This window comes from Cervus elaphus, chromosome 23, assembly GCF_910594005.1.
Source record: "Cervus elaphus chromosome 23, mCerEla1.1, whole genome shotgun sequence".
In the NCBI taxonomy this organism is placed as follows: Eukaryota; Metazoa; Chordata; class Mammalia; order Artiodactyla; family Cervidae; genus Cervus; species Cervus elaphus.
The window spans coordinates 60,442,163-60,514,251 of NC_057837.1; the positions used below are offsets into that span (position 1 = coordinate 60,442,163).

General features: G+C 39.3%; 3 protein-coding genes across 3 annotated transcripts; 2 read left to right on the plus strand and 1 right to left on the minus strand.

Moving 5' to 3' along the window:
* The first annotated feature begins 17,820 nt into the window (after nt 1-17,820).
* Nucleotides 17,821-20,728, plus strand: LOC122681241 (SEC14 domain and spectrin repeat-containing protein 1-like). The gene is given in 1 exon segment (XM_043883086.1): nt 17,821-20,728. A coding segment is annotated over 1 exon segment (2,091 nt). The 5' UTR covers nt 17,821-18,026; the 3' UTR covers nt 20,118-20,728.
* A 5,652-nt stretch (nt 20,729-26,380) lies between these two features.
* On the plus strand, nt 26,381-36,408 carry DEFB115 (defensin beta 115). Its single transcript, XM_043882820.1, has 3 exons — nt 26,381-26,474; nt 28,949-29,129; nt 36,222-36,408. Exons 1-3 carry the CDS (start codon nt 26,381-26,383, stop codon nt 36,406-36,408), a joined length of 462 nt encoding a protein of 153 aa, XP_043738755.1.
* Nucleotides 36,409-63,919: 27,511 nt separating this feature from the next.
* DEFB116 (defensin beta 116) lies at nt 63,920-69,048 on the minus strand. Its single transcript, XM_043883145.1, has 2 exons — nt 68,988-69,048; nt 63,920-64,164 (listed from the first exon to the last, which is right to left on the minus strand). Exons 1-2 carry the CDS (start codon nt 69,043-69,045, stop codon nt 63,920-63,922), a joined length of 303 nt encoding a protein of 100 aa, XP_043739080.1. The 5' UTR covers nt 69,046-69,048.
* Nucleotides 69,049-72,089: the final 3,041 nt, after the last annotated feature.

The window sequence follows — 72,089 nt, forward strand, 5'->3', positions numbered from 1 at the left end:
GACCATAAACTATTTCTTTTTTTCCTCAGCGCTCTACCTTCCAGTACAGGAAGAGAGTAGGTGCTCCATAAATATTTGTTAAAAGAATAAATACAGAAGTTTATCCATTATCACCTATGCAAACAACCACATATACACACACATGCTAAGTTGCTTCAGCTGTGTCTGACTCTTTGCGACCCTATGGACTATAGCCTGCCAGGCTCCTCTGCCCATGGGATTTTCCAGTTAAGAATATTGGAGTGGGTTGCCATTCGCTTTTTCAGAGGATCTTCCCTATCCAGGGATCGAACCCAAGTCTCCTGCGACTTCTGGATTGCAGGTAGATTCTTTACCTCTGAGCCACTGGGGATTGAATTCAGCAAAATATGAAAAGAATTAAAACCATGACCAGGTTGGATTTGCTGCAGGAGGAAAGGTGGTCAAGTATTTGAAAATCATTACTATCACCCATCAAATCAGCATGGAAAAGGAGAAAAATCATGACCATTTCAGGAGATGCATAAATAGCACTTGCAGAAGTACCATATGCATTTATGACCAAGACTTTCAGAAAGCTGAAAATTGTCCCATTTGCAGTTGATAGGATATCCTACAGAGAAAAGATGAAAGAACTTGCAAAAATCTTACCAGAAAAAATATGTGATTTAAGCGAGGACTGGGATACAAGATCAACATATAAAAATGAATTGTATTGCTGTATACTAACTAGTGGGCTTCAAGGCAGTTCAGTGGAAAAGAATCTGAATGCCCATGCAGGAGAAATAAGAGACACAGGTTGGATCCCTGGGTTGGGAAGATCCCCTGGAGGAGGGCATGGTAATCCATTCTAGTACTTTTACCTGGAGAATCCCATGGACAGAGGAGTCTGGCGGGCTACAAGTCCATAGGGTCACAAAGAACTGGACATGACTGAAGCAACTTAGCATGCATGCATACACATACTAACAAGCAGGGTATGTGGACACTGAAAGCAAGGGTATAAAATCATAAAAATCACTTGTAAATTACAATACTTAGGTGTACACTGAAAAAAATTTAGGACTTATACTTAAAACAACAAGATGCTGATGAAAGATATATTAAGACTTAAATGAAGTGGCATGGGCACCCATGTCCTTTGATTGGAAGACTCAATATAGTACACAAATCATTTCTTTCCAAGTTAAAACACAGCTTTAACTCAATTGTTATCGTAATCCCCCCAGGAAGATCTTTTGTAGATATACACAAGACTCTTCTAAAATTGTTATTGAAAGGGAGAGGAACTGGGGTAGTTATAACAATTTTTAGACAGCAGAATAAAACAGGAAGAGTCACTATACTATCTAAAGACATATTATACAGCAGCAGTAGTTAAGAATGTGTTGTATTGGCAGAGGAATAAGCACATAATCCATGGAATGGAATAGAGTACCAACTATAGCCAACTAAATTTTGACAAACCTGCCAAAGCAATTCAATGGAGGAAGGATGTGCCCAGTTGCTCAGTCATGTTGAACTCTCTGAGACCCCATGGACTGCAACCTGCCAGGTTCCTCTATCCATGGAATATGGGATTGGGTTGCCTTTTCCTACTCCAGAAGCAAGGATAGTACTTCAACAAATAGTTACTGCAAAAACTGGATAACCATAGTTTTAAAAATCCATTCAAACTAAACTTCACAACTTAAAATTTAATACAAAAGGATGGGGGCAATCACTTGGATGGAAAGGATAATAATCTACTGGATGTCATGAGCTGTCATGAGATGTTGGTTGGAAATAAGTTGGATCTTGATAAAGCGTTCTGCTCTCTTGGGTATATACACAGTATTGCATACAGAGAGAAGAGAAGTAATGGGCCCCATCCAGGGTTAAGGAGGACTTTGGGGGAATTATTTCTTTCCATCAGAACTCCCACATCCCCAGGATTATGACCCATGTCATAAGGCCTCAGTTTCCTCTTACAGTTTCTAGAACAAAGCGTTATTTTGTCATGCACACTCAATGGTGCAAGTTAATCATCTTGTGTTCTGGGTGGCATGGCATTCTCCCCTCTCTGGTTCATCACCCATGATAGGCCAGTAAATGTGACCACTCAGAGTCCTAGCTATGTGAAGTGTTCTGCACTCCTCAGGACACAGGCCTTCCTCTCTCCCAGAAGCCATGAATCTCCTGATGCTGACCTTCATGCTATGTGGGTTACTAACCCTGGTGACCAAAGGTAATGGAACCCTACAGTGGAGAGAAGATGCAACTAACATGAGTTGTTGACCCTGAGTTCCCAGGTGTCTTGAGGGGAAAAGAGGATCCATAGGAAGAGCTTTGGGCCAAAAAAGAGCAGTGGAAGTGCTTTCATGATAACAACTCCATGTCCTACTCTCTCAGAATCTGCTGTGGTGGTTCCGTCATTAAGCTGTGTTTGATGTTTTGTGACCCCCATGGACTGTAGCATGCCAGGCTGTCAGGCTCCCCTGTCCTCCGCTATCTCCCAGAGTTTGCTCAAATCCATGTCCACTGAGTTGGTGATGCTGTCTAAACATCTCAACCTCTGCTGCCCCGTTCTCCTTTCGCTTTCAACCTTTCCCAGCATCAGAGTCTTTTCCAAACAATGGCTCTTCATAGTGTCCATGGGTTTCTCCAGACAAGAATACTGGAGTGGGTTGCTATTTCCTTTTTCACTGGACCGTGTTTTGTCAGAAGTCTTCACTATGACCTGTCCTGGGTGGCCCTGCACAGCATGGCTCATAGGCAACTATTAACCTGGGGTGACTTCTGAAACATTTCTCCAAAGGCAGGAATTTCCTCTGTCTTCTGAGTAGCCCTCTATTTCTTTCTCTATAACTAGCCATTGTTAACTCAACCTCACTTTGCTTCTATCTTAGCAATTTCATTGCTGCATCTGTTTTGTGGTTGTGTCCCGTTAGTCCAACTCTTACCACCATTTAGAATTCTTTTTTGTCATGAAAAGGCTTTCAAGGGAGGCCCTCTTTTGTTTATGTTCTGAGGCAAGGTGGACAAGTTCATCACACTGTAGAATTAGAGCTGTCATGAGAAAGATAACACAAATTTAAGTTAGAAGTGGGGATAAGTTAAGACAGTAAGAAGATGAGTGATCAGTAGGGAACTTCTGCTAACTGATCAGTAATGAATGAGCTTACTCCTTCTTTTTAATAATGCTACTTTGGAAACATATCTACCTTGGTTAAAAATAATATTTTCAATTGATTAAAAAGTTTCAAGCCATCAATAGGCTTATATAAGTTTAAGAAAGAGGTCTTTCCTATCCTAGGTTAACAGCTCTTCAGTCTTCTCTTTCAGCATCACTGAATAAATCAATGAGGTAACCTAACCAATTAGTTGTGTATCCTAGCAGATCCAAATATTTATATATATCATGTTTTAAAAAACACAATATAAATTAGTCATATGGATTATTCTGCAATGTACTAGCACTATACCTCAGAGACTTCTTATCAGTGCATGAACCTACTTCATTATTTTTCATTTATACACAGAATATATGGCTGGGATTGTAAACTTCCTTTCTTTTTAAAAAATTTCTGCCATCTTTTATTTATGTTTTCCTTTATCCAATGCATACTTTTTTGGAATTATAGAATAATAACAATAGAATAGAATATTCCTATTTTTGTAGTTGGGGTATAATCACTTTACAGTGTTGTGTTATTTTCTGCTATACAACAGTGTGAATCAGCTATAGATATACATATATACCCTTCCTTCTGAGCCTCCCTCACACCCTCCATCTCACCCATCACAGAGCAAAGACCTGGGCTCCCTTTGTTATACAACAGCTGAAACCAGTCCTTAATTATTAGAACGATTCAGCAAGGAAAATTAGTAAGCAAATGCATGTCTTTCCACTTATGGCAACACACACACACAAACACACACACACACGCACTGAGAAGACTGTCAAACAACTGACCACATAGGTTACACTCCTCCTCACTCTTATCACTTGTGTATGAAAATGTCAGCTCCCCAGTCACTGGTCACTCCATTTTTATCACATTCTTTCATATATTATATTTCAATGAGTGAAACTGTTCTCTCATTTTTGTTTAAATTCATCACGCTTTACTTGCAAATATGTTTGGACATTCATTCCATTGTATTTCTGAATTCTTTCTTAGTAATTTTTAAGAGTTCTTTATGTACTAAGAAAATGGACTAAAAATTTGGAGATGTTATATCTCATTTAGAAAAGTATTCACTTCTTTGAAATGGACATAAATGTGCCTATGAGTCTATATCTTGATTCACATGGAGACAGTGAGGTAAAGAATTATCATCTTACACTCAATTCTGATTATGAACTACTAGCTGAAATTTTGCAAAGTTTTGAAATAATAAAGAAGGAGCAATATGGTCTCGCCTTATTGCTCTCTCTGAGATTCCTGGATACCATGCGGGGAAAATGTGTATCATCCCTTTAAATTTTCTATTACATTATAAGTATTTTCTCATATATTAAATATTCTCTAAAAACTGAATTTTTTATTACTGCATAGAATTTCATGCAATGGATGCTCTGTATCTTTTTAAAATCCACTTTCATAATTTGACATTTATGCCCTTTTTATTTTTACTAAGTATGTTTATGTTTTATATACAAGTGTATTCTTTATAACCACTCATAGACATAAACCATTCAACGTAATATTCCTAGAAATACAGCTTATTCCTGTCTACTTAGTGCACTGTCAATGTCTGAACATTGCAAAGCAAACTTTTACACAAAAGAAAATATTTATGTTTATAATATTTTCCATTATTTGACTATGAAGAAATCAACTTCAAATCAAACTTCAAATGTATACATATATTTATTAAGTATTTTGATTTTTCTACAAAGCATGTGGTTCTACTTGTTTTTCTCTTTTATTTTGAGGATGGTAGTTTTTCCTGCTGATTTGTAGATTTTCCACTTACAGGTTCTATTTTGCAACCTATTTAAAATTTTGAGTGTATTTTGTGTTTTACAGTGAGACTGCATCTGAGGGTTTGTAAAGAAACTTTTTACCAAGCCAAACTGTCCATCAGTGACTGCTTTTAATATCTATATTTAAGTTAATGCTATCTGATTCTGTATCTGCTTTTTTTTCTTACAGGAGAATTCACACATGGTTCAATGTTTTGACAAGATGGCTTATTGTGTCTGAATTAGTATCATTGTTGTTCATATTTTAGATGAATGAATTTGAAATACTGGTGATGAAGGTCACAAATCCTAATGACATAATAATTCCAGGCTGAGAAACTTTGAAATAAATGACTGCTGTAATTTTATATATATATAAAATTATATATTATATATATAATATATATACACACATATATATTGGAGAAGGCAATGGCAACCCACTCCAGTACTCTTGCCTGGAAAATCCCATGGACAGAGGAGCCTGGTAGGCTGCAGTCCATGGGGTTGCAAAGAGTTGGACACGACTGAGCGACTTCAATTTCACTTTCACTATACACACACACACACACACACACACACATATATATATAATGTTTACCAAGTTATAAGATTATTCCCAGTCATCATCATTGTATTGCTTAAGCCATATTCTTGGAATTAACTTTGATATTCTAAGCTGTGAAATCCATATCTATCAGGACATCTACCTGCAAATTATGTCTAGAACCAACCCATCTCACCACCTCCTTGAATCACCACTCTGATTCAAGCCACTGTCTTCTCTCACCGATTACTGCCTTGGATTCCTCACAGGTCTCTGTCCTGCTGTTGCCTCCTGCAGTCTTCAGTCAAGAAAATGTAGGGTGTGATCTGCTCACACTAGAAGTCAGACTCTGTGCCTCTTCTGCCCACATCTCTGCAGTGACCCCCTCTTCTCTCAGAACAAGGTGTAACCAGTGTCCTTACAGTGGCCCACCAGACCCAATGCTTATGACTTCTCTCACCCATCTCCTGCTACTCTAGTTACACTGACCTCAAGACCTTTGCTCTAACATGCCAGGCTTGCTCAACCCCAGAGTTCTGTTTGTTTCCTCTGCTTATGATGGGTTTGCCCTATATACTGGCATGGCTAATTCCTTCACCATCTTAAAGTTATCGTTTTTTGTCACCGTCTGTCAAGATTTATGCTAACTGCTATTGAAGAAACTGTCATCTACCCCTATGACACACCAAATAGGTTCCACTTCAATCTCGTCTTTCTTATTTCTGAAAACCACTTCTCATCCTCTCACATACAGGATACTTTGTTGATTGTCTGTTTCCCTTGCTAGAAAGTCTGCCTTGTGTTTTCATCTGCTTGGTGCACAGATATATCCAAAATGTCTAGAATAGAGTCTGTACCATAGTTAGGGCTCATACTTCTCTTGAATGGGGTGCTGTACACAAATTCCAACTCTGGAGGGAATAGTTGAAAAGGAGTAGTGAGCAATGAAGTGGGAGGCAAGAGTGAAGAAGAGTGGACAGAACAAGATGATTTAACAAGTTGGAGAATGGAAGAGAAATGCTGAGAGGACACAGGTTTCAAGGATAGACACCCTGGAAGAAAAGACACATGGCGAAGTAATCTTTATAGAAGTGAGGAATGTGGAAGCAGTGTTAGACTTTGTCCAGCATGAAAAAGGTGGAATCGTTACCTTTGAAATCTACAGGAAATTTTACCAAGGGAAAAGATTTGGAGCCAGTAAAATAATTAACAAAAAATGACAAATCACTGGAGAAGGGATGTCCCGATGGAAGAAATAGGAGCCAAATTTTTATTGTGCTCTCTTTCTCTATCTCAACCCACAAATGGTACTTTTCTTACTTTATCAAATAAAATCCAAAAAAGGTTGTTTTGAGAATTAGTTGACCTTCCTCATACATCATTGCCTTCCTCCAACACACAGCTTTTGCACTAGTTGTTTCCTAGAATACACCAACGTTGGTGCTTCTTGGGCAGTTTCCTGAGAAAGATGGTCATGTAGTTGCTTGATAAATGGAACAGACTAGTTTCACTTTGGCTTCCCTAGTAGCTCAGTTGGTAAAGAATCCGCCTGCAATGCAGAAGACCCCCATTCAATTCCTTGGTCGGGAAGATCCCTGGAGAAGGGATAGACTACCCATTCCAGTATTCTTGGATTTCCATGGTGGCTCAGCTGGTAAAGAATCTGCTTGCGTATCCTTGCCCTCCAATGCATTTTGATGCTTCTTAGAAGACCTACTGTATTGCTTGTCTGAGTTGATCATTCTTTCTTAACCACCATTTTGCACTGACATTCTTTCTCTTCAATTTTCCTGCTCCATTCCTGTCTGTGTCTTCCTCCTCCCCCATCTTAGGACTTTATCCCACATCTCAAGATTTTAAAAATTCAAATAGCACTTTTATTTTTACCATTGCCTACACTCATACCAGTGAGAATTGGAAAATTTCCTGCCATATCAGTAAACAAAGGATGCCACAATCATAGCAACTGCAGCCACCATGGATGGTGAGCCCTGATGGAACTCAGGAATAATATCTGCCATTTAGCAGTCATCAGACTGCAGTCACTCCCCATGGTGAGCACTGGGGAAACTCAAGATGTAGAAACCCAGAAGAACTGGCCCCAGATAGGTGAAGTGAAGTTGCTCAGTCATGTCTGACTCTTTGTGACCCTATGGACTGCAGCCTCCCAGGCTCCTCCATCCATGGAATTTTCCAGGCAAGAATACTGGAGTGGGTTGCCATTTCCTTCTCCGTCAGATAGGTGAAGTGGGTATCAGGGGAATTATTTCAGTGAGTCCAGACTCATGCCTCTTCCCATGCATAGAAAAACAACCACTTCCTTAACTTGAGATATCTGGTTTTCCTTTAATTTGCAATAATCTTTTGATGTTCTGACTACCTGCCCTTTGTTGGAAAACTTCTGTAAAACCAGCCTGCCTGCCTTGCCTTCCTGGAGCAGCTCCCTTGGGGTTACTTGAGATGCTGCTTCCTAGGCTTAAGTCCTGAAACTTTCTACCACATAAAACGTAGCTCAACTTTTATGTGTTGTGTATTTTTAAAGTTAACGTCCAGTATTACTTTGCACCCATCTTCTCTTTTCCTCTTGACATAGCTGAGGTAGTGTGCCTTCTCCAAATCAGTCAAGTATTATATGTGGTCTTGATCTTTGTCACCTAATCAAGGACTATACCCTTCCTTTTATCCTCATTTCTCTCTTCTACATTAATCTCCCCCTTTTTACTTCTTTTTGTCTTGATATTTATGGATGTATTCTGTTATTTCCCAATCTTCAAAACAAACCTGGAAAACCCTCTCTTGACTTCATATTGACCTCCAAGTACTTATCTATTTCTCTGTTCTTTCTCACGGGTAAGCTTCCTAAGAGTTTTGTCTTTAGGTGCTACTTTTACTCCTCTCACTCATGTCAGTCACTTTACTTCTGTTTCTCTGTTTCCTGCTGTTACTGAAACAGTGTGTGTGTGTGTGTGTGTGTGTGTGTGTGTGTGTGTGTGTGTGTGTGTGTGTGGTGTCCAGCTGCTCGCCACACAAAAGCTAGGTTGGTAGAAAGGAAAGTTTGCTTTATTTCAGGTGCCAGCAACTGGAGGGGAGGGTAGCAGACATCTGTCCAAAGGCTGACTCCCCCCGCACAAGCAAGTTGGGCACGAACTTTTATAGACAGAAGTGGGGGATGACTCCATGCAGAAAACAACACTGTCATCTCTAACAGTCATCTTCAACCTGGTCATCCGTGGTCTGGCCAGCATCATCATAGCTGTTTTAGGTACAGTTCATCTTCAGTTCCAGGGTCCATTTTTTCCCATTTCTTTGAGACCAGGTCTAGGAATTGTGGCAGCTCACATCATGGGTACAGTCTGGTCATCATGTAATTAACTTCTCCACCTGGTGTTTTATTATATATAAGGCAACTCACAGTATATGGCCTAGAATATTATCTTTTAGTCCTTAAGAAAGAACTGAAGGTCCTTGACTATGCTTAATGATTACATTACTATTATTTAGTTTCCTTTGGCTGTTTTCCTTTGTTTCTGCATATCTCACTTCTCTGATTAAACTTATTCTTTGACTAAACTTTTCCACAGACAAAAGGAGGGCAGAGGACATGGTGGTGGTGGTGGGGGGCGGGGGGGCAACGACCATAGTGTCCTGCTCCATTTCACTATCACTCTGAAGATTACCAGTGACGCTCATTGTGTTAAATACAATAGAGACATCTGACTTATCTTGCTCAACTTCACAGCAGTATTTGCCTACAAATGTTCATGTGTTCTTTTAGGAAACATTTTCCTCACTTGCATAATCTAGCCATACTTGATACAACTTTTCTTGTGTCCCTATGGCGCTTGCCATTTTCATGCACACCAGCCTGATTTCACCAGCAGTATCTCAAAGCATGGATGATTGCTTGCAAATCAGCCCTATAGTGGGCATTCCAGAAATGTCATGGAATTATCAGCTCATTCTGGAATCATCTATTAACTACTGGCTGGCAGAATAGTGGGAAGAAATATTCCAGCTCCTCTGACCCTCAAGAATGATAGTTTTTCCCTAGCCATACACTTCTTGCCAGAGTTCCACGTAGGATTAAGCTCTAGTCAACCAGAGTGGTAATTAATTGTATAACTCGCATTTCTTTTTTTTTTTTTTTTTTTGCTGTTTTAATTCCTTAACTTCCCCACTTCCAAACTGATTTTAGGAATGGGGTAGGGGGGAATTGTGCTGAATGCCTCTTAGTTAATTATTATACATCACTCACAATTTTTCCCAAGGTCTTGTTTTGGGGAAGCTAATCTAATTCTCTAGGGCCTCATTCTCCTGTTTTGATCTAGTTTATCTGGCTGTTCCTTCTGAACATTTTCCTCTTATCTGAGCTTTCAATATTGACACTAATCAGAATTTAATCATGGTCCTCTTTTATGTCATATTATTCCAACATACACTACACTTAATCTATAATTGTAGCTTTACTCACTGGCTGTAAGCAATGATTCCAAAATTTACAACTGAAGTATAAACTTCTCTACTGAGTTGCTACAATTATATCCCACTGCCCTTTGTACTTCTGAGCTATATTGTGTTGTTGTTACTGTTTAGTTGCTCTTTGTCCAGCTTGTTTGCAAACCCATGGACTGTAGCCCGTCAGGCTCCTCTGTCTATGGGATTTCCCAGGCAAGAATACTGAAGTGGGTTGCCATTTCCTTCTCCAGGGAATCTTCCCAACCCAGGGATCAAACTTATGTCTTCTGCATTGGCAGGCAGATTCTTTACCACTGAGCCACCAGAGAAAGCTTGTATTGTGTAAATGTCCCAAAACAAATACTTGTAACCACCTTTTTCTTCTCCCTCCAAATCATATTCTTTCCTCAATTTACTATTCTATGAATGGCAAACATCATGGATCTCCCCTATATCTACTCAGTTCAGTTCAGTCACTCAGTCGTGTCTGACTCTTTGCGACCCCATGAATCGCAGCATGCCAGGCCTCCCTGTCCATCTCCAACTCCCAGAGTTTACTCAAATTCATGTCCATCGAGTCGGTGATGCCATCCAGCCATCTCGTCCTCTGTCATCCCCTTCTCCTCCTGCTCCCAATCCCTCCCAGCATCAGGGTCTTTTCCAATGAGTCAACTCTTCGCATGAGGTGGCCAAAGTACTGGAGTTTCAGCTTCAGCATCAGTCCTTCCAATGAACACCCGGGACTGATCTCCTTTAGGATGTACTGGTTGGATCTTCTTGCAGTCCAAGGGACTCTCAAGAGTCTTCTTTCTCTATCTTTCATTTACCTTTTTATTCAAAGAATCAGTGTCTGAAATCTGTCCTCTTCATTCCACAGTTCTCACAGCCTCAGTTTCAGCTGCCGTCAACTTTTATTTGTCTGAACATGTTTCCCAAATTCTATTCTTCCTTTTCTCTTAACTAATTTCTTTGTATTATCCTAGCTAACCATCTAAAATTTAAAGTAAATTAGAACATATGATGTTTTGAAATAAATGAAAATGCTTCAAAATGGCCTATAGGGACTAGGTGATGGCATTGCTACTTCAAGTTCATTTCGTCTCCTCTGCTCCTTGCACGTTATATTTCAGATTCTCAATACCTTAAAGACACTATGCTGCTCCTTAATACTGGTACTGAGCATTTGCAGGTCCTTTTGGAGAAGGAAATGGCAACCTACTCTGTTATTCTTGTCTGGAAAATCCCATGGACAGAGGAACCTAGGGTTGCAAAGAGTAGAACATGACTGAATTGACTTAGCATGCATTCTAAGATACTCTTTGCCTCCTGTGGATCCTGCTGTCTCCTTTCATCTTTCTTGCCTTCCATGGCTTAAATATCAGCTTTACATAAGTGTCCTCTGTCTTATTTTCTTTCCTGTCCTCTTCTTTCCTTCTCCAGACTCTCTCCTGCCTCCTCCTCCTCCTTCACTCTGTCCCTCTTCCCACCCACAGCAATTTCCTTAATGGCACATGTCACAGTTTTTACTGTAAAGTTTTAGGTTTCTTCTTTGTCTCTCCAAATGGCTTGTAGTATTTTTATCATATTATTTTAGATGGCAATAGTAGTGGTTGCCAAATTTTGGAATTGCTGTTTGTAATCTTTTGCTAGAATTTAAAAATTGACTGCTTGGTTTTTTTCCCTGCAGCTGCCTGGTTTGTTGAAAGATGCTGGAAGGATGATATAGGATACTGCAGAAAACGATGTTTACTTAATGAAAGATACAAATTACTTTGTATGAACAAGCAATCATGCTGCATTCCCCTAAGAAGTTATGATCCGTACACTCAATGGCCAATCCATCCTACCTTCCTCAGAGATCTAAATGTTGAATATATTACTCGTGATGATTTTGCTTTTTCCTCCGAACCTGGGTTTACTGATGAGGTAACAGTTAAAGCAACTATGACTCAAGAAAGCAGAGTAACTGGGGCCACTGCTTCCCAGAGAGATTCTTCCTAGATTTTGACACCTACTCCTGAGAGCACTGAGGATACAACGTTTTCTGATGAGCCTGAGAGAGCAGATCTATATAGGTGTTGGGACTAACATCCAGGGAGCCAATTCTACTGATGTTATTTTACAAGGAACATTTCTATCGGGGATTGGATGCCATAGAGGTGGACTTATGCAACTGCCAAGGCAAGAATGAGAAGAGTTACCTTATACAGAAATATATAAAGATAAGTGTATAGAAGATATAGGGATCCTTCATATTGGGCTTAAATTCTTTTCCTGTTTTCCTCTGATATACTAATGTATATGTGCTAATATTTGGTTTCAAGTTATATCTTTGTGTGTCTGTATATTTTTCCACAATAAATAAATACATAAAACATCACAGTTTTGAGATGCTTCAATAGTTGAGACAGAAATTTAATTTTATTAATGCCTGAAACCCTACTATCATATGTGAAGAACCTATGCAGTCACATAAAAATTCCCAAACAAGTTCTCCCTTCCCTGTCCCTACCAAAATTTTTTGTAAGTGTTGACTTTAAACCCCTGTTTGTACCATGAGGTCGAATTTTGTTTAATACTTAAACCAGAAACAAATCCAGTTATAGTTAGAAACTACCGCATCCACCACAAACACTTATTTAACTAGACAGAGGTGCAAGTTGGACTTGCTTTGAGAGCACATCCTATTAAGAACTACATCACAAATTCTACTTATCTTTCCAATGCTCTTTCCACTCAAATGTCTACTCAAAACCTCCAGTTGCGGTTGTCTCATTGCGTGCCTGTCCAGATGTCCATTTTGTCCATGAATACTGATCATGTGTAGGGCGCCTATGCTTCATCTGCCTCTGTCATGCACGTGCTGTTTGTACAGCAACTGGTGGTTTTGCAACTTTACTCTCTGATATCACCGAGAAGCAGCTATTCACTCCAAGTTGATTAATTATTCATGTGCTGAGCTATGGTTGGGGTGGTACTGAGAGCCACAGTTTCAGATGCCTACATATCTCAGAATCAAGAAGGTTTACTCTCTAATTCTTTTTATTTTGTCTAGGACAAGTTGCCAGGGATCCTAGCTATAGAAGAGGTATTTGGCCTCAGGCCACTGACCCTTAAGTAGACCTCATATTCCAATAGCTCTTGGGCCTCCTGTTAGGCTGACAAATATCCTACTTTGCCTGGGACTGAGGGTCTTCCCAGAACATGGGAGTTAGAGTACCGAGACCAAGAAAGTCTTTAGCAAGCCTGGGCAAGTTGATCACCTTCTTTCTAGTGTACCCTGGCCCGAGCTGCTCTTCTCCATTCCTTTTGTATGGCAAATACCTCATCACACAGGTCACATGCCAACTTCACAGAGGCATTCTTTCACTACGAAGACATCCTGAGGCCACCATTCTGCCTCAGCCTAGAGTATTCTTCTATACCTTTCCCTTACATGTCACCTCCTTAGAAATAATCCACTCCTCACTCTACTTCACATCATTTTCTTCCTATCACTTGAACTCTTTGAAATATTTTGTAGATTTCTTTGCATTATTTCATTAGTTATGTACATATAGCCTGTCATCACCACTCTAATGTACACAGAGTCCTTATACCATGCTCTGGCTCCTGACAGTGTCCCAAGCCGGTAGACCAGTGCCTTGTGCAAGGTGGATGCTCAATAAAAACTTGAGCACTTTTTGTTCATGTAATCATTTCAACAAATAGGAGAAGGGTGGACAATACAAAGTAGTAAACATCAAGCTGGGATACTGGATACAACATTTTTTCTAACATATGCATGTTGATAATTTAAGGGAACTCATTTTTTGACTCTCAGTTTTTTCATGTGCTGTGATACTCAAACCATTTCTAACATGTTCTTCTTTTCTATTTCCACTTTCTGAATTTCTCTTCTCTCACTCTTGAATGAAAACTTACCCCTCTTCCCTTTTTTTCTGACAATCATGGCTTATTCAGAGTGGGAAAAACCTGCAGGTATCAAATGTGGATAATTGAAAGATTGGTGCTGGTGTTTAGAAAGTAAGTAATCATAGACTTTGGACAACAAATCCTTTGGAAATTCAAGTGACTTTCAATTCTTGTTTCCCATAGCAGGGGCAACAGAGCAAATCAGCTGGTGTTTGACAGATTTTTGTAGATAAACTTTAGTGATAGCTTACGATGGGATTTTTGGTGAGAGTTGGACTATAAAGAAAGCTGAGTGCCGAAAAATTGATGCTTTTGAACTGTGGTGTTGGAGAAGACTCTTGAGAGTCCCTTGGACTGCAAGGAGATCCAACCAATCCATCCTAAAGGAGATCAGTCCTGGGTGTTCATTGGAAGGACTGATGCTGAAGCTGAAACTCCAGTACTTTGGCCACTTCATGCGAAGAGTTGACTCATTGGAAGAGACTCTGATGCTGGGAAAGATTGAGGGCAGGAGGAGAAGGGGACGACAGAGGATAAGATGGTTGGATGGCATCACTGACTCAATGGATATAGGTTTGGGTGGACTCCAGGAGTTGGTGATCGACAGGGAGGCCTGGTGTGCTGCGGTTCATGAGGTCGCAGAGTTGGACACGACTGAGTGACTGAACTGAACTGAACTGAACTGAAATGAACTGCATTTCTCTCTCTTTGTGTGTATCTATCATTTATATATCTTACACCTAATCTTTCAACCTTCATATTTACTTTTGATTGAATAAGGTCTCTTGGTAATTCCATTTTTAAAAATAAAAAGTGGGAAGACAGTTGATACTGACCTTCATCTTATTAGTAAAAGTAATATTCATCTTTGTATATATAAACTAATATAAAGAAAGTGCTATCTATTTACCAAGAGGATGCCTTTATAGTAAAACAAAAAAATTTTCTTCAGCAATAATTGCTTTTCACATTTTATAATACATTCATGTGGTTCTAATCAGTTTTGTTTCAAGTATTACAATAATGGTTCAATCTTGAAATGTTAAATATTTATAACTTTATATTTACACAGATTTCACAATAAAAATTATGTATTCATGCTTTGTTGCAGAGAAATATGATAGAATTATCAATATAGACTTTCAAAAATAAAAATTTATTACATTAAGGTTTAATTTTATGGGTATGGTAGAATAAAAATAAGCTACTGGAATTAAAGTTTAAAGAGGAAAAGTGATGTAATATTTCTATTAGGTTGATACAAATGTAACAGTGGTTTCAGACAATGAATTTTAAATCATTATAACTAGGCTCAAACACTTCTTTATTCATCAAAATAGGAACCATTACAATCAACACAATTTTGACAATGAGAAATAAGTTTGTTTATTCCTGTAGCATAAAAATCCATGCTTCTGGATTCAACGAACTCTTGGAAAGCATTTTCTGCATCCTGCTGGTTGCGGTAGCATTTTCCCTGCAAAAAGTTGTCGAGATTCTTGAAGAAGTGGTAGTTGGTTGGCGATAGGTCAGATGAATACGGTTGATGAGGCAAAACCTCATTTGACCTAGTTCATTCAACTTTTGAAGCATTGTTTGTGTGACATGCTGTTGGGCATTATGGCAGCGAAACATTGGGCCTTCCAGTTGACCAATGCTGGCTGCAGGCATTGCAGTTTTCTGTTCAGCTCATTAAATTGCCGAGCATACTTCTCAGATGTAATGGTTTTGCTGGGATTTAGAAAGCTGTAGTGGATCAGACTGGCAGCAGACCACCAAACAGTGACCATGACCTTTTCTTGGTGCAAGTTTGGCTTTGGGAAGTGCTTTGGAGCTTCTCCTCGGTCCAACCACTGAACTAATTGTATAAAATCCACTTTTCATCACACCTCACAAGCTGATCAAGAAATGATTCATTGTTGTTGTGTAGAATAAGAGAAGATGATCCTTTAAAATGACAGTCTTCCTGATTTGCGGTCATCTCATGAGGCACCCACTTAGTGGGTACTTTTTCAACTTCCCAGTTTGCTTCAAATGCCAAACAACTGTAAAATGATCAACGTTGAGTTCTTGGGAAACTTCTTGTGTAATTGTAAGAGGATCAACTTTGATGATGCTCTCAATTGGTCATTGTCAACTTCCAATGACTGGCCACTACACCCCTCATCAAGACTCTTGTCTCCTTTGCAACACTTCTTGAACCACCACTGCACTGTATGTTCATTAGAAGTTCCTACTCATTTCCATAGTATAAAATACATATAAAATAAGCATCTAGTAATAATTCATTAGCAAAAAGCATAAAGCAAGGAATGTGCATTAAGAGGATGTAAAAGACAACCACATTTGTTTAAAAAGGTACTCCAATATCAGTTGGCAAAGTTCAACAATGTAAAACTGAAATACTTTGTACCAACCTAATGATTGTTAAGGAAGTGATTCTTTGTATATTCATTAAATGGATTATTGTCAATAACAAATTCTATGCATTCATATTAAATTGCAATTTTTGCATCTCAATTTTTATAGCACACCAGTATTCATAGCATCTTACTATATAAGTTTACAATGAAATATTTTGTCTCAATTTAAAATTGTGTTAGAAAAAACACATGCTCAAAATTTTTTAAAATTCAAGAAAGTTACTCTTCCTACACTACCTGGTGCAGACTGACAGTGGTAGTTCCACTACTCTGATCATTATATCTTTCTAAAGTTCCTATATACTCCTTTTCCTTTATTATAGACTTTCACTATCATGCAGCATGCTAGCTTTTGCTTTCTTTTTATCATCGCTGCTCAGGGTCCCCTGTAGCTTAATAGTCCATCAATTCTCTAAATGAGAATTGATCTCCAAATTGCTGCTAACTTCTTATAAAATGTTAGATAATATTTGCATCTGCTTCATTTTTGCATAGGTTCCAACTCCAGTCTGAAATATCCCATCTCTTGAGTTATGCTTGTTAGACATATGATTTGATGTGTTAGACATTTTATATTTAGGTATATCCTCCATTCTCTAGGTACCTTTTTCACTTTATTGATAGTATCTTTTAAAGTATAAGTTTTAAATTTTGATGAACTTTCTTATCTGTCGCTTTTGCTTTCAGTGTCATATCTAAAAAATCATCTCTTGATTCAAGATCATGAAGGTTTACTCTTGTGTTTTCATCTTAAGAGATTTTAGTTTTAACTCTGACACTTATCTCTTTGATCCATTTTAATTTAATTTTGCATGATCTAGCATAGGAGTCTAAATTTTGTCTTTTGCATGTGGTCTTCCAATTTTCTCAATTCTATTTGTTAAGAAGATGACTGTTTCTTCATTGAATTGTCTTGAAACCCTCATAGAAAGTCAATTGACATAAGAATTAAGATTCATTTCTAGACTCTCAATTCTATTCCATTGTTACATATGTCTAGCTGTTTTGGATGATCCCCATGACCTGTCAGGTTTGATGATTTACCAGAAGGACCTGGATAAGCTCATGTGTACAATTTATTACATTTAAAGAGTAAAGACTGAAATTAGCAAAAGCAAAAGATAAATGAGTCTAGAGAAAACCATATATGAGATTCCTAGTACAGTGATGTGGATGCAGCTTACTTCTCTCAGCCATAATGTGTGATAACAAGTGCACAGTGCTGCCAGCCAGGGCCAAGGGAGCTCACTGGAATCTTGGTGTCCAGGTTTTTATTGGAAATCAGTTATGCATAGAGCACTCACATGAATGACATTAGTTTCATAATCTTCAAGCTCTGCTTTTAGAGTTCTGATACACCTTAGCCTAAAAGCATAGAAAACAGGTTTCGAGTGTGGCCGCCGCGCGGCCCGGGCTGCCCGGGCGGGGAGGACCGCGCAGGCCCCGGGGCCAGGCGGGGAGCGCGGGCGGGTGGAGGCGGCGGTGGGCCCAGCTTTCTCACCCCCGCGCGGGCCGCGCGACTGCGGGAGGGGGGGCCCCCGCCGCAGCCCCCGCCGCCACCGCAGACAAAGCGCCCGAGGTGGGCGTCCCGCGGGCAGCCCTTGCCTCCGCGCCGCCTGCCGGGTGCGGCCGCGGCCCGCCGAGCCTGGGCGGCCCGCGTCTCGCCTCCCGGGCGCCCTTGTTCATTTCTGGGTGAAAGGGACCCGAAACGTGCAACAGAGAGGAAAATTTACTGGAGGAAGTTTACTGGAGTAAAATGGAGGCCTCAGTAATATTACCCATTTTGAAGAAAAAACTAGCCTTTCTTTCAGGAGGAAAGGACAGACGAAGTGGCCTCATTCTGACAATTCCATTATGCCTAGAACAGACAAATATGGATGAGCTGAGTGTCACCTTAGACTACCTACTCAGCATTCCAAGTGAGAAGTGTAAGGCTAGAGGATTTACCGTGATTGTGGATGGCAGAAAATCCCAATGGAATGTGGTGAAAACAGTAGTCTTAATGCTACAGAATGTTGTTCCAGCTGAAGTGTCCCTTGTTTGTGTAGTGAAGCCAGATGAATTCTGGGATAAGAAAGTAACACATTTTTGTTTTTGGAAAGAAAAGGACAGACTTGGCTTTGAGGTTATTTTAGTATCTGCCAATAAATTGACTCGTTATATAGAACCATGCCAGTTAACGGAAGATTTTGGTGGGAGTCTCACCTATGATCACATGGATTGGTTAAATAAGAGGCTGGTTTTTGAGAAGTTTACAAAGGAATCTACATCATTATTAGATGAACTTGCATTGATTAACAATGGAAGTGATAAAGGAAATCAGCAAGAGAAAGAAAGGTCTGTGGATTTAAACTTTCTTCCATCAGTTGATCCTGAAACTGTTCTTCAGACAGGGCATGAATTGTTATCCGAATTACAGCAGCGTCGATTTAATGGCTCAGATGGAGGGGTCTCGTGGTCTCCTATGGATGATGAACTGCTTGCACAGCCACAGGTTATGAAATTATTAGATTCACTGCGAGAGCAATATACCCGCTACCAGGAAGTTTGTCGGCAACGAAGTAAGCGTACACAGTTAGAAGAGATTCAGCAGAAGGTGATGCAGGTTGTGAACTGGCTTGAAGGGCCTGGATCAGAGCAGCTGAGAGCCCAGTAGGGAATTGGAGACTCCATCCGGGCGTCCCAGGCCCTGCAGCAGAAGCATGAAGAGATCGAGAGCCAGCACAGTGAATGGTTTGCAGTTTATGTGGAGCTTAATCAGCAGATTGCAGCACTCTTAAATGCTGGGGATGAAGAAGATCTTGTGGAACTGAAGTCGCTTCAGCAACAACTTAGTGATGTTTGTTATCGACAGGCCAGTCAGCTGGAATTTAGGCAGAATCTGCTACAAGCAGCTCTTGAATTTCATGGTGTTGCCCAAGATTTGTCTCAGCAGTTGGATGGCTTATTAGGGATGTTGTGCGTAGATGTAGCACCAGCTGATGGAGCATCGATTCAGCAAACTTTAAAACTGCTTGAAGAGAAGCTGAAAAGTGTTGATGTAGGATTGCAAGGTTTGCGTGAAAAAGGTCAAGGTCTTCTGGATCAGATCTCCAATCAGGTATCCTGGGCCTATGGAAAGGATGTAACCATTGAAAACAAGGAAAATGTGGACCACATACAAGGAGTGATGGAAGACATGCAGCTTAGGAAACAAAGATGTGAAGACATGGTAGATGTGCGAAGATTAAAGATGCTTCAGATGGTACAGTTGTTTAAATGTGAAGAAGATGCTGCCCAGGCAGTAGAATGGCTCAGTGAACTTCTGGATGCTCTTCTTAAGACACACACCAGATTGGGGGATGATGCTCAGGAAACGAAAGTTCTGCTGGAGAAGCATAGAAAATTTGTTGATGTTGCACAGAGCACTTATGACTACGGAAGACAGTTGCTGCAGGCCACAGTTGTGCTGTGCCAGTCTTTGTGCTGCACCTCTCGATCATCTGGGGATACACTTCCTCGACTGAACAGAGTGTGGAAACAGTTTACAATCGCCTCTGAAGAGAGGGTGCATAGGCTGGAAATGGCTATTGCCTTTCACTCAAATGCTGAAAAGATTTTACAAGACTGTCCAGAAGAGCCTGAAGCTATTAATGATGAGGAGCAGTTTGATGAAGTTGAAGCAGTTGGGAAATCACTTTTAGATAGACTGACTGTTCCTGTAGTTTATCCTGATGGAACTGAACAATATTTTGGGAGCCCAAGTGACATGGCTTCTACTGCAGAACACATCAGAGACAGGATGAAACTAGTTAGTCTCAAAAGGCAGCAGCTGAGACATCCAGAAATGATGACTACAGAGAGCTAATAGCTGCCTTCTTCCCAGAGACCTGCTGTTCATAATCCCGCATGTCGTCAGCATACTCCAGCATTAGCTACAATACGTTAAGATGCATTTCACAGCCAGGATAAGCCTCATTTCTTTCCATTACACATTTCTCTCCACATGTTAACACCTTGCAATTACCAAGGCAGAATTGTTTAACATGCTTTGAGATCATAGACTCCAAGTATCTCAAAAGAAGGAACTGTAAACATTGCACTGAAAACTTGCTTTAAAGCTTTACCTGACCTGTCAGTTTGTAGACGAACAACTGATAATAAGCTTTGAATGGTGCTAATATGAGTGTAGAAATTCTCTCTATAAAAAATGGTTGCCCTTCCTCCCCAGGTGACGTAGTAAATTTAGACTGTAGCTCAACTGTTATTAGTAGACAGTGGTGTCCTCAAAATTTTGCTTTGTAATTCTCCTTCAAATTTGATTATTTTTATTGTGTCAGTATGAAGAAAAACCTTCAGATTTTTGATATATCATATTCATTAAAATACATTTTCCTATTTGTATTGATAATGTATTAAAAGTTGTTTGTGCTTAATAAAAGGCTTCTTTTAAACACCTTAAAAAAAAAAAAAAAAAAAGAAAACAGGTTTCATCATGAATCATATAGTCAGCATAAGATACCTGGCAAGGCTCGAGTCTCAGGTAAGCAAAGACCACCTTCTCAGGCAGGATATTTTAAGGGTTCAGAGGTTATTTACCACATGCTTGTCATGAACCAATTCTGATGACTTTTATAATGGGTAGATTTGGGCAACCACAAATCATAGAAACAGAGAGTAGAGACTGGTTACCAGGGTCTGTGTGGAGGAGGAAATGAGGAAATGTTGGCCAGTGACACAAAACTTCAGTTATGTAAGATGCATAAGTGCTGAAGATCTATTATACAACACTGTTTCTATAGTTAACAGCTTTGTATCATATACTTCAAATTTGTGAGAAAGAGATCTTGTCATCACCACAAAAAAGAAAAAATTAACTATATGAGGCAACGAATTAAAAAAAAAGGATTAGGAGAAAAACTATAGACTGAAAGATATTATTTGCAAACAAGTATCCAACAAAACTTCCTATACAGAGTTTATAGCATTTAGAACATGGAGAAAGGAAAAGACATCTCACCAAAGATGGTTTGTGGAGGGTGAATAAGTATACAAAAGGGTGTTTGACATCACTAACAATTAGGAAAATGCAATTTTAGATCAGGATGAGGTAGTACTACATATCTGCTAGGTCAGCTAGAATTAAAAACCATGACAGTACCACGTGTGGATGAGGGAGACTGACTCCCTCACACCTTGCTGGTAAGAATTCGTAATAACCAAAATCTAGAAACAACCAAAATGTTCTATAATATGTTAATGGTGAAATAAACTGCAGTATATCCATACGATGGAATACTATGCCGCAATAAAAGGTACAAACTATTACTATAAGCAGTGATCTCAAAAGTCATAAACTGTAATGATTCCACTTACAGAACATTCTCAAAAAGAACAAAATTAGAAAGATGGAGAAAAAATTGTTTATTGCCAGAGATTAGGGATGCAAAGGAAGTAGGGAGTGGAGTGTTACTATAAAGGGGCAGTACAAGGAATATTTTTGTGTTGATTGAATAGAGTTGTATATTGATTGCTTGCACTAATCAACACATGTGATAAAATGAGGTTGAAATATACATGTATGTTGTAGCCATGTCAGTTTCCTTGTTTTGATATTGTATGATAATTATTCAAAATGCTACATTTGGAGAAACGGGATTTCTCCAATTTGAAGTATAAGATCAGTTCAGCTCAGCTCAGTTCAGTTCAGTCGTTCAGTCATGTCCGACTCTTTGTGACCCCATATATCACACCATGCCAGGCCTCCCTGTCCATCTATACTCAAACTCATGTCCATTGAGTCGGTGATGCCATCCAGCCATCTCATCCTCTGTCATCCCCTTCTCCTCCTGCTCCCAATCCCTCCCAGCATCAGGGTCTTTTCCAATGAGTCAACTCTTCGCATGAGGTGGCCAAAGTATTGGAGTTTCGGCTTCAGCACCAGTCCTTTCAGTGAACACCCAGGACTGATCTCCTTTAGGATGGACTGGCTGGATCTCCTTGCAGTCCAAGGGACTCTCAAGAGTCTTCTCCAACACCACAGTTCAAAAGCATCGATTCTTCGGCGCTCAGCCTACAATGCTTTTAACTATAGAAACACTGTTGTCCAATAGATCTTCAGTACTTATTCATCTTGCAAAACTAAAATTTTGTGCCACTGGCCGACATTTCCTCATTTCATTCTCCACACAGACCCTGGTAACCATGCTCTGCTCTGTTTCTGTGAGTAACCACTGTCTACTCTGTTTCTATGACTTGTAGTTGCCCAAATCTACCCATTGTAAAAGTCATCAGAATTGGTCTATGACAAGCATGTGGTAAATAACCTCCGAACCCTTAAAATATCCTGCCCAAGAAAGTGTCTTTGTAGAAATACGGGATTTCTTTACTGTCTTTGCAACTTCCTGTCAATCTATAGCAATTCCAAAATAGAAATTTAATAAAATAAATAAATAAAAACATAAAGCCTGAGGATTTATGTATTTGGTGAGACAACATTCTCTGTTGTAAAGAGCTGTGGATTTAGAGTCAGGTAGACTAAAGTCCCATTCCTGACTCCATGGCTTACCAGCCGTGTGGCCTTCAGAAAGTCGACTGACCTCTTTAGGCTTTGGTTTTCTCTTCCAAAGAATGTTCTTTATCTATTTTGTAGCCCAAAATTTAGCTGTGTATATGTTATCTTATAATTTTTTTTGGCTTATTGTTTATAGGCTGTAGAATTATTTACTTCATATTTCTGTAGAAACCAACAGACCCTTTCTTAAATCTATATTTGATCACATACTAAGTGATGTTATCTGTAACATTACCAGGTCAAGGTCTAGTGATTTTTTCCTAAAATGAGCATTAAAATTAAAATTATGTAAAACACATACTGACAGTACATGGGCAGTGACACATTCCAGAAAACACTTATTTAGTCCAAATACATTACCTGAAGAAATTAAAAGACATTTTCATCATTTTCCTGGAGAAAAGTGAAAGTGAAGTCACTTAGTCGTGTCTGACTCTTTGGGACCCCATGGACTATAGCCTTCCAGGCTTCTCTGTCCAGTGACATCTTATAGGCAGAGACAAAAACAAACTTTCAGATTTGAATGACCTCTCAAAGTGTAAGTCACAATTCTCTATCACATATCAAATAAATTACAAGGTCTTTAATAGATTCCTGTATGATCTGACATACTCTAGCTTTGCCTGCCTTTATTATTCTAGCTTCTTTTTGTTTATCCCCTCACTCACTCTTATACTCCAGGCACACTTGACTTTTTGCTCTTCTTAAAACACCCAGTATCTTCCTTCCTTAGAGTCTTTGCTCTTGATGTTCTCTCTGCCTGGGAGATTCTAGATATTCATGTGGCTCACTTCCCCAGTGCAGGTATTTTTCTACTCTATGTCTCTTCCTCTGAGAGCCCTCCCCTGGATAACCTGTTCAAAGCAGACACTCACACACTATATATCATATTACTCTCTATCCCTAACTCTGCTTTATTTTTCTTTATAGTACTTGTCACCATCTTGCAGTATATGTTTGTTGTCTTTCTCCCTAAACAGAGTGGCAGAACATTGCTCTCTTCTCCTTTTAGACACTGTGCCTAGTAAACAGATCCATATTCAGCTGATCAATATACCAGTCCTCCCTACAGAATCTGAGAGAAGAGATCATGCTGACTCAGTTTGCAGCATTTGGACACTAGGAGCCACCACTTCTCCCAGACTGTCTAACTATTTCTAGATGGTTTCCATCATCAGAGATATTTCCAGTTAGTTTAAAACTGCTGCTGCTGCTGCTGCTCCCCCGCAATTTCCACCAAAGACTTTGAGTTCTGCCCTCTAGGCTTGCACAGAACATGCCGTTTCAGAAGATAACAACTATAACTCTCTTCAACCCATTACTGCTTTTCAGGTTGAACCGATATCTTCTTCCTTTGTTTCTTAGGCATTGATCCTCTGGGATATAGGAAGAACATATGCTCTGGGGACAGGTAAGCTGGATCTAAATCCATAGCTCAATCTAAGCACTGTGTGAAAAAGTGAAGAGTGAAAGTGTTAGTTGCTCAGTCATGGCTGACCTTTGCAACCCCATAGGCTGTAGCCCACCAGGCTCCTTTGTCCATGGAATACTCCAGGCAAGAATACTGGAGTGGGTAGCCATTCCCTTCTCCAGGGTATCTTCTCCATCCAGGGATAGAACCCGGGTCTCCCATATTGCAGGCAGATTCCTTACCATCTGAGCCACCACAGAAGCTCCCTGAACAAACTCCATCTACTTATTAGAGATTCTGTGAGGATTCTACCAGGTCATGGATATAAAGTTCTCTTTGTAGTCATAGACAGCGAGAGTTCAGTGGATGGCCTCATGCTCACTGCTTTCCTGGAGAACATGCCACCTGGATATAAAGGGAAAACAGACTTCCTGAGCCCCATCAGGCTGTTCCTAATACCTGCCAACTGCACAGAGACTATACTAGAAGAACACTGGATCCATCAAAAGTTGTAAAATAACTATAAGACACACCAAGGACTCAAAAAAGAAAATCCAGTGGACTCACAAGCAGACTTCCCAACAGAGCCTCCTTCCATACCTTCCTGTTGGTCTCTACTCAGGGCCAGAGTCCAAGAAAGGGCCAGAAGCAGCTAATGTCAAGGATCTAGAGTAGGAAATAAGGAGAAAAATGTGGAATTACGAAGACCTGGACCATGAGTGGGTTATGAGAGCTCTCAGTTTTTTCTTTCTTGCCCAAAGTGTACCCTAGGCAGCCGTTAAAAAGAATTCATTTGAACCAGTCCTAATGAGATGGATGAAACTGGAGCCCCTTATACAGAGTGAAGCAAGCCAGAAAGATAAAGAACATTACAGCATACTAACACATATATATGGAATTTAGAAAGATGGTAACGATAACCCTATATGCAAAACAGAAAAAGAGACACAGAAGTACAGAACAGACTATTGAACTCTGTGGGAGAATGTGAGGGTGGGATATTTCAAAAGAACAGCATGTATACTATCTATGGTGAAACAGATCCCCAGCCCAGGTGGGATGCATGAGACAAGTGCTCGGGCCTGGTGCACTGGGAAGACACAGAGGAATCGGGTGGAGAGGGAGGTGGGAGGGGGAATCGGGATGGGGAATACGTGTAGATCTATGGCTGATTCATATCAATGTATGACAAAACCCACTGAAATGTTGTGAAGTAATTAGCCTCCAACTAATAAAAAATTAAAAAAAAAAAAAAAAGAACTGATTGAATAAGGCATGTGACCAAAAAAAAAAAAACAAAGTGTACCCTAGGGAATTCTCTTTCACTTAATGGATCTGCATTTTCTTAGCTGAGAAATGCCAATTTTAAGATCTATCAGCGTGCATGCATGCTCAGTTGTTTCAGTCATGTCTGACTCTTTGCAACTCAACATATGGATTGTAACCTGCCAGGCTCCCCTGTCCATGGAATTCTTCAGGCAAGAATATTGGAGTGGGTTGCATTCCCTTTTCCAGGAGATCTTTCTGATCCAGGGATTGAACCTGGGTCTCCTGTATTGCAGGTGAATTCTTTACCACTGAGCTACCAGGGAAGCCCTAAGATCTTTCAGGCTACAAGTGAATACCGTAATGAATTTATCCATTCATTGTTTTCAACAAATGATCACTGCACATTCTGGACATACAGAAATCACAGCCAGTCCCTACTTTCAGGGGTCTCACTGTCTATTAAAACTTGCCAGTGCCATCCAATAAAGATGGATTAGAAAAATACTTAGTGCCAACTGATTCCACTTCCTCAGGGAAAAAAAAAGAAGGAAGCAGAGAGGTTGTGAGAATGTAAGGGAGGAGGCTCAACTACTCAAGTAAAGGAGTGGGAAAGTCTTCTTGGAAAGCAGGTCCATAGTCTCCACAATGCCATAGTCGTTTGTAGGACTTATATGTCCTCTGCTAATGCCTTCCGCCTTCACAGATGGTGTCTAGAGAAGGACTCTGAACACTGGATGATCAACTGGCATTGCTGACTTATAGGCTTATGTCCGGGTAGTGGAACATGCTGTCCTTGTCTGACTAATTGTCCATGACTTAGCTGTACTCAAGTCAATAAAACACGGAGTGAAAATTGACTTTCCTTAGCACATTCAGTATGCTGCTGGATAATTCCTCATCCCTCTCAGGATATGTTAAACTCTTGTTCCTGGCTATAGCTGTCCTTGTGGTCCTGGATCAGGCTTCCCCAGGTAACCAGACCATGAAGAGGAGGGAAACGGGAGTAAGAATGGGTCCAACTCACAGAACCATTGGAAAACTAAATCTGTGTGGGAGTGAGGACAGGGATGGCTCAGATCCAGTGAAAAGCCATATAATGAATATGCCCTATGATAACGACAATCTGTCACCTCAACTATGATGGTTCTTCTCATTAGAGAACCTGGAAAATATCAATAGAGGCCAATGTTTCTTGAATGAAGTCCCTTCCATATGCAAAAGCAGCCCCCAAATCCCTAATGTCCTTAATATCTTTATCCCAAATGTCAACAGGTTCTTATATCAGGTATCTATCACTTTTCTACTACCTCTTGCAGTAACCAGTCCTTTTCCTTTGTCTCTCCATTGTTGTTTGGCTTTGAATGCTCCTTTGAATTAATCAGAGGAGGCATCTTACTCTTGTCTTAGAGTGTATAGTAGAAATTTTGTAGGTCGATGTTGGATGTCTACAGTTTTGTAAAATAAGCTCAAGGTGTGGAGCTTAGACTAGGACAGAAGATCCTGTCCTAGTCCTAGGATTGAATACGGCCAAAGCACTCTAATAGTAGTACAACAGACTTTATGGTCAAGTGGTGAATGATTTTCTAACAAAAAATGTTTTCTACTTGGGCTTCCAAGGAATTCTAAAGCTTACCATTTTAATTTCATGATTTCTCTTTTGGTCATTGCTATTGGAAGCTGCATCCTCTCTTGAATCAGCTTTTCAACCTGAAAGTGTTTGTCAACTACTCAGTTACTGTAGAAGCAAAAGAAGATAATCATGGGCTAACCCTAAGTTGATATTTCTCCCGGCAATCTTGATTCCAGCTTGTGCTTCATGCAGCCCAGCATTTCACATGATGTACTCTATATATAAGTTAAATAAGTAGGGTGACAATACACAGCCTTGACCTACTCCTTTCCTGATTTGGAGCCCGTCTGTTGTTCCATGTCCTCCCTCTAATGTTGCTTCTTGACCTGCATACAGATTTCTCAAGAAGCACGTCAGATGGTCTGGTATCCCCATCTCTTTAAGAATTTCCCACAGTTTGTTGTGATCCACACTATCAAAGGCTTTGGCACAGTTGATAAAGTAGAAGTAGATGTTTTCTGGAACTCTCTTGCTTTTTCAATGATCCAATGGATGTTGGCAATTTGATCTCTGATTCCTCTGCCTTTTCTAAATCCAGCTTGAACACCTGGAAGTTCATGGTTCACATATTGTTGAAGCCTGGCTTGGAGAATTTTGAGCAATTACTTTGCTAGCATGAGATGAGTGCAATTGTGCAGTAGTCTGAACATTTTTTGGCGTTGCCTTTCTTTGGAATTGGAATGAAAACTGACCTTTTCCAGTCCTTTGGCCACTGCTGAATTTTCCAAATTTGCTGGCATATTGAGTGCAGCTTTTGAACTGTGGTTTTGGAGAAGACTGTTGAGAGTCCCTTGGATGGCAAGGAGATCCAACCAGTCAATCCTTAAGGAAATCAGTCCTGAATGTTCATTGGAAGGGCTGATGCTGAAGCTGTAGCTCCAATACTTTGGCCACCTGATGCAAAGAACTAACTCATTTGAAAAGACCCTAATGCTGGGAAAGATTGAAGGTGGGAGGAGAAGGGGATGAGAGAAGATGAGATGGTTGGATGGCATCACCAACTCGATCGACATGGGTTTGAGTAAGCTCTGGGAGTTGGTGATGGATAGGGAAGCCTGGCGTGCTGCAGTCCATGGGGTGGCAAAGAGTTGGACACAACTGAGCAACTGAACAGAATTGAACTGAACTGAACCCAGGGTTAGCTTCTGTCTGCTTAAACTCTGGTGAGGGCAGTTGGAATAGACGAGTGAGTACAGTCATCCTGATCCTAACTTTTTTCAAGTCCAAATGTTCTAGTGAGAAAGAAATAATTCAGAGTTATCTCCCAATAGAAGAGTTTGGGAGAAAAAACAAGTAGAGGTAATCGTAATTTGAAACAAGATACTATGATCTCTCAACTGAAACTAATGTGCTGAGGAAGCTGAGTCTATACTCTGTGTTCTATTGACCTATGTAAAGTTTAGAAGATCTGCTTTCTGATCATCCATATAAACTGATCATTCAGTGTTCAATGTACTTCTCTAGACATCGTCTAAGACATGAATCTAAAAGTGTCTGGCACAGGATAGGTGCTCAACAAAATTGCTGTTGAGTGAATAATGAATGGAGAGAAGAAAAAAAAAACAGTTAATTGAAGGCACAAATATCTAGATTTGGGAAAAATGAGGAACTGGTGGTGATGATACTGAAAAATGACAGAGATAGAAATATCCTAAGCTAAAAATAAAGTCCAATTAAAGCTTGATAGTCCCAAGAATTCCATTGCATTTCAATAGTTCATTGTAACCATTATTGCTACAATTACCAATGTGTTTAGTATAATAGTCTTTACTTTTTCATGTATGTGCTTATTCATCTCTTTGTTTATTTTGATAGATGGATGGACCAGAAAGTGTAATTATGGAACTGGCATGTGCAGGAAACATTGCAAAGAAAGTGAGAAGAAGAAAGAAAAATGTGGGTTAAGAAAGCTTTGCTGCATCCCTATAAGGCATAAATCATTAAAACTTGCCAAAAAAGAAGAGACAACACATTGGATTATGGCAAGTACCACTAAGTATGAATTTATGACTTGTGACAAGAGGATTTTGGAAGCATTTTAATGAGTCAGTAAGATGGGTATCCAGGCCACCTGCATGGTCCTTAGATCCTTAGTATCTAAGGAGACTGGGCCCTTACATGATCCGTTAGAAAATATATGCTCATTCTAGCTATCACTTGTTTCTGTCTCTCTAGTCCTCTATAGCCTAACATTCCCTGGGCTGTCACAGGATATTATTGGAAATCAGTTCTCATGGTAAACCAGTTTTATAGAATCTGAATCTTGAATTCCTAAGCCTCTGACCAGGTGCTATAGGTCTCTGAATGTGGAAGTGTTCCAGGTTAAGGCAAATTTCACCTTAATCACACATCCTTATCTAATGTCTCATCCTGGATTGTTGAGATAGGCCAGTGTCATCCAGAAATCTTTTGCCTCTTTGTGAAAGTGTTAGTTGTTCAGTCATGCCCGACTCTTTGCGACCCCACAGACTGTAGTTGGCCAGTCTCCTCTGTCTATGGGATTCTCCAGGAAAGAATATTAGAGTGGGTAGACATTCCCTTCTCCAGGGGATCTTCCCGACCCAGGGATCAAATCCAGGTATCCTGCACTGCAGGCAGATTCTTTACTCTCTGAGCCACCAGGGAAACCCTTTGCCTCCTTAGCTCAAAGTTTAGCCTAAGGCTCTGTCTCATTGACTCTCTTGGAATTTGTCCCTTACTCCAACCCCCTAATTACACTTGGCTGTCAAAAGACTGGAATGCCCTCTGAGAAAGAGACAACTACTCAGGCCCCAACCAAATGGAAGGGGAAAATAGTTAAAAAAAAAAAAAAAAAAAAAAAACAAGAAAAAGAAAACTAATTAAACAACACCAGCCAAAATTCCTCAAAGTTTACTGAGAACTTACAGTGTGCAAGAACTTGTCCTAAACACTTTACTGAATAACCTCAATTTGCCCTAACAATAGCTCCAAGAAGTAAGAATTAGTATTGTGTCCTTTGTCCAGAAGAGGAAACTAAGTCACAGAGAGTTTAAGTGACTTGCTCCAAGTGGCACAAAAAAGTAGTTTAGTAGCAAGACTTTGAACCCATGATACCTGAGCTCAGACATTATGCTTCCTCAAGATGGAAAAATCTTTGCTGCAGTAAGAAAAACTTCCCTTTACTCTTTCCACCCAGAATCTACTTCATTAATATGGAAGGTGTCATGAAAGGAAGAGCTTTGTGAGCCTCCTTGTGGTTAAAGGGGCTTCCCTGCTGGCTCAGTTGGTAAAGAATTCGCCTGCAATACAGGACACCCTGGTTCGATTACTGAGTCAGGAAGATCCGCTGGAGAAGGGATAGGATACCCATGCCAGTATTCTTGGGCTTCCCTTGTGGCTCAGCTGGAAAAGAATCTGCCTGCAATGCAGGAGACCTGGGTTCAATCCTTGTGTTGGGAAGATCCTCTTGAGAAGAGAAAAGCTAGCCAATCCAGTATTCTGTCCTGGAGAATTCCATGGACTGTATAGTCCATGGAGTCCCAAAGAGTTGGACATGACTGAGCAACTTTCACTTCACTCACTTTGTGGTTAAAATGTGCAACAAATCCAACCCTAAATGGTATGTGAGCCCACATGCTTAGTTGCTCAGTTGTGTCCGACTCTTTGCAACCCCATGGACTGTAGACCACTAGGCTCCTCTGTCCATGTGATTTTCCAGGCAAAAATACTGGAATGAATTGCCATTTCCTCCTTCAGGGGATCTTTCCAACCCAGAGATTGAACCACAGTCTCCTTAGTTTCCTGCATTGGCAGGCAGGTTCTTTACCACTGAGCCACCTGGGAAGCCCCAACATGGTATATCCAGATACAAATAGGAATAATTTCCAGTTGCAGTAAATGAGGAAGTTGTCCCTATGTAGTAGGCAGTCTTAGTTTAGAGGCCAACGCCAGTCAGTTCTAGAGCTGAAAATTATCCCTAGCCTCTGTTGACATTAATTATCTGGAGAATGCAGTCTGAAGACAAGGTACATCAATCACCAAATAATGGCAGCTTCTAATCCTTCAACTCGTTTCTCAGAGTACTTTCTCTTCAATTCTCTCATTTTCTCCCACTCTAATAGTATAACATTGATGTCTCAAATCTTAAAGGATGTGCTTGTGATGTTTGGGGAGTGGCTTAGAGACTGGATCTCAGACTACTCAGGCACAATGATTCCAATAAACACTTCAATTCCAACCCAGGTTACTCCAGTGGTTGCAGATAATACAAGCTACTTGTTCTAGAACTAAGAGTTTTTATTCATTTTTTGACAAGAGAAATTATGCCCACAAGTAGACCCAGGAGTCTTAGAGAGTTACATTAAACATGATTCCATATCCACAGTCCCAAAGAAATGAAAAGGTTGTGGGGAAATGCAAGTGTGTTAAGTCACCTTACTACTCACTTTGTTCATCCCCAAAATGGATTTATTTGATTATATCTTCCCAACCCAGGAATTGAACCCAGGTCTCCTGGTGCCTCAGATGGTAAAGAATCTGCCTGCAATGCAAGATACCTGGGTTTGACCCCCGGGTTGGAAAGATCCCCTGGGGAAGGGAATGGCAACCCACTCCAGTGGTCTTGCCTGGAGAGTCCCATGGAAAACGGAGCCTGGCAGGTGACAATTCATAGGGTTGCAAAGAGTGGGACACGACTGAGTGACTAATACTTTCACTGTCTTTCAAACTTTATATGTCTTCCATCTCTTAAAGCCTTCTTCACTCTTTAAATTATGGTGAAAATCCATTCTTTACCCCTGACTTCAAAAGAGGCATCTTAGAGAGCAAAGACATAAAGCATGAAAAGAGAATGAGAAACAGAAAAGGGCTCTCAACATAAGTTCTCAAACCATAATCCTAAAATACATCCTAGATATCTCCTTCTTTTTCACTGCTCCCCACCCCTACTCATCATATCAGTCACAAACACCTTCCAAGTCTGCCTCCATAGTGCCTATTCTCTATCCCTGCCACTGCTATTCTAATTCAGCCGTCAGTTTTCCTTGGCTGTTGTCATGGGCCAAATCCTGTCCCCTCATAATTCATATGTTGAAGTCCTAATCCCCAGTACCTCAGAATGGGACCACATTTAGAGATGAGATAAACAGGTAATTTAAAGAGCTAATTAGGTTAAAATGAGATCCTTAGGCTGAGTCCTGGACCTCCCCTCATAGCTCAGTTGGTAAAGAATCTGCCTGCAGTGCAGGAGACCCAGGTTTGATTCCTGGATAGGGAAGATCCCCTGGCGAAGGAAATGGCAACCCACCCCAGTATTCTTGCCTGGAGAATCCCATGGACAGAGGAACCTGCAGGCTACATGGCCTTGGGGTCTCAAGAGTCAGACACTACTTAGCAGCTAAACCACCACAGGCTGAGTCCTAATCCAAATGATTGGCATTTTTATAAAAAGAGGAGATTAGGAAAACAGACACACCAGAGAAGGAAAACCACAAAAAGATACAAAGAGGAGATTCAGTTCAGTTCAGCCGCTCAGTTGTGTCCGACTCTTTGTGACCCCATGGACTGCAGTATGCCTGGCTTCCCTGTCTATCACCATCTCCCAGAGCTTGCTCAAGCTCATGTTCATTGAGTCAGTGATGCCATCCAACCATCTCATCCTCTGTGGTCCCTTTCTCCTCCTGCCTTCAATTTTTCCCAGAGTCAGGGTCCTTTCCAATGAGTGAGTTTTTCGCATCAGGTGGCCAAAGTGTTGGGAGTTTCAGCTTCAGCATCAGTGCCTCCAATGAGAGGAGATGACACCTACAAATCAAAGAAAGAGACTTCAGAAGAAAGCAATCCCACCGATACCTTTAACTCAGACTTTCAGCTTCCAGAATTGTGAGAAGATAAATTTTTTGTTGCTTAAACCACACAGTCTGTGGTCCTTTGTTATGGCAGCCCTATCAGGTTAATGAACACATGCTATAACATTTACATCCTATTGACCTCTTTGTCTCCCACTATGCCTTTGACTCACTCCAGTCTTTTCATACAGTTGCCAGGGAATCATTTCTTTAAAAAAAAAAAAATTAATTTGGCTGCGACAGGTCTTAGTTGCAGCATATGGGCTCTAGTTCTCTAACCAGGGATCAAACCTGAGCATGGCGTCTTAGCCATTGGAACACCAGGGAAGCCCCCAGGAAATCATTTCTAAAACCCACATCTGACATTTTTGTTTTTTCTCCCAAACTGTCAAGAGCTGTACAGGGATTGCAAGAATCAATTCTAAACATCCTTTATGATAATCTCTGGCTCACTTTGGTAGTTTCCCTTTCAATTCCTCCCATGGACTTCACGAGCAACTTGTGTTCTTGGAAATAGATCTGTTTCTTGCCCTTTTCATAGGTGTCCCCTTGTGCTGAGAAGCTTCTTTTTGCAAACCAGACTTTTGCTTCTCTAAGCAACACCTAAGCAGTTCTTCTACCCTCTCTAAGCCATATATATTCATTCCTTTTTTCCCTCAAGAAGAATTTTGTTATTTATTTACTTTTTTATAGGTAAAAATTATATATATTTAAGATAACATCATGATGATTTGATATATATTTACATAATCAAGTTAATTAACACATCCACCACCTCATTTTTTTATTGAAGTATAGTTTATTTACAGTGTTGTGTTAGTTTCTGGTATATAGCAAAGTGATTCAGTTATACATTGTATACATTCTTTTTCATAATCTTCTGCATTATAGTTTATTACAGGATATTGAATAGAGTTCCCTGTGCTATACAGTAGGGCCTTGTTGGTTATTTATTTTATACATGGTAGAGTGCATCTGCTAATCCCAAACTTCTAATTTATCCCTCCTCGACACTCTCTTCTTGGTAACCATAAGTTTGTTTTTAATGTCTGTGAGTCTGTTTTATTTTGTAAATAATTTCATTTATACCATGTTATAGATTCCACAAAAAGTGATATCATGTATCTGTCTTTCTCTATCTGATTTACTTCACTTAGTATGATAATCTCTAGGACCACCCATGTTGCTGCAAATGCCAATATTTCATTCTTTTTTTATGACTGAATAATATTCTATTATATATATGCCATTATATATATGTGTGTGTGTGTGTATATATATACATATCACATCTTCTTTATCCATTCCTCTATTGATGGTCACTTAGGTTGCTTCCAACTCTTCACTATTGTAAACAATGGTTGCTATGAACATTGAGGTGCATATATGTTTTTGAATTAGAATTTTTATCTTTTCTGGATATAGGCCAGGAGTGGAATAGCTGGATCATACAGTAAGTCTGTTTTTAATTTTTTGAGGACCCTCCATACCATTCTCCATAGTGGTTGCAGCAGTTTACATTTCCACCAACAGTGCAGAACCATTCCCTTGTCTCCATACCCTCTCCAGCATTTATTACTTTTAGATTTTTTGATGATGGCTATTCTGACTGGTATGAGATGACATTTCCCTGTAGTTTTGATTTGCTTTTCTCTGATCATTAGTGATGTTGAGCATCTTCTCGTGTGCCTATTGGCCATCTGTATGCCTTCTTTGGAGAAACGTCTATTTAGGTCTTCTGCCCACTTTTTGATTGTCTTGCTTGTTTTTTGATATTAAGTTGCTTGAGCTTTTTGCAAATTTTGGATATCAGCTACTAGTAAGAATATATGATTTTCAAATATTTCTCCCATTCTGGAGATTGCCTTTTCACTTGGTTGATTGTTTCCTTTGCTATGCAGAAACTCTTTATTTTGATGTAGTCACACTTGTTTATTTTTGCATTAGTTGCCTGTGCATTTAAAGTCAAATCCAAAAAAATTATTGCAAGAGTATTTCATATAGCTTTCCACTATGATTTCTTCTAAGAGTTTTACAGTTTCAGGTCTTACATTAAGTCACTGATCAATTTTGAGTTGATTCTTTATGTATGGTGTAATATGTCTTCTCTCTCTCTTTTTTTTCTCTTGGTTAAATTTAGCCAAAGCTTTGGTATTTGCTTATGTTTTTTAAAAAGCCAACTCTTCATTTTGTTAATACTTTTTATTGTCGTGCTAGTCTCTTTTTATTTCTGCTATAATCTTTATTATTTCCTTCTTTCTGCTAGCTTTAGGCTTAGTTTGTTTTTTTTCCCCCAGTTCCATAAGCCATAAAGAATATAATTGATTTTAGATTTTTTTTTCTTATTGTTAAGTAGTTGGTGCTATAAATTTTCCTCTTAGTACTGTTTTTGCTGCATTCCAAGAGTTTGGGTAAGTTTTGTTTCCATTTTTGGTTATCTTAGGTACTTTTAAATTTTCTTTTTGGTTTCTTTTGTGATCCATTTATTGTTCAGGAATGTGTATTTAGTTTCTATTTACTTGTGGATTTTCCAGTTTTCCTCCTGTTACTTATTTCTAGTTTTGCTCCATTGTTGTCAAGAAAGCTACTTGATATAATTTCTGTCTTCTTGAATTTGTTGAGCTTTGTTTTGTGGTCCAACATATGACTGATCTGTCATGGGAAATTTCCACATGAACCTTATTTTTAAATTTTTAATTGGAGGATAATTGCTTTACAATGTTGTAAGGGTTTCTGCTGTACAACAGCATGCCACATGCACTTTAAAAGAATATTTATTGGGGCTTCCCTGGTGGGTCCAGTGGTTAAGAGTCTGCCTGCCAGTGTAGGGGACACTGATTTGATCCCTGGTCTGGGAAGACCCCACATGCCACAGAACAACAAAGCCACAACTACTGAGACAGCATTGAGAAACCACAAGCCGCAACTACTGAGCCAAAGTGCTGTAACTACTGAAGCCCACGTGCCTAAAGCCGTGTGCTCTGCAATAAGAGAAGCCACCACGACGAGAAGCCCGCACACTGCAGTGAAGTGTAGCGCCCGCTTGCTACAACCAGAGAAAGCCCACATATAGCAGTGACAACTCAGTGCAGCCAAAAATTAAATTAATTAATTAATTAATCCTTTAAAAAAGGATATTTATTCTGTTGTTGTTGAAAGGAATGTTCTATTTGGCCCATCTGGTCTATCATGTTAATAAAATTCAGTTTTCTTATTGATTTTCTGTCTGGATGATCTATCTACTATTAAAAGTGAGGTATTGATAAAGCCTTTCCTCCTGGCAGAGCCATCATGACAAAGAAGCACCCACTGCAGAAGCGTCCAGAAAACCACAACCAGGAGTACGCAAGTATAAAGTGCCTGTCTGAGACAGCTGTGCCTTGCGGAGTCATCAGAGCTATAGAGGCCACGGACACAGAAGCAAAGCCTGTTCCCAGAGAACTGGGTTGGGCAGATGAACCCAAGTTGTAACTTAGGCACAGCCTTGGGAGGCAAGAGGAACCTAAATTGTCTGGGTTTAAGAGCTTACCCTCTGGGAGAACTGAAGGACAAAATAAATGTTGTGTTGAATTACAGAAAAATAAAATTATATTTAATGGCCAAAAAAAAGTGAGGTATTTAAGATCTCTACTATTATTATATTGCTGTATACCTTCAGTTGGGATAATATTTGTGTAATACAATGTTGGGTGATTATATATTTATAGTCATTATATCTTTTTGACTAATTTATCCCTTATCATTATGTAGTGAAGAATTATGTCTGACTAATTTTTACTACAAGTCTGATTTTTTTAATATAAATAGAGCCACCTCTACTGTCTCTGGTTATCATTTGCATAAAATATCTCTTCTAGCCTTTAACTTTCAGCCTATGTGTGTTTTTTTCTTAATATATATGTTTATTCTTTATTTTATTTATATACAATATATATACTTTTATTGAAGTATAGTTGACTTATACTGTTTCAGATGCACAGCAAGTTGATTCAGTTATACATATACACATATATTATTTTTTGAAATTATTTTCCATTATAGGTTATTACAAGATATAGAGTATAGCTCCCTGTGCTATACAGTAAATCTTTGTATGCTTGTTGTATATGTATTTTTTAATAATCAGAAATCAAACATTCTATTCATACTAAGTCAAACAAGTAGAATCAAAATGTCATAAATTTTTTAGTTAGGCCAAATTTCATAAGCTTTCTAAAATATATATATATGTATTATTTACATAAAACAGTCCAAAGAGAAGAAAGTACAAGAGAGTTATCCAGTGAGCAAAAGAAACTGAAAATGATATTGATCAAGTAAAAACAAAACTAACTAAAACACAAACCAGAAAACAAAACCAAGGCAGAGGGCCAACTGGGGAACAAAGCAAAAAACCCAAACAAACTAACAAACATGGTGAAAAGAAGAAAGAAAAAGAAGAAAAAACAGAAAAGCAAAGTTAAATAGAATTATATACAAAGATTTATATGTATTAAAGAGTTACTATTGCAAGAATAGAACAATAAGAAAAACAAACAAAGCAAAAAATGCTTTAAAAAAAAGAGAAGAAAAAACCCTTGGAACCACACAAAATATTTATATATAAAGGAAATAAAGAGTGTAATTTTTTTTTAAAGTTTTCAACAGCATAGAGTTAGTAGTAATCATAAAATCAACAACCACAGCAACAGAGGGGGAAAAAAGAAAAGAAGAAAAAAATCCACAGCCAACTACAGAATAAATAAAAATACAAGAAGAATAATAAATTTTTTTTGACATCTCAGCTGTCAGCATCCTTTCCCTCACTGTGAGTCACAGTTCACCTCCGCCTCCCTAGGATGCCCTCCAATACTTGACTGGTCTCTGGACCTGCTGTGGGGACAGCTCAACTCTAATCTGGCCCTACTACTGCATGTTCTTGCCTCCAATGTCCACAGCTGTGAGAGCTAGTATGTTTTCTTTTGTGGGAACTCTCATTGTCTTTTTATATATTCCATAGACACAAAGTAGTAGTTGATCATGTGGATTGAACCTGCAACTTGTACAGCTGGTGGAAACATTTTTGATCCTCTTCTTTAGCCATACTGCCCCTGGGATTCAATTGTGGTTTTATCTCCACCTCTGCATGTGGGTCTTCCACAGGAGTTTGCTCCTGAGGCTATGCTGGAGGACTTGGGTCTGCCCCAGTGAGGACTGGGTATGGAGGTGGTACAGCTGCTTGGATCACGGGGACCCTAGCCATGCCAGGTATTCAGGGGAGCTGGTGTCCAGAGAAGCAGGAGATAACGGTGCTCTTAGGGCTTTTTCTAGGCTCTGGCAGCTCTGCCCCAGTGGGGATTGAGTGTAGAGGTGGCGTGGCTGCTTGGATCACAGGGACCCTGGCAATGTCAAGTATTCTGGGGAGCTGAAACCCTGAGGATACATTCAGTTTCAGGAACTGAAACAAATGGATTTCCCAGCAAGACTTCAAAATTGGTTGGGATCGTTGACTCCTTTTTTTGCTCTTATTTTCTTCTTCTTTGAACTGGAATGTTTATAACTGTGATCTTGTGCCTGCCCCATCACTGTATCTGGGGAGTAGGTAATTCTTTCTTAACTTTTATGGGTTTATAGGTGAAGAAGAATTGCACTCTAGGATGTCTTATACCCAGAGCCTCAATGATACATTATTTAGATCATATATGTAATGAGACTTGTGAACTTTTGTTGATTCTTTATTGGGCTGAGATTTTGGAAGAGGTTGATATGGAATTCAATTATTTCCCATGTGAGATGAAATCTTTGGGGATTAGAATGTGGACTTTAGTAGGCAGGAAAATGCCGTCCCAGAGATGTCTGTGGCTTAATCCACATAAACTGTGGATATGTTACATGGCATAGAAAAATAGAAATAAAGTTAAGATGGAACTAGGACTGATAATAAGTCAATTTTAAAATAAGAAACCAATCCTAGTTTATCTGGAGTGGGGGACTGATATAGTCATGTGTTCTTTAACATGGAAGTGGAAGGCAGAATAAGAATTTAGAATAGTATATGATAAGATTCACTGTTAATGCCTTTAAGATTCAATAAAGACAAGGAAAGTAGAAAGCTTCAAAAAGATGGAAAGGGCAAGGAAACGGCATTTCTTAGGGGTTCCAGTAAGAAATTCAGCCCTGACAAAACTTTGATTTCACCCCGGTAAGATTCATTGTGAACTTCTAAAAAATGTAACTGTAAAAAAAATAATTTATGTTGCCTTAAGTTACTAAGTTTATTGTAAGCATCCATAGAAAAATAAGACAGTAAGCAAAATATTGGACTTAGCAAAGAAGGATTTCCATGCAGTTATTATAAATAGGTTCAAATAACTAAAACAAACCATGTTTTATATAACTTAAAAAACTGTGATGATAGTTTATCAAATTTGTTTGAATTCTTCTATTGAGTGCTTTCAGGGTCTTGGGTAGAGCAATAACTTGAGACTCGGTACACAAGAACTTTTCAAACCTGTGCTTGCATTTTGTTAACATCCCATTGGCCTCAATAAGTCCCTTGGCCAAGACCACAATCCAGTAGGTCCCTCCAAATAAGAGGATATGCAACATCCCATTGCAAAAGCATGACTGCTAGGAGGGAAAGAATTTGTAGGCCTTCCACTTTGGGGCCTTAATTTCTGAGAGGTAAATATTTGATATATTAACACATTGAAGTTTCAAAGTTTATTTCTTTGGCTTAACTGAGAAGATGTAGGATAAAGCCTTCTTCCCTTAGACAGATGTGTAACTAACTTGTATACTGAGAAGTTTCAGAAGAAAAACTATACCCTTAAAGAATAGAGCCATAAGAATAGGAAATCAGCATGATATGAATAGTCATGCAGAGAATTCTGGCCATAACCTTAAGTCTCTTGGCTATTTTTAATTTTTATTTTTTGGCTGCATCACATGGCATGTGGGATCCTGGTTCTCCAACCAGGGATTGAACACGCATTCCCCTGCATTGGGAGCATAGAGTCTTAACCATTGGACCACCTGGGATGTCCTTCTTGAATCTTTTAAAAATCATTTTAATTGAAGTGCAATATTTCTATAAAAGAGTGCAAAAAAAAAAAAGAGTACAAAAGTCCTAAGTATAGCATATAGTCTAATGAATTATCACAAAAGTAACAAGTCCATGTAACAAAAACACAGGTCAAGAAATAAAACTGCTAACATATAAATACTTCATTTTCCTTTGCAGAGTTAGCACTGTCCTGATTTCTGATACCATAAAACTGTTTTTCTATTTTTAAACTCTATATAAAAGGAAATTATAGTTTCCTTTACTCATCATTGTATTATCAAGATTGATCCACGTTATTGTGTGCAGAATCAGTCTATTAGTTGTCACTGTAATGTAGTGTATTTGTTCTCTTCTTAATGTACTTTACAGCTAAGATGATGCTTCTGTGAACATTCTTATACATGCCTTTGGGTCACATTTGTACTTTTTTCTGTTATGTATCTGTATATGGTGAAGCATGTGAAATGCATATGTTGAATTTTTCATTTATATACCTACCAGCTTCCCTGGTGACTCAGATGGTAAAGAATCCGCCTGTAAAGCAGGAGACCCAGGTTTGATCCTTGGTTTGGCAAGATCCTCTAAAGGAGGGCATGGCAACCCGCTCTGGTATTCTTGCCTGGAGAATCCCCATGGACAGAGAAGCCTGGCAGACTACAGTCCATGGGGTTGCAAAGTCAGACACGACTGAGCAACTTACCTACCAGCAGCATATAGGTGTTCCAGTTCCTCCACATCCTTAGCAACATATTAAACTATCATGTTCAACCATTTTGTGTATGTTAAGTAACATATCACTGACGGTTTAATTGATTTGATGGTTAATGAGTATTGACACCCTTTTTAGTGACCATCTAGATACCCGATTTTGTGATGTGCTTGCTCATGCCTTTTTCACACTCTGTGGTAAGCAAGCAAGATATAATCTCCCATCCTCTGTACTCTACATCTACTGAACTATCACATTTTCTTTGCTTTTTTGACTGGAGCATTTCACCAAATTCTATGGTTCCAACCCAACTTTCCTCCTCGAATCATCTTCATAGGATAAAAGACAGACAGAGAAGGCTGGGATGAAATTTTATAATGAAAAAAACTTGACATTTTGACAGGAAGCTTTTCAAAAGGGGCAAAGTTGATAATCTTCAGTAAACATGTTCACTTAAGGTGGTACCTAAATGTCTTGTGTGAATAGTTTCCTTTTCTAGATAAGTAATTAAGGTTGAATATGTACTTATACAGCACATTTTGCCACTTAAACAGTAGCGCAGTTCAACTTCTTGGTCTTGGCACTTCTTTCTGCAGAATCCTTGGTTATTCTCACATTTCTTTTCTTTCTCCATCGTCTGTCTTCTCGGTAAATTCTTCATGCTTCCTGAGAAAGATATGACGTTGTTAATCGCTATACAACCATGATAACAAGACATAAAATGTTAAGGACATAGGAGCTATAATAAACATCATCTGGATTCAGATCCAGGCTCTGTTATTTGCTACATCTTGGTTTTTGAATAAGTAACTTTATCTCTCTGTCTATTGCTCTCAGCTTTACAATGTCAATAATAGTAAGCTACTTCTTGAAGTTGTTGTGATTATTGAATGAGTTAATATTTTAAAATGCTTAAAACACTGTCTGGCACTTACTAAAAGGGAAACAAACTTTAGGCTTTGTTGTTGTTCCTATTGTTATTTTTTCTTGCAATTTTATTTTATTACTTTATTTTTTTAATTGGAGGATAATTGCTTTACAATATTGTTTCAGTTTCTGCTATACATCAACATGAATCAGCCTTAGGTATACATGAGTCCCCTCCCTCTTGAACCTCCCTCCCACCTCCCACACCATCCCATCTCTCTAGGTTGTCACAGAACATCAGATTTGAGTTCCGAGCATCATACAGCAAATTCCCAATGACTATCTATTTCACATCTGGTAATGTATATGCGTCAATGATACTCTCTAAATTCATCCCATCTTCTCCTCCCACTGTGCCCCCGAGTCTGTTTTTATGTCTGCATCTCCTTTGCTGGTCTGCAAATATGTTACCAGTACCATTTCTCTAGATTCTGTGTATATGCATTAATATACAATATTCATTTTTCTCTTTCTCACTTACTTCACTCTGTATAATAGGCTCTAGTTTCATCCACCTCATTAGAACTGACTCAAGGCATCCTTTTTTATGTCTGAGTAATATTCTATTGTATATATGTACCATAGCTTCCTTATCCATTCATCTGTCAGTGGACATCTAGGTTGCTTCCATGTCCTGGCTATTGTAAATAGTGGTACAACATACATTGGAGTCCATGTGTCTTTTTTGATTATGTTTACCTCAGGTTATATGCCCAGTAGTGGGTTGTTCAGTCTTATGATATTTTTATTCCTAATTTTTAAAGGCATCTCCTTTAGTTCTCCATAGTGGCTATATCAATTTACATTCCCACCAACAGGGCAAGAGTGTTCCCTTTTATCCACACCCTCTCCAGCAGTTATTGTTTGTAGGCTTTTTATAATGGACATTCTGAGAGGTGTGAGGTGATATTTCATTGTAGTTTTGATTTTCATTTCTATAATAAGTAGAGATATTGAACATCTTTTCATGTGTCTGTTAGCTAATCATCTGTATGTCTTTTTTGGATAAATGTATGTTTAGGTCTTCTGTCTGCTTTTTCTTTCTTCTTTTTTAAAAATTTATTTATTTTAATTGGAGGTTAATTACTTTACAATATTGTAGTGGGTTTTGCCATACATTGACATGAAACAGCCATGGGTGTACATGTGTTCCCCATCCTGAACCCTCCTCCCACCTCCCTCCCCATCCCATCCCTCAGGGTCATCCCAGTGCACCAGGCCTGAGCACCTTGTCTCATGCATTGAACCTGGACTGGCGATCTGTTTCACATATGATAATATACATGTTTCAATGCTATTCTCTCAAATCGTCCCATCCTCGCCTTCTCCCACAGAGTCCAAAAGACTGTTCTATACTTCTGTGCCTCTTTTGCTGTCTCGCATATAGGGTCATCGTTACCATCTTTTAAAATTCCATATATATGCGTTAGTATACTGTATTGATGTTTTTCGTTCTGACTTACTTTACTCTGTATAATAGGTCCAGTTTCATCCACCTCATTAGAATGGATTCAAATGTATTCTTTTTAATGGCTGAGTAATATTCCATTGTGTATGTGTACCACAGCTTTCTTATCCATTCATCTGCCAATGGACATCTAGGTTGATTCCGTGCCCTGCCTATTATAAACAGTGCTGCGATGAACATTGGGGTACACGTGTCTCTTTCAATTCTGGTTTCCTTGGTGTGTATGCCCAGAAGTGGGGTTGCTGGGTCATATGGCAGTTCTATTTCCAGTTTTTTAAGGAATCTCCACACCCTTTTCCATAGTGGCTGTACTAGTTACACATTCCCACGTGTAAGAAGGATCCCTTTTTGCCACACCCTCTCCAGCATTTATTGTTTGTAGACTTTTGAATAGCAGCCATCCTGACTGGTGTGAGATGGTACCTCATTGAGGTTTTGATTTGCATTTCTCTGATAATGAGTGATGTTGAGCATCTTTTCATGTGTTTGTTAGCCATCTGTATGTCTTCTTAGGAGAAATGTCTGTTTAGATCTTTGGCCCATTTTTTGGTTGGGTCGCTTATTTTTCTGGAATTGAGCTGCAGCAGTTGCTTGTATATTTTTGAGATTAATTCTTTGTCAGTTGCTTTGTTTGCTATTATTTTCTCCCATTCTGAAGGTTGTCTTTTCACCTTGCTTATAGTTTCCTTTGTTGTGCAGAAGCTTTTAAGTTTAATTAGGTCCCATTTGTTTATTTTTGCTTTTATTTCCATTACTCTGGGAGGTGGGTCATAGAGGATCCTACTGTGATTTATGTCAGAGAGTGTTTATGTTTTCCTCCAGGAGTTTTATGGTTTCTGGTCTTACATTTATATCTTTAATCCATTTTGAATTTATTTTTATGTATGGTGTTAGAAAGTGTTCTAGTTTCATTCTTTTACAAGTGGTAGACCAGTTTTCCCAGCACCACTTGTTAAAGAGATTGCCTTTTTCCCAATGTATATTCTTGCCTCTTTTGTCAAAGATAAGGTGTCCATAGGTGTGTGGATTTATCTCTGGGCTTTCTATTTTGTTCCATTGATCTATATTTCTGTCTTTGTGCCAGTACCATACTGTCTTGATGACTGCAACTTTGTAGTATAGCCTGAAGTCAGGCAGGTTGGTTCCTCCAGGTCCATTCTTCTTTCTCAAGATTGCTTTGGCTTTTTGAGATTTTTTTATATTTGCATACAAATTGTGGAAATTAGCTGTTCTAATTCTGTGAAAAATACCGTTGGTAGCTTGATAGGTATTGCATTGAATCTATAGATTGCTTTGGGTAGTATACTCATTTTCACTATATTGATTCTTCCAATCCATGAACATGGTCTATTTCTCCATCTATTTGTGTCTCTTTGACTTCTTTCATCAGTGTTTTATAGTTTTCTATATATAGGTCTTTCATTTCTTTAGGTAGATATACTCCTAAGTATTTTATTCTTTTCATTGCAATAGTGAATGGTATTGTTTCCTTAATTTCTCTTTCTGTTTTCTCATTGTTAGTGTATAGGAATGCAAGGGACTTCTGTGTGTTAATTTTATATCCTGCAACTTTACTAGACTCATTGATTAGCTCTATTAATTCATTGATTAATTTTCTGGTGGAGTCTTTAGGGTTTTCTATGTAGAGGATCATGTCATCTGCAAACAGTGAGTTTTACTTCTTCTTTTCCAATCTGGATTCCTTTTACTCCTTTCTCTTCTCTTATTACTGTGGTTAAAACTTCCAAAACTATGTTGAATAGTAGTGGTGAGAGTGGGCACCCTTGTCTTTTTCCTGACTTTAGGGGAAATTCTTTCAATTTTTCACCACTGAGGATAATGCTTGCTGTGGGTTTGTCATATATAGCTTTTATTATGTTGAGGTATGTTTCTTCTATTCCTGCTTTCTGGAGGGTTTTTATCATAAATGGATGTTGAAAATTGTCAAAGGCTTTCTCTGCATCTATTGAGATAATCATGTGCTTTTTATCTTTAAATTTGTTAATGTAGTGTATTACATTGATTGATTTGCAAATATTAAAGAATACTTGCATCCCTGGGATAAAGCCCACTTGGTCATGATGTATGATCTTTTTTATATGTTGTTGAATTCTGTTTGCTAGGATTTTGTTAAGAATTTTCGCATCTATGTTCATCAGTGATATTGGCCTGTAGTTTTCTTTTTTTGTGCCATCTTTGTCTGGTTTTGGTATTAGGGTGATGGTGGCCTCATAGAATGAGTTTGGGAGCTTACCTTCCTCTGCAATTTTCTGGAAGAGTTTGAGGAGGATAGGTGTTAGCTTTTCTCTAAATTTTTGGTAGAATTCAGCTGTGAAGCCATCTGGTCCTGGGCTTTTGTTTGGTGGAAGATTTCTGATTACAGTTTTGATTTCTGTGTTTGTGATGGGTCTGTTAAGATTTTCTATTTCTTCCTGGTTCAGTTTTGGAAAGTTATGCTTTTCTAAGAATTTGTCCATTTCTTCCAAATTGTCCATTTTATTGGCATATAATTGCTGATAGTAGTCTCTTATGATTCTTTGTATTTCTGTGTTGTCTGTTGTGATTTCTCCATTTTCACTTCTAATTTTGTTGATTTGATTCTTCTCTCTTTGTTTCTTGATGAGTGGCTAATGGTTTGTCAATTTTATATCTTCTCAAAGAACCAGCTTTTAGCTTTGTTGATTTTTGCTATGGTCTCTTTTGTTTTTTTTACATTTATTTCTGCCCCAATTTTTATAATTTCTTTCCTTCTACTAGCCCTGGAGTTCTTCATTTCTTCCTTTTTTAGGTGCTTTAGGTGTAGAGTTAGCTTATTTATTTGACTTTTTTCTTGTTTCTTGAGGTAAGCCTATATTGCTATGAACCTTCCCCTTAGCACTGCTTTTACAGTGTCCCATAGGTTTTGGGTTGTTGTGTTTTCATTTTCATTCATTTCTATGCATATTTTGATTTCTTTTTTTATTTATTCTGTGATTTGTTGGTTATTCAGAAGCATGTTTTCTAGCCTCCATATGTTGGAATTTTTAATAGTTTTTTCCCTGTAATTGGCATCTAATCTTACTGCATTGTGATCAGAAAAGATGCTTAGAACGATTTCAATTTTTTTTTTTTAAATTTACCAAGGCTAGATTTATGGCCCAGGATGTGATCTATCCTGGAGAAGGTTCCATGTGCCCTTGAGAAAAAGGTGAAATTCATTGTTTTGGGGTGAAATGTCCTATAGATATCAATTAGGTCTAACCAGTCCATTTTATCATTTAAAGTTTGTGTTTCCTTGCTAATTTTCTGTTTAGTTGATCTATCCATAGGTGTGAGTGGGGTATTAAAGTCTCCCACTATTATTGTGTTATTGTTAATTTCCCCTTTCATACTTGTTAGCATTTGCCTTACATATTGTGGTGCTCCTATGATGGGTGCATATATATTTATAATTGTTATATCTTCTTTCTGGAGTGATCCTTTGATCATTATTTAGTGTCCGTTTCTGTCTGCTTTTTGATTGGGTTGCTTGTTTTTCTGCTATTGACCTGTATGACCTGCTTCATCTTTGTTGGCTTTTCTTTTGCTATTATTTTGTCTTTTTCTGCCTTTCACATTGTCCATAATTTCCCCAGACTTCCAAAAAGGCCAAGCCAATTCCTCAGAATGAAGTAGACCAAAAGATAGAGATGGAAAAAAAGAGACAAATGATTTCAAAATGGGGACTTGTGCCCCAGGGAGGTAGTTGTGAAGGAGGAAAAGTATCCACACACTCAGAAACTCCCTTATGAGTGGGAATGGGGGAGAACCCTTCAAAACCTCAAAGGAGAACACTGCGACAGGGGCTTAGAAGGCAAAACAGAAAGAATTCACCACAGAGATAGCTGCCAAACAGCACTTCCCAGCCAGGAAGCAGCTTACATGTTCACCATGGTGAGTGGGGGCTGGGTGCTGAGGCTCGGGCTTCAGGGGTCAGATCCCAGGGAGAGGACCAGGGTTGACTGTCACGAAGATACTCTGAGGGGGCTAATATGACACAGCGGAAGGAGTCCAGGGAAAAGCATGGGCCTCCCAGAGAAGCAAGAGATGACTGCTGCGGGGACCTTCCTGCTCCCTGCAGTCACAAATTGCCAGAAGCTGCCTTTGTGAATGCCAGAGGTGGGATGAACAATGGCTGTGAACTGCCAACACCAGAAGTAGACACTCCTGTTCAAAGCCAATGCCAAAGTAGCAGGAGTGCCAGAAGTGTAAATAGACACAACTACAGTTTCCATTCCCGGAGAGGGAAATGCAAGCAGACAGGCCACTGCCAAACCCAGGTAGAGTGCCTGAGGCAGCAAATGAAAGGCTGCCACTGTGGTCCTGACCCACAGGTAGCAGTTGCCACCAAGCCATGAGAAGGCACATGTTACTGCCCACACCTTTCCAGGAGCCTATGCAGCTAGGCTCTTCCTAGGGACCCACGACCCAAAGCCAATACTTCTGGGAGAGTGCGTGACCTGCCTCAGGCTGTAGCAAATTTCTGCAGGACTCTGCCTCTTCAGGCACTCCCTGGTACATCCCCATGTGGCAGTCGTATCCCTCCCTCTCCCCAGCCCAAATGAGTGAGCCCTCTTGTCTGGGCAGGGAACAGACACCAGAGGGCGGCCTACAAGCAGAAACAGGACCAGAACCAAAGCAGAGCACCAGGGGTTGTGTGACTGAAGAAGAGGAAGGGCATTCACTCCTGTAGCAGCAGGTATAGTGGATTAAATCCCCCACCTACCATTAGCTTTAAAAAAGGGCTTCCCAGGTGGGTCAGACGGTAAAGAATCTGCCTGCCATGCGGGAGACCTGGGTTCGATCCCTGGGTCAGGAAGGTACCTTGGAGAAGGGCATGGCAACCCACTCTAGTATTCTTGCCTGGAGAATCCATGGACAGAGGAGCCTGGTAGGCTACAGTCCATGGGACTGCAAAAGATCAGACACGACTGAGCAACTAACACTTCATCAGCTTAAGATCGTGGACTTTAAGGGCAATTGTGGGCACTGGAAGTAAGAACAAGCTGGAGCGAGGCCAGATCTGAGTAGGAGCTGACTCCACAGTGTTCACAGCAGGCTCAGAGACCTTCCTAGAAATATTGGAGGGCTTCCTGAGTAGGCAGACTGGCTGGTGCTCACTGTGTGGAGACTTCAAGGGAGGACTTAGGAAGATATTCTCACTACCTCTCTCTCTCTCTCTCTCTCTCTCTCTCTCTCTCTCTATATATATATATATATATATATATATATATATACTTTCTTTTTCATATTGTTCTAATGTTGTTCTCTCTTTATTATTCCTTTAATTTTTATTTCTTTACTTCACTTTTTCTTTAAAAAACATTTTATCTTTAAATAGAATTATTTTATTTTTTTACAGTACTCTTTAGTTATATTGCATTTTTTCCATGTTTTTGGATTTTGTATTTTTGCAAGTCTAGTTTTTAGTATTCATTTCCAGTTAGGGGTTTGTTTTGGCTTGATTGCTCTCTTCTTTTTTCTTTTTTGAACTTTTTATTTTATATTGGGGTATAGCCAATTAACAATGTTGTGATAATTTCATGTGAACAGTGAAGGAACTTGGCCATACATATACATGTATCCATTCTCCTCACAACCATCCAAGCTGCCACTTAACATTGACTGGAGTTCCATGTGTTATAGAATAGGTCCTTTTTTCAGTTGTATTTATATTTGTTAATTATGGATATATATATATATATAACAAAATTAAGTCAATAGTAGATTGATACACATATATTCATGTATATGTGCTTTGTAATCCCTATAATATCAATAATTACCTCGAGTCATCTCCCAACTTATTACATACAAATAATGGAACCAAGAAACAAGGAGTTTTCCTTATTGAAATCACACCACAATTATCCACTATTTAGATAATAATAGCACCTTTAAGACTTGTTCTGAGAGTAATAAACAATCTGACTGTTCAGTCACATCCTAATTTATTTCATATGTAAATAAAACTAGTCAAGGTCCTTGTTTATACATGGAATTAAAAAAATAAATACAAATGAACTTACAAAACGGAAGGAGACTCACAACAGACAATGGACTTATGATTGCCAGGAGGAAGAGCTAGGGAGATGGGGATGGGCTGTGTTTAGAATGCAGCTCTTCTTTTTTGAGTCCTGTTTTTATCATTTTTCTTTTTTTCTTCTTTTCTCATAGTAAGTATGTGAGTCTGGGTGTTTGAGTGTTGTTTTCACCCTACTCACACCAATGGATCATTAAGATAGGAAATTAATATGGAAACACAAGCATTAAACAACATATTGGACAAATTGGACCTAATTGACATTTATAGGGCATCAGCGCTAATAGTAAAGAACCTGCCTGCCAACGCAGGAGACAAAAGGGGTGTGGGTTCAATCCCTGGATCAGGAAGATCCCCTGGAGAAATGACAACCTACTCTAGTATTCTTGTCTGAAGAATTCCATGGACAGAGGAGCCTGGGTCATGGGGTCACACAGAGCTGGGCATCACAGAATGACTTTCACTCACTCATTCATTCACTTGGGTTTCAAGTAGATCAAGTAGTTTTCAATTTTCTTATTGAAGTAGATTGTTTAAAACAGTTCCTAGAGATGAATTATTCCAGATGGATATATTAATCATTGGGCTTCCCTGATAGCTCAGTTGGTAAAGAATCTGCCTGCAATGCAGGAGACCCAGGTTCAATTCCTGGGTTGGGAAGATCCCCTGGAGAAGGGAAAGGCTACCCACTCCAGTATTCTGGCCTAGAGAATCCGATGGGTCCATGGGGTTGCAAAGAGTCTGACTTGACTGGATGATTTTCATTTTCATATTAATCATTAAGGAAATAATTCTTTATAATTCTTGATGAATAAAGCTCTGCCTTCCTTTTATTTGTAAACCCACTTGCAATGGCCACTACTATTCCAATGTACTAAGCATGGGAACAAGTATACCTCGAGGAAAAAGGTAAAATATATCAAGGAATAGGGAGTAGGAGGGTGGAGAGAAAAAAGAAAGTGGTGGTAAAGAAGAAATGTTGGAGTAGGAGATGTAGCAAGAGGGGAAGGAAAAGTCTAAACATAGTCATTCTGAGCTCAAGCCCAAGAAATAGGTAACAATCTTGGTTGTCTAACTATTCCAACAGTCTTGGAATAGTTAAAGCTTCTCCTATGTTTTTGTTGTAAACTGGGGTGTGTGTGTGTGTGTGTGTGTGAAGGGAAGAGTTACTTGACATGTTGAGGCTTGAAGGAATCTGGAAACATCAGAGATTCCTGGTTTTATATACTTGCACTGCCTTCTACCTGGAAGTCTATTTATGGTTAATGAGACTCTCAGTCAAGGAAGATTTTGAAGAAGGGTAAAGTAACATTGAATACATTTAATCCAGAGCTCAATGACTGATATTTTAATAACAGCCAAGCTGTGATCAACTCATGGGGTCTCCATCAAATCCACCCAGCCCATACCCCAGACTAATGCAAACTCTATCCATATAAACCTTACATTTACCCCCCTTGAAACAAACACTGGTTAAAAAAAACCTAACTCCAAACCCCAGCTCTATCTTTATCCTTAACCCCAATCTCAAGACAAACACAACACTAATCAACGCAACAAACGCAACACTTAATAAGTCTATCAACACCAATATCTAGCTTCGACTCAACAATTGACCCACATAGAAATGCCATTTATTCCCAGCTTTACCCAACTTCACTGAAAGATCTGTTAAATCACAAATATAATTTCCAACCCAACCTATCTCAAACCATCAGCCCAGCTTACTTGTTCTTGTTCAGTCACCCACTCATGTCCAACTCTTTGTGACCCCATGGACTGCAGCACACCAGGCCTCCCTGTCCCTCACCATCTCCCGGAGTTTGCCCAAGTTCATGTGCACTGCATCAGATACAATCCCTCACTTCCAAATAATCATTATTTATTTTTCTACCATCACTCCAACCAAAAGGTCCTATCCTCTGTGCAACACAATCTAGTTTCCAATCTCCAAAGTAACATTTTGATTGATCTTATACTTTCTCAGCTTGGACTCAATTCCTCACACCTAACCCACATCCCAAACTCTCATCTCAATGACACTGCTATCTTAATATACTCCGTGCTCAATTTTCTCCACCATTACACCACCCAGGAGCACAAAATCCTTGAGTTAAACATAGCAGTGCAAAGCCAGTAAGACTCTGGTATTACATGAACTTGGACTTAACACCCTAAGCCGTCTGACACTAGGCCACCAAAATTACAAACCATATGCAGGACCCCAGAAATTTTGAGAGTAGCTTGAGTTACCTGAAGTCTTATGAACCAGGATCAGAAGGATGACAATGGTCATTAAATAAGTCTTCATAACTGATACTTTCTTAGAGAATAAAAGGTACACACAGCAGATAGAATAGAGATTTTTGTAGCAAGGAAGTGTCCTGCTTTATTAGTTTTAAAAGTAGGCCAAAGTTGTGGGCAGTTAACTGAGAAGGATGGGACATGCCTGAAGTCACTGAGGCAGAAAGATAATGTGTATGACATGTTTTATCTGGACACTCTGTGTGAGTCTAGAAGCTTTGCCAGCACCCATGATAAGGCGGGACTTCCTTCCCAGTGAGACAAAGTAAAATTAGAGCCAATTTGTGTTTTGTGTAAGACAAACTGGAATGAAGGAGAAAATAAATCAGACAACAAAACAATAAAGTAAATAATTATAAGGATTAAAAAAAAACTTTTAAAAAATGTATTTCTTTATGTTCCTGTAAAGAGTTTATCATATTAATCAACAGCACTTCTTCATATATAGCACTATACAAACCATCAAGATAAAAGAAAAGAAAGAAGATGGGGGGAGTTGAAGGAGAGAGAAAAGAAAAGGAGGGAAATATGAAAGATAAAAAAATAAAAGTCAGAGAGTAATGCAGTAAGATGGCAGACTAAGAGATCACAGTAGTAGTATTCATCCCGTAACAAAAACATAGTTCTGGGAGAGCTCCAGAATACAATGAAGCAGCTACAATAACCCAGTGGAGACTAAAAACAAAGGATATAGGCATAGAAAAGTGCAGGAATTTACTTACACCACCATATCCCCCAGTCTAGCAAAGTTTAGCAGAAAGAAAAGTCTTTCAGTAGCAACCTCTGCCTCCAGAGGAAAAGGAGAGAGGAAGGACCCCAGAAGCCTTTGTCATCAAGGAAGAAAGCAGCCCTCACCACCCAAAAAAATAAAACCAAAAACCACCCACACCTAAATGTTTTACTACTGAGGACTCCTGCAGTCTCTGCCAATGATAAACCTAGCCAACAGAACTGCCCAGAGCTCATACTGCTACAGGAATACTGTCCTCAGCAAAATTCTCTAAAAATGAAAGAGAGAAATTTCTAGGAGACTAGGGAAATTGGGGCATGTCAAAATATCCCTTCTAAGGTGAAGGATAAGTTGTTGCGTCTGGCTGCTCCTATAACCACAAAAGAGGTACATGCTTTAGCGGATCTCTATAGAAGTTGGAGGCAAAACGTTCCTTATTTTGGTATGTTTCTGTGGCTTATTTACCAAGTGACCTAAAAAGCTGCTAGCTTTGCGTTGGGTCCCAAACAGAAGAAGGCTGCACAGCAGGTCCTGGCTCCTGGGCAAGCTGCTCTGTCACTTGCACTATGTGGTCCAGGAGATTCAGTGTGTTGTAAGTGTCAGTGGCAGATGGGGAGGCTGTTTGGAGCCTTTGAAATAGATGATTTCATACAGGCCTTTAGGATTTGGGAGCAAGACCCCACCATCATCTGCTTCTGCTGACTGGAATAGTTTCAGAAGAATTTGGGGCTTTAGGATTCTCAGCTCATCCCTCCAAGTGTTTCATGCCAAATCCGAGAATCCAATGTTTTCCCTATCAGAGTCCTGGCTTTGACGTGAGTCCCACGGAGTTCATACATTTAGCCTCCTTTGCAATTCTGCTACCTTTATAATCAGATCCTAAGCCTGAATGTCAGTGCAGTGTCTGTGACAACAGAAGGGAGTCTCCTTTAAATCTGGTTTTTAGAACGTGGCTTAGTTTGACCATTAGTTGCCTTAAGCCTATCACATTTTTTTTTTCAAAACTATTATTTCAGTCAGCAACTCTGCACCATAATCCTTCTATTTATCTTTCTAATCCTTCTAGTTACTGCCCCCATGCTAATCTAGTATAGCAGCCACTTGATCTTGCAATGTTTTATTGTTCATTTGTATTTCATTCCATGTAAACAGGTGGAAGTTTTAGTAATAGTGGTACCATTATGTGCCAGGGTAATACCACTCTGCTTATCATTAGTAATAAGATCCCCATTCCTTTCTAAAAGGTGGAAAATCCAACTCTAAATAACATCCAAAACTCTGCTTTCTAGGACTACTCCTGATATCAGCTGTCTTACCTTGGACTCCAAAGAACACTGGTTCTCAAAGTGTGGTTGATGAACCAGTAGTATCAGCATTACCTAGGAACTTGTTATAAACACAAATTCCTGGGCTCTATTCCAGATTTACTGATCAGGGACTCTCAAGATGGGTCCAGCAGACTGTGTTTTAACAGGTTTGAGAACCACTGCCCTGGAAAGCACTCTAACATTTCATTTGGGATAACCCAGAACAGAAATGGATTCAAGGAGGTACATTACCAAGCTGTCCACAGCTTCAAGAAAAAAACTAATCAATTGTTTGGTCATCAGGGCAGTACATTGGTAGTTGGGGTGGGAGAGGAGACAAGAAGAGAGGAACATACCTGCTGGTTCTTCCTGTATCAAGGTCTTCATTGCTAAAAGTTGGCCTCATGGACAGTAACTCCTCTGCTTTTCCAAGCTGCATCAAATAGCACCTGCCCCGCTAGCAGCCACTGCAGAAGCCAATCCTGACTCCCCAACATGTAACACTTCTCCAGAAACAGTGAAAGTAGTCAGAGACTCCACAAACCTGTTCACATCAGGCTCATGTGCTGAAGCTGCTGTGTTCCCATCACATCGGCATGATACAGGCATCATGCAGGAGCCAAGCCTCATTCCAGATGCAGATGTAGGCGCTGAAGTGATGGCAGGGCTCTCCTATGAGCAAATGACTAAAGGCCTAAGAAGTAGATGGGGTCAGGAAAACCACAGGAGGCATAAAAAAGTGGGTCCATTTCCCTTGGTTCAGTTAAATGCCAAAAATAATGCAACAAAATTCAATACACTGCATATGACTTACAGCTTGATTTTTACTCAGTTATCCATTGGCTTAGTTCCAGTGCATCTTATTTTCTGTGTGTCTATAAACAAAATTAAATCTTTCAGAGCAATCTCATTCCTAAATATCCTTATGCCATTTTGAAAATGTATAGTAGTTCATTAAAATACTAAGAAGTTTTTAGCCCTTGACTTTTATGCATAAGATCATGTTCCCAAACTTCTGTTTAGAACTTCTATGAGTGACTTTGACCTCTTTAACAATTTTGAGATTGACAATACAATTTCAATGCGTATTAAAGCAGTGCTTGTTGTATTTATCAATTTGATTCAGCATGAAACTTACAACTTATTCCAATGTGTAGTGATTAACAGGGTCCTCTTAAATTGATGGTACAATGCATCTTTAACATTGATTGCCCAAAGCATCCAAATTTCACATGTTAAAATGGACAAGGAAATATATGTAGGAGATACAAAGAAATATATATACCAGACTTGGGGTTAGATACCTTACATACATGATTATATTTATTGCCCACAGTTACTCTTGATACTATCATTGATAAGTTTGAATCCACATGGTTTCCCTCTATTTCAAGGCATTAGAAACTGAAAACTAGCTGGAGCAAATATGAAGGCTGCAGAAAGTATTGAAAATTTGGTGACGAAATGAAAAATGGTATGAAAAGGGGAAATTTTTCTAGCAAGAGAAACCATGGGTTGCTCCCAACAACCCCATTATTTCCCAGTAAAATCCACTAGCCAGCCTCTGTGCATCCTCCCATCAAATAGGCAACTCCTACAAGAAATTGTAAATTGAAGTGATCTACCACATTCATTGGGGCTTTTCTGGTGGCTTAGTCGGTAAAGAATCTGCCTGCATTTCGGGAGACCCAGGTTCGATCTCCAACACCACAGTTCAAAAGCATCAATTCTTTTGTGCTCAGCTTTCTTTATAGTCCAACTCTCACATCCATACACGACCACTGGAAAAACCATAGCCTTGACTAGACGGACCTTTGTTGACAAAGCAATGTCTCTGCTTTTTAATATGCTGTCTAGGTTGGTCATCACTTTCCTTCCAAGGAGTAAACATCTTTTAATTTCATGGCTGCAATCACCATCTGCAGTGATTTTGGAGCCCACAAAAATAAAGTCAGCCACTGTTTCCACTGTTTCCCCATCTATTTGCCATGAAGTGATGGGGCCGAATGCCATGATCTTAGTTTTCCGAATGTTGAGTGTTAAGCCAATTTTTTCACTCTCCTCTTTCACTTTCATCAAGAGGCTTTTAGTTCTTCTTCACTTTCTGCCTTAAGGGTGGTGTCATCTGCATATCTGAGGTTATTGATGTTAGAGCTATTTATATCACTATAGTCATCTAGACAGACGAATGTTAATAGAGATAAACATAACCAATGGATACATAACCAATGTTAATACAGCGATAACCAATGGAACAAAATAAGAAGCCCAGAAATACAGTGTTTATACAAGGAATTTTTATATATGATTGACATAGGTGGAAAATTAGTAGAGAAAAAACAGACTGGCCAATGAGTGGAGCTGTAAAATTTGGTCATATTTAGGAAGATGCAATTATATTCCTACCCCCCCACACACACAAACACACACATTCACAAAGAAAAATATGCTCCCAGTTTAAAAATTTAGTACAAAAAATAAAATTGTAAAATTTGTAAGTGATGGAAGTAAAGCTGAAATTTCCTAGTTATTTTCAAATATTTACTGAATACCAACTGTTTCCAGACCCTTTGGGACCATCTCTCCAAAAAAGAAATGCAAAAGGCAAAATGGTTGTCTGAAGAGGCTTTACAAATAGCTGAGGAAAAAAGAGAAGCTAAAGGCAAAAGAGAAAAAGAAACAAATACCCGTTTGAATGCAGAGTTCCGAAGAAGAGCAAGGAGAGATGAGAAAGTCTTCCTCAGCGATCAATGCAAAGAAATAGAGGAAAACAACAGAATGGGAAAGACTAGAGATCTCTTCAAGAAAATTAAAGATACCAAGGGAATATTTCACGTAAAGATGAGCACAATAAAGGACAGAAATGGTATAGACCTAACAGAAGCAGAAGATATAAAGAAGAGGTGGCAAGAATACACAGAAGAACTATACAAAAAAGATCTTCATGACCCAGATAACCACGATGGTGTGATCACTCACCTAGAGCCAGACATCCTGGAATGTGAAGTCAAGTGGGCCTTAGGAAGCATCACTACAAACAAAGCTAGTGGAGGTGATGGAATTCCAGTTGAGCTATTTCAAATCCTAAAAGATGACGCTGTGAAAGTGCTACACTCAATATGTCAGCAAATCTGGAAAACTCAGCAGTGGCCACAGGACTGGAAAAGGTGTTTTCATTCCAATCTCAAAGAAAGGTAATGCCAAAGAATTTTCAAACTACCACACAACTGCACTTATCTCACACGCAAAGTAATGTTCAAAATTCTCCAAGACAGGTTTCAAAGTTCGTGAATTGTGAACTTTCAGGTATTCAAGCTGGATTTAGAAAAGGTAGAGAAACCAGAGATCAAATTGCCAACATCTGTTGGATCATCAAAAAAGCAAGAGAATACCAGAAAAACATCTACTTCTGCTTTATTGACTATGCCAGAGCCTTTGACTGTGTGGATTACAGCAAACTGTGGAAAATTCTTAAAGAGATGCGAATACCGGACCACCTGACCTGTCTCTTGAGAAATTTGTATGCAGGTCAAGAAACAACAGTTAGAACTGGACATGGAACAACAGACTGGTTCCAAATTGGGAAACGAGTTCATCAAAGCTATATATTGTCACCCTGCTTATTTAACTTATATGCAGAGTACATCATGCGAAATGCTGGGCTGGATGTAGCACAAGCTGGAATCAAGATTGCCGGGAGAAATATCAATAACCTCAGATACCCAGATGACACCACCCTTATGGCAGAAAGTGAAGAAGAACTAAAGAGCCTCTTGATGAAAGTGAAAGAGAAGAGGAAAGGTTGGCTTAAAACTCAACATTCAGAAAACTAAGATCATGGCATCTGGTCCCATCACTTCATGGCAAATAGATGGGGAAACAACAGAAACAGTGACAGACTATTTTCTTGGGCTCCAAAATCACTGCAGATGGTGACTGCAGCCGTGAAATTCAAAGACTCTTGCTTCTTGGGAGAAAAGCTCTGACCAAACTAGACAGCATATTAAAAAGCAGAGACATTACTTTACCAACAAAGGTCCATCTGATCAAAGCTATGGTTTTTCAGTAGTCATGTATGGATGTGAGAGTTGGACTCTAAAGAAAGCTGAGTGCCAAAGAATTGATGGTGTTGGAGAAGACTCTTGAGAGTCCCTTGGACTGCAAGGAGATTCAATCAGTCCATCCTAAAGGAAATCAGTCCTGAATGTTCATTGGAAGTACTGGTGCTGAAGCTGAAACTCCAATACTTTGTCCACCTGATGCGAAGAACCGACTCATTTGAAAAAACCCTAATGCTGGGTAAGATTGAAGATGGGAGGAGAAGGGGATGACAGAGGATGAGATGGTTGGATGGCATCACCAACTCAATGGACATGAGTTTGAGTAAACTCCAGGAGTTGGTGATGGACAGGGAGGCCTGGCATGCTGCAGTCCATGGAGTCACAAAGAATTGGACACGACTGAGCAACTGAACTGAACTGAACTGAACTTGGGAAAGCTGGAGCTACAAACAAACAAACTTAAGTATTCAGAAAATATTGGTTAATATCTTTTGACCTCATTATAGGGAAAAATTTCTTTTTAAAAATCCAGAAAATGCTACCATTAAATAAAAGGTTGATAAATTTAACTATTGGGTACACCTTGATCTAAGATCTAATACCTTGTCAGTTATTGACCTGTGGCCTGATAGATTCAGACCAAAATTAAACTTTTCTTTATAATTTCATAACTCTACAGAAAAAAAATTATTAATCTAAAATAAGCTTAATTTGCATAATTGTTTCATACTGAGACATTCAGTATTAATTACTCTCACAAAATATCACCAAACCACAAATACAAATTTTATATATTTCTTACTTTTGTCACATATGTATTCATTGTGATAAAGAATAAAATATAATATAAAGCTTGCAAAGTTAAAAACCTGATACATGTAAGAATAAAATGAACAAATGCAAATTATTTCATTCAACTCACAAATAATGAACAAACCACTAAGATGTTAAGATTGGCTTAGAGGATCAGTGATGAAAGAAATTTTAAAATAAATTTGCAAATAGGTATACATCTGTTTAACATCCTAAAGAGTAATGAAGTATAACATTCAGTATTCACTCTCCCATCAAACAAAAATCATGGGCATCTAATTGCATCTTGTCTCTTTGCACTGTTATGCATGGAAACAGTTTGCATGACTCTGAAAGAAGAATTTTTGCAATGATACTAGTTTTTTTCAAGTTAACCTTTACCCAAACAAAGTTTTGATGCAACCTAGGCTTGGAAAATCCCATGGACGGAGGAGCCTGGTAGGCTGTAGTCCATGGGGTCACTAAGAGTCCGACACAACTAAGCAGCTTCACTTTCACTTTTCCTTTCATGCACTGGAGAAGGAAATGGCAACCCACTCCAGTGTTCTTGCCTGGAGAATCCCAGGGATGGTGAAGCCTGGTGGGCTGCCCTCTATGGGGTCACACAGAGTCGGACACGACTGAGGCGATTTAGCAGCAGCAGCAGCAGTCATTGGGAAATGGTTCAAAGTTACACACCCTTATAAAATTATAATCCTAATATATATAATCCCAAATATATAAATTATAATCAGGAGGATCTACAAAATCATGTCCAGCTCACCACTGAAAGGACATCCATAATGTCCATGGAATTCTCCAGGCCAGATTACTGGAGTGGGTAGCCTTTCCCTTCTCCAGGGGATCTTCCTGACCCAGGAATCAAACCAAGGTCTCCTGCATGGCAGGTGGATTCTTTACCAGCTGAGCTACCAGGGAAACCCTACTTATTTCCAAACTTTGGAATTTTCTTAACAATTCTTTGATATAATGGTGCCTTTCTGAATATAATTTTATTCCTTTATAAATTAAAACATAATTGTAAATGGAGACACAAATGTAGAGAGTGGACTTGTGGACAGTGGGGGAAGGAGAGGGTGGAACAAATGGAGGAAGGAGCATCGACATATATACATTATCTTGTGTAAAATAGATAGCTGGTGAGAAGTTGCTATGTAACACAGGGAACCCAGCCTGGGGCTCTGTGATGACCTAGAGGGGTGGGATAAGGTGAGGGGAGGGAGGCTCAAGGGGGAGAGGGTATATATATAATTATGACTGATTCACATTGCTGTAGGGCAGAAACCAACACAACATTGTAAAGCAAATTTTCTCTAATTAAAAAATAAATTTTAAAAAAGCTTAAAATGCATGTGTAATGCTCTAAAATGTTTTTGCTTCGTTTCATCTTTGAAAGGAATAAATCCTTTCATCTATAAATTAGAGATTACCTTACAGGTTAACATACAGGCTGTTGCATCCACTCAATGCCTTCTTCTAGATTCAGTCTTGTTTAAGATACAATCAATTCCTAGTAACTGGTAATCCTAGATGTACTTTGTAAAGAGTTCTGTCTTTTGATCTATTATGTTTTGAATGGCAAAAGAGTCAGTTTCCCTAAAACAGAGTGAATCTGGTGAGAAGCCTCTGATGTATTTAATCTAAGTGGAATAACATCTATTTCCTATTATTTCTAGCGTGTGCTCTTAGAAACACCAAAAAATTATAGTAAGAATGCTTTGAGGGCTTAATCTTATATTGAAGCAACTTCATAGTTTTTGAAATCTTTGTAGAAAATCTGGAGAATATAGAAACTCTGGTGATGGACTTATTTTTAAGTCAACAATACAAATGGGTTTTTGGGTTTTTTTTGGTGAGGGGAGTTTGAGCTATGTGTATCTGAAAAGGTTTTTTTTTTTCGCCTTTATAATTCATAAATTATGGTTTTCAATCTCTCATAGACATATCTGTAAAGGAGAGAGTTTCAAATTTTTATTTCCTTTTGTAAGTCTCTTCTTCCCATAATATCATGACTCCTTTCTGGCCAAAATGGAAGGTTTCCAGATTTTTGTCTTAGATATTTTGGAACATCTTTCCCCTAGAATAAAGCAGGAAAATTGATGATTGATAGGGCCCACATGGGGTCTCATGAATAAGATGGCTCATTATGTCAATCTTGTAAACAAAGAATAAATCACAGTGATCTGTGAAACTGACCAAATTGCCCAACTGGCATCCTGTTATCTCACTGGCACCTATCTTTCAAAGCTATAAGACCACCAGATTCCAGACCTCTAGCTATGTGACCATCCCTTCAGAGAATTTTTCATTGGTGGGGTATAAGGACTCCGCCAGAAAGGAGAACGTGGTTCTCCTTAAGAGCCAGTCACCCTCTTTTTTCCCTCTAATAAATTTCCTTTTCTTGCCTGACTGCCCAGCTCCCTCTCTTTTTCTCTGCACTCACCTTACAGTGATTAGAGGTAGTAATCTAATCACAAATTCTAAATTATACTAAGTGATATCACAGTGGTTTAAAATAAACTAAAACAGTGATGGAACTTTCTGCTTGATCATTTGAGCAAGGACCACACAGACTGGAGTCGATCCTGGAAAACAATAGACATGATTTTTCTCAGGTATAGGCAATAAGGGTTAACAGACAGGTAAAAAAAAATAGTCAAACTCAGTTCCTACCTGAAATACAAAGGCTCCCTGAGCTCATGTGTGGAACCATAGAATCTCTGGACCCAGAAGGGAGATACGGAGGAGGATCTAAAAGCATGGAAGGCCATGTGGGAATTCAGTCCACATTCTGTACTCCTCCTCCTCTTTCCTTAGGGTCTTACAAACTATGCCAAATGGTTGCACAAGAATGACCAGACTCAAAAAGTCAAAATATGTGTTTGCCATTTATTAGAAATGTTTTTCAGGAAGGAAGGAGAAACATGCCCATTAGCCAGGGACTGAAAATTACTTCACACACATTTTAATGGTTTGTACATGGTGACTTGAGATGAATTGTGGGAATCAAAAGTGACTCTCAAGTTTCTGAACTGAACAACAGAAGGGATTGTAGAAGCCAATTACTGAAGAAGAAAGACAAAAGAAAAGCCAGGCAAACAGATTCGGAATTCAGCTTAGGACGTTTTGAGTCTGAAATGATTGAGAAATCTAAGAGAACAAAATAAATATATAATTTAATATATAAGTCTAGACTTCAGAGACTTCTAGACTTCTGTATTTATGAACACATAAATACAAAACTTGCCCAAGATCCCACAGCTTCTGAGCAGTGATGGGGAACAAGGGACAAATCCTTCTGACTTTAAATTTGAAAGGTTGTTGTTGAACATGCAAACACGCTGGAATTCTTGGCCTCTGGAGGAGAAGAATTCAATCCAGGCCAGAGACGAGGCTTGATTGCTCAGAGCTTTTGTGTAATAAAGTTTTATTAAAGTATAAAGGAGATAGAGAAAGCTTCTGACATAGGCATCAGAAGGGGGCAGAAAGAGTACCCCCTTGATAGTGTTAGCAGTGGAATTATATACTCTCTAATTAGTTATTACAGTGAATCAAAAGAATGTCTGGAGGTTGTAAAGACCTCACTAGACCTACTCTCATAATTTACACCTTAAGATAACAGGATTAGCCAGAAGATCTTTTCCAGAGACTGTCCTCAAGCAGGATACATTATTGTTATATAATCCTAAGGAATGTAGAGGGACAAAAAAAGTTTGTCCTTTCTTCCTCCTTGAGAATTCCAGACCCCTCTCTCCTTGGGGACCCCTAGACTTCTTATCAACCTGCCTAGGAAATGACTCTTTCAAATTCATGTTTCTTTCATTAATATATGTTGAAACCAGAGAAATGGGAATCGGCTTTAAACCTAGAATTCCACAACAATTTTCCCTCTACAAATACTGTAGAAAGTCTAAATATATTGTATTTCAAGTACATGCTAAACCCAAGACCAACACTTTCTTCCAAATAATAAAACTTGTTTTTAATCACTCTACTTTTGCCAGAAATTTTCTGCATCCCTTCTTGAAATATAATCTTGTTCTGCTGAGCCTCTATCCCATCTTACAAACACGTCTAAATGTCATTGAATCTCAAAGATAGAAACGTTTTTGAATTTTTTTTATCGACTTCTAGGTTCCATAAAAATTTAAAATTGGTCATTTAGTGAGTATACGGACTTTGATACATTGGTTTGAGCTGGGATTATTATTTGTCTAATAATGAGAAATTCAGGTAAAGTGTTTATGGTAAAAAGGAGAGAAAGTTGGCAAGATCGCAATGTATTATGGGGCAGATAGTGAAAGAAGAAACCTCCAACAACGGCCAAAAGAACACCCAGAAATCAGAAGCTAAGGCTAACAAGGGTTTCAAGGAAGGATTAAGGGCAATGCAGTGAAAGCATATCTAAAAGCAAATTAAACAGTAAAACCTTAAAAATATTAAAGTTTTTCAACAAGAATGGCATTCCTGAGAAAAACCAGTGCCATTTCAGTGATGTGATAAGCACAAAAGCCTAATTACTCTCAGCTGAGGTGAAGCTAGGAATCTGGAACTTAGAGAACTTAGTTGAGAACACTGGTTCTAGAAGTTTAGATTCAAAAAAGAAACAAAGCCAGTACTCTGGGATAACCTAGAGGGATAGGGTGGGGAGGGGTGTGGGAGGGGGGTTCAGGATGGGAGGGACACATGTATACCTATGGCCAATTCATGTTGAAATTTGGCAGAAACCATCACAATATTGTAAAGTAATTATCCTCCAATTTACAAAAAGGAAAAAGAAATGAGATGAGACACCCAAAGAAGATTAGTATACCAAATACAATGAAAATGCCATAGCATGTCAAATATTCATGACTAAGTTTAGAATGGGAAAACAATATTCCTCAGTTCTCAAGAATGAAAAGATCTTAAAGATCATCAAATAAAATGTTCACCCCAAATCCCTCTCTAATGCTACAACTACCTTCATCTCTGCCCCACATTCAGAAATTTTCCACCAGCCTCAAAATTGGAAAAGCGCCCAGGGACAAGCTTGCTTATTCCACTTTCCAACTGCTATACCATTTACAAAATTTTGCCCTAATTTGTTCAAAGAATTCCTACACTCAGTTCTAACCATCCATTTGCCTGATTCTGGTTTTCCTGAAGACATCATGTAATACCAGACATAACAGGATATTCCTAAAGTGTTTACTCAGGGATCTTAGCAATCTCCCCTACATGCTCACTGGATCATCCAGACTCAATCCAGTTTTTATCTTCCCTCTTGCAACCTCCAAAACAAATCATAACCTTCCTCGTGGTACCAAAGAAGACCAGAAATGTGGTCCCCTTCCTTCTTCAGTATCTACCGAGCTACTCTAGCATCTTATTTGCTTCTTGGGTCAGCGCCCTTTCCTAAACTATGTGTCTCCCCAGCCCCCAGCCTAACCTTCCCCTGTCCATTAATGACTGCTCACAGATGAAAGACACACACATGAGAAGGAATGCATTTTTATGGGAAGCATGTTCCAGACAGGAGAAGAACTACCCCAGGAACGGGTAAAGTTGGTGATATTCAAATCTGAGAATAGTTTGAAAGCATTGTAACTGACAAACTGGAGCTGGAGTTAGACTCCTGCTTCATATGGTTTGCACTTTCCACTTTCACTAAAAATTTTAGGCAGCACTTTTCGTGATTTAGACAGGTTAAGTATGGAAGTTCATATTTTCTGCAGGCATTTCGGCATGTGCCTTGGTGAAGCTGGCATGGATTCCAAGACTCTTCTTGGTTCTTGCCATAATAGGATCTGTACAGGCCACCTGGGAAAAACACAGCCATGTTAATTCCTATGCAGCAGTGATAATAATAGGAGTAGAGAGGCATGATTTAAAGACAAGCCCTACAAATATTAAGAGCATAGGATATGGAGTCAAAACCACCTCAATTCAAATCTGGACTCTTTCATTGTGGCTTTTCATCCTCAAGCAAGGTTACCTCCATTCTCTGGCTCATGCTTGCATCATCTTCACAATAGGTATACTAACAGAGTCAACTTCTTAATAATTTTATGATGAATAAATTAGCATACATCATATGCTCAGAAAAGTATCAGGCACATAATAAGAAGGAATTAAATATTAGGTAGTGTGGTTGATATGAAAGTCTCTTCTTGAGGGTCCAGGATTTCAAGGACTGCCACTGGGAGCATGTATTGACATGTTTTCAAATGCTCATTTGGATGTATATTTCTCACACACAGCTCTCATCAGAGTTAACCAGCACCTACTTTGAGGCAAAGAACACTTATTTGAGCAGCTGCACATCTTTGTAGTCTGAAACATTTCTGCAAATATATACAATACATGTCTCTCTTTGTACTTTGGCCCCACAGAAATAGATACTGTATGTACATGGGCAGCACACACACAGAAGCACACATGCACAATTCATTTTACTCACTCATCCACATTCACACGTAAATTGAGCATATATGTACACATGTATATGTACATATGTGTATACACACGAGCATCTATCACACACTTTCCACATATGGCTAAAGCCCATTTGTGAATAGTGATAGCTATGTGTTAGTCATTGAGATCCGTGTATGTGTATATAGGCTCTTCAGCTGAGAAAGTTCTTGACAGTTTGTCAGCATTCTGTACATATAAGTCATCAAGTGGTATTAGGGCTTCCCTGGTGGCTCAGACAGTAAAGAATCCGCCCGCAATGCTGGAGACCTGGGTTCCATCCCTGGGTTGGGAAGATCCCCTGGAGAAGGGAATGGCTAGCCACTTCAGTGTTCTGGCCTGAAGAATTCCATGGACTGTACAGCATGGGGTGACAAAGAGTAGGACCCAACTGAGCGACTTTCAGAATTAGTTACCTGTTGGATCTTCCAAAGACAAAGGAACCACTAGAAAGAAAATAATACTAATGATCACAACCGTATACGTTCAGCATCTACAATATATCAAGCATTTTGCAAATCACATTTCACTGAACCCTCATCAAACCTTCTGTTATCTCCATCCTTTAGATGAAGACATTGAGGCTCAAAGAGAGCATTGTTCTGTCCACATTTCCATAGCTTGTATTTCAATTTCGGGACTACACGATAGACTATGCTCTTTCTTCTCTGTATCACATTCATGGTGTTAGTGTTAGTTGCCCCGTCATGTCCAACTCTTTGCAACCCCATGGACTACAGCCTGCCAGCTCCTCTATCCATGGAATTCTCCAGGCAAGAATATTAGAATGAGTAGCCATTCCCTTCTCCAAGGGATCTTCCCAACTCAAGTATTGAACCTGGGTCTCCTGTATTGCAGGCAGATTCTTTACCACTGAGCCATGAGGGAAGCCTCCAATTTCTGGTCTACATGATAGACCATGCTCTTCCTTCTCTGTATCACATTGCCTCTTTTGTAATAGGATTTGTAGGAGAGGGTAGCATCTTCCTGCATGACATCTGCAGACAGAAGGCCTTCCACAGCTTTCAACAGATAGTTCAAAATCCATAGCTTAGCATTCAAGGACCTTTGCAACCATTCACCCATCCTCTTCTTCCACATCAGTTTATCAGCATTCACTCTGCACCAAGGCACACATTCAGTGTTATGTATGTAGAGGTCTCCAAATGCCCACCCACATTAATAAAAATTGGGAAAAGCAAGTTTGATGTTATTTCCTGCATGGAAAAAAGTGTCTTCTTAGTTTTTTGACAATAAAAAGTAAAAACTTTCAGGTTTAGGTGATGTAAGAGAATGGAAGGGGAAGGAAGGAAGAAAAATGCCTCAGTAGCAGATACCCCATAGCACTGGGGTGCCGGCATATGTATAAGCTGCACCAGAAATGGGCACTTCAATCCAGGGAAGGCACTCATTTGCTGCTACGTCAGCCGGCTTGCTGGTTAACCAGAGGAAGGAGATAAAAATGGCATCCCTTCGTCCATGCTCCAGGATCATGGTACCACTATGTTTCCTACAGTGGCCCTCACACTCATCATGAAATCTATCTCTTTTTTGGCACATCCTACTTATAGGAGGAAAGGAGCTTTGGGGGTTCTTTCCAGTTACATCTACCCTCTCTTGTCCAACATCTGAACTGGAGGACTGCCTGCTTCTCCCAAATCCATTGGATAGAAGGCAAGACACTCAAGATCTTCTCTTTCTAGTCACCAGAGAGTGGATAGGGACATAGATATCAAGAATGACAATCAGGCAAGCTGACGTTTCCTTTCCACATGAAAATCAGGTCAAGGCAGCCCCAGGAGAATTCTACTTGTTGTTCAGTCACTCAGTTGTGTCCGACTCTTTGTGACCCCATGGACTGCAGCACACCAGGCTTCTCTGTTCTTCACCATCTCCTGGAGCTTGCACAAACTCAAATCCATTATAGCTTTTCACTCCTTCAGCTGTTCTGACTCTGTATTGCCCTGCAGCATAATAACACTCACATCAAGTTAATGTCACTGCTGATGATCCTTCCATCTTCAAATTGAAGTCAGAAGAGACCTGGTCTTAAATGCCAGCATTGTCCCTGACCTCTGAATCTCTGGCCTGAGTCTCCCCATGAGAGAAATGGGAACAGGAAAGTTTGCACCTGATCAGGAAATCTCAACTGTGTTTGTGAAGAAGGTGGTTAATTAGATGTGTCATAATTTGTAATAACCTAGAGTTTCCCAGAAAACACTCTTCAGGGCTCTTCCTTAAGTGAGGCACACAACCCTGCTGACCTCACAATCACCCATAGATGTTGCCCAGCTCGTTTTCCTACACTGGACTTGTTTTAAGAGCAAGTTAAATATTATAAATTAAAAAAACACCACTTATGTTCTTAACTCTTCTAAAGAACTCCATCCAGAGTTAGAATCAATATGATAAATGACTTCTCTGCCGGATGTGCTCCCTAAACATGATCCTCTTCCATCTACCTTCTAATGTTTTTCCTACTCACGCATGTTTTAGACATAAGTCATTTATATGTCCATTCACTGAGTAAACATTCATCAAAATCTGCTCTGTACAAAGCACTCAGATAAATACCAATAATACAGAATTTTAAAAGAGTCTTAGCTTTCACAAAGTTCAATTTCACATGTATATGTTTGGGGGTGATGAAAGGAAAACATGACTTTGATTATTCCAGAAAAGCTTGTACAGAACTGTTCCTGCCCATTAATTCTGCCAGGTGAAAGTATTAAACAGTTAAAGAAACAACACTATGTACAACTTTTGAAGCATTGAATCCTGTCTTCCAGGCTGTCTTCCTTCCTTCCTTTTTTGTTGCTTTTTTGGGGGACAAACCCACCTGTGGTTTCTGCTATTACAACATGGAAACTGAACTTTAACAAACATGAGAAAAAGTGTATTTCAAGTAGGTAGGATGAAACAGGATGGGAACAAGGGGTAGGTAAGTGTGAAGCAGAAAAAATAGGGGGAGGGGAAGGGGAGGGGGGAAACAAAAAGGAGAGGGAGGAAAAGAGGAAGAGGAGAAAACACTAAGCACATTGACTCTGAATTCAATCCCAAGAAAGGAGACAACCTTGGTATTCTATAGGGTTGGGTTGAGACCACTGCCTTGTCTCTCTGTACTGTCCAAAGTTTTATGGGAGAGCCTTGAAGACATTCCAGCCTCCTGATTTCATTTATCCTCACTGCCTACAGTTATATCTACTGTTCTTCAGTGCCCCTGAAAAATCGTAAGCAAGAAACTTTTTTAAAAAGTTTGAAAATATTACTGCATATTTTCCATCCAGCATCTGTCCTCCCCATTTCAACAGATGCAGCTCTGCTGTGATAAATTTGACTGTCTTCCTCAACTTTATTCATCGCCAAATTCAGGCTAAGCCAACCCCTTCCTAGATAAAGCCTACATACACTCTGCTTGAATAACACACCTACGTGAACCAAACACTTACCTAAAACTCTCAGCCGTCTCTTCTGAATACCGATCTAAGGTTCAATAATAAAACTTAACACAAACATAACACTGGCCAAGTCATTCAACCCCAATTCGCAGTGTCAACCCAAAATATAGCCCAACTATGAACTTCACTCTACCATAGCTCCCAGTTCTACCCAACTTCATCCCAGCTCAAAACAAAAACAAAACCAAAAAGCCCCCACAAAAAACCACCATTCCCTCTCCAGACTACAGCAAAATATTTGTCCAGCCCAATTCATTTATAGAATTTATAGAATTGCTCACCCCCTGCTGATACCCATTTATTTTTTCAATATTCCTCTATCTCTGAGGTCACATACTATCCCCACTACAATGCACTCTCCAAACTCCAAATTACCATTGATTCTTCCTATAGCTCCCCAACTTGGATCTAATCTCTCACACTAAATCCATGAATCAAACTTCCATCCCAATTACAGCATTATCTGAAATGCTTCATTCAACACTTCACTATCCTAGGAACAACAAGAACAACAATCTTAAATTTGTTTTGGCAGAGCAAAGCCAGGGCGATCTTGACATGAGATGAATCTTGGGAGTAACATTCTAAACCTGAGACCAGAAAAGGCTTTAGGTAGTGCCTACTATATGTGAGTAGGAGTCATCTCAGAAGTTACCAAGATACCAACAGCACAAGCAAGACCCCAGAACCTTTGAGAGAGGTCTGAGTTACCTGGAGTCTTATGAACCAGGATCAGAAGGATGGAAATGGTCATTAAACAAGGCTTCATGACTGATATATCCAGAGAGAATGGAAGGTTGTGTTGCAGGGGACTGAATAGATATCATTGCAGTAGGACAAGGCCCTCCCTTTATTAGTTTTGGAAATGAGCCAGGTTTGTGTTCAGTGAACTAAAAGAGATGAGACATACCTGGGGTTAGCCAGGCAGAAGGATAACACATATCCCATGTCTAAGTTGGACACTCTGTGTAAATGTGGAAGATTTGCCAGCAGCACCCATGTCAAAGTGGGATTTCCTTCCCAGTCAGAAAAAAAAGGCAAATGAGAACCAGCTGGCATTTTGTGTGAGATAAATTAAAATGAATGAATAAGTCAATTAAACAAGCAATCAATGAGAAAATTGACACATCACTCTAAGAAATAAAGATTCCTTTTTTAAACATATGTCTTTATTTTCTTAATGGTAGAATGTCCCCCTCTATCAGTTATTCTTACTGTATACCCAATCCTATACTAGGCATCATGGAAGAAGAAGGAAGGAAACAAAGAAAGAAAAGATGGAGAAGAAAAATTGAATGGGAAATGTACATGGATGAAGAAAGGAAGAGAAATGAGGCAAAAATTATGAGGCATATTTACCATGAATCTACCATGTACCAGTTTCTATACAAAAATACCATGGTATAGATATGAACACTTACTACAACACTATGAAGTTAGATAGTATTTTCCACTTCACAGATGAGGACAAGAAAATTTGAAAAGATGTTGTAAGATCCTGAGACCACATATCTAACATAGCATAGAGTCTAGAAACAATATCTGCTTTTGAAATTCTGAATCTGTGAGTGGAAGGGCAGAAAATGAGAAATAAAGCAAAAGCATATGCAAGTTGCTAAAAACAGAGACTAATAGCTGTTTTAGACAATACATTTTTAGTTTGGGGAATTCAGTGCTCTTCCCTTGAGAAACAGGAATGAAAGGATTTTCTAGAGGAGGTCACATTGACTTTTTATTCCAATATATCATGTGGAAGATGAATGGATAAGTCTAGTGTTTTGAACAAAAGCCTAGAAATAAGAGAAAATGCTCTTTGAAAAGCCTAGGATAGGATTTCCATAGCCTGACGTGAAAAGGCAAATGAAACTGGACTAGCCCTCACAAAAGCAAATGGAATTGTGCTACTCCTCCCACTGTAAGCAATTATAACACAGGAAAAAATATAGAAAGAATAACTGCACTTCATTGAATTAAAGACAGAGCAGAAATGAAAAAGCAACCTACAAAATGTGAGAAAATATTTGCCAACCATATATCTAATCAGATTTAATATGCAAAACATAAAAGGAATTCAATAGCAAAAAAATCAAATAATCCAATTTTTTAGATGGACAAAGGACCTGAATAGACATTTTCCCAAAGAAAATTTTCAAATGGCCAACAGGTACATGAAAAGGTGTTCAAAGTTACTAATGATCAGGAAATGGAAATCAAAACTCCAATAAGATATCACCTCACATCTGTGAGAATGGCTATTATTAAAAAGATAAAACAAGTACTGATTAGGATGTAAAGTAAAGGAAACCCTTGTTCACTGCTAGTGGGAATATAAATTGCTTTAGACACTATGAAAAACAATATGGAAATTCCTTTAAAAAATTAAAAATACTGAACTTTCAATGGCAAAGGAACAAGAGACAGAGATGACCTTCCCCTATGGACAAATACATCAAAAATTCATCTTGCGTGTGGAGCAAATTCTACAGAATACCTTCTGAATGCTGACAGAAGACCCTAGACTTCCAGAAAGACAAGCCAATCTCATCAGAATGAGGAAGGGCAAAGATAATGATAAAAAAAAGAAACAGAGGATACGTGACCCTTGAAGTTCCAGATGTTCAAGCTGGATTTTTTTTTTTCAAGCTGGATTTAGAAAAGGCAGAGGAACCAGAGATTAACTTGCCAACATCCGTTGGATCATCAAAAAAGCAAGAGAATACCAGAAAAACATCTATTTCTGCTTTATTGATTATGCCAAAGCCTTTGACTGTGTAGATCACAACAAACTGTGGAAACTTCTTAAAGAGATAGGAATACCAGACCGCCTTACCTGCCTCCTGAGGAATCTGTATGCAGGTCAAGAAGCAACAGTTAGAACTGGACACAGAACAACAGACTGGTTCCAAATCAGGAAAAGAGTACACCAAGGCTGTATATTGTCACCCTCCTTATTTAACTTCTATACAGAGTACAGTCAATCTTAAAGGAAATCAGTCCTGAATATTCATTGGAAAGACTGATGTTGAAGCTGAAACTCCAATACTTTGGCCACCTGATGCAAAGAACTCACTCATTGGAAAAGACCCTGATGCTGGGAAAGATTAAAGGCAGGAGGAGACAGAGAATGAGGTGGTTGGATGGCATCACCGACTCAATGGACATGAGTTTGAGTAAACTCCAGGAGTTGGTGATGGACAGGGAAGTCCGGGGAGCTGCAGTCCATGGGGTCGCAAAGAGTTGGACATGACTGAGTGACTGAATTGAACTGAACCTGCACCCAGAGAGGGATTTGGGAGGGAGGAAACATTTTGGTACTCTCAGAAACCCCCTCAGGGGCGGGGACAGGGGAGAGCATCGGAACCTCAGAGGGGAGCACAGCAACAAGTGCTCAGAAGGCAGAAAGTGAAAGTCGCATAGTTGTGTCCAACTCTTCGCAATTCTATGGACTATCCAGTCCACAGAATTCTTCAAGTCAGAATACTGGAGTAGATAGCCTTTCCCTTCTCCAGGGGATCTTCCCAATCCAAGAATCAAACCGAGGTCTCCCGCTTTACAGGAGGATTCTTTACCAGTTGAGCCACAAAGGAAGCTTCTCAGAAGGCAAAATGGAGAGGATTCACCACAGAGTTACTGCCAAACAGCACTTCATTCTAGAAGCAGCTTACATGGCCATGCCACCGCAGAGAGAGGGGACAGCGTGCTGAGGCTCAGGCTTTAGGAATCAGACCCCAGGGAAAGGGCCAGGTTGACTGCCCTGAAGATGCTCTGAGGCGGCTAGTAGGACATAGCTGAGGGAGTCCAGGGAAGCCTGGG

What these genes read in the sequence shown, in the direction of transcription:
- DEFB116 (XM_043883145.1), bottom strand. Translation starts at nt 69,045, where the DNA reads ATGAAGCCTTGTTTAATGACCATTTCCATCCTTCTGATCCTGGTTCAT. An exon ending in CCTGGTTCATAAGACTCCAG is followed by an intron (nt 64,165 to 68,987) that starts GTAACTCAGACC and finishes TGTTTTTCCCAG; the next exon opens with GTGGCCTGTACAGATCCTAT.
- DEFB115 (XM_043882820.1), top strand. Translation starts at nt 26,381, where the DNA reads ATGCTGCTGGATAATTCCTCATCCCTCTCAGGATATGTTAAACTCTTG. An exon ending in CCTGGATCAGGCTTCCCCAG is followed by an intron (nt 26,475 to 28,948) that starts GTAACCAGACCA and finishes TTATTTTGATAG; the next exon opens with ATGGATGGACCAGAAAGTGT. An exon ending in ATTATGGCAAGTACCACTAA is followed by an intron (nt 29,130 to 36,221) that starts GTATGAATTTAT and finishes TCCTCCTGGCAG; the next exon opens with AGCCATCATGACAAAGAAGC.